The sequence below is a fragment of the Anas acuta genome, chromosome 22 (assembly GCF_963932015.1).
Source record: "Anas acuta chromosome 22, bAnaAcu1.1, whole genome shotgun sequence".
NCBI classification, from domain to species: Eukaryota; Metazoa; Chordata; class Aves; order Anseriformes; family Anatidae; genus Anas; species Anas acuta.
The window spans coordinates 4,523,745-4,593,046 of record NC_089000.1 but is presented as its reverse complement, the minus strand read 5'-3'; the positions used below and the strand labels follow the sequence as shown (position 1 = coordinate 4,593,046).

General features: G+C 46.9%; 3 protein-coding genes and 1 long non-coding RNA gene across 7 annotated transcripts in view; 1 reads left to right on the top strand and 3 right to left on the bottom strand.

The window, feature by feature from the left end:
• Positions 1-25,068, top strand: part of MIB2 (MIB E3 ubiquitin protein ligase 2) — a 40,022-nt gene extending 14,954 nt beyond the window's left edge. Inside the window, exons 1-17 of one of the 3 annotated variants that reach the window (XM_068658805.1) lie at positions 4,709-4,897; positions 6,314-6,420; positions 8,718-8,912; positions 9,340-9,482; positions 10,051-10,158; positions 11,334-11,438; positions 12,135-12,297; positions 13,249-13,382; positions 15,256-15,404; positions 16,013-16,169; positions 16,501-16,655; positions 17,486-17,612; positions 17,908-18,138; positions 20,090-20,268; positions 21,206-21,390; positions 22,149-22,214; positions 23,850-25,068. In XM_068658805.1, coding sequence (XP_068514906.1) covers positions 4,845-4,897; positions 6,314-6,420; positions 8,718-8,912; positions 9,340-9,482; positions 10,051-10,158; positions 11,334-11,438; positions 12,135-12,297; positions 13,249-13,382; positions 15,256-15,404; positions 16,013-16,169; positions 16,501-16,655; positions 17,486-17,612; positions 17,908-18,138; positions 20,090-20,268; positions 21,206-21,390; positions 22,149-22,214; positions 23,850-24,091 — 2,499 coding nt within the window. In that variant the 5' untranslated portion in view covers positions 4,709-4,844 and the 3' untranslated portion in view covers positions 24,092-25,068. Of the gene's footprint in view, positions 1-4,708; positions 4,898-6,313; positions 6,421-8,717; positions 8,913-9,339; positions 9,483-10,050; positions 10,159-11,333; positions 11,439-12,134; positions 12,298-13,248; positions 13,383-15,255; positions 15,405-16,012; positions 16,170-16,500; positions 16,656-17,485; positions 17,613-17,907; positions 18,139-20,089; positions 20,269-21,205; positions 21,391-22,148; positions 22,215-23,849 lie in introns of those variants that run through there. The other 2 variants (XM_068658803.1, XM_068658804.1) reach the window with 2 other exon arrangements.
• Positions 25,069-25,279: 211 nt separating this feature from the next.
• Positions 25,280-30,924, bottom strand: LOC137843511 (uncharacterized). Its single transcript, XR_011089559.1, has 3 exons — positions 30,602-30,924; positions 25,858-30,005; positions 25,280-25,769 (listed from the first exon to the last, which is right to left on the bottom strand). It is a non-coding gene; the product is annotated as an uncharacterized lncRNA (long non-coding RNA).
• Positions 30,925-33,350: 2,426 nt separating this feature from the next.
• LOC137843508 (solute carrier family 2, facilitated glucose transporter member 5-like) lies at positions 33,351-49,316 on the bottom strand. Of its 2 annotated transcripts, none has more exons than XM_068658807.1 (12): positions 49,245-49,316; positions 42,717-42,815; positions 42,074-42,234; positions 41,455-41,579; positions 39,296-39,448; positions 39,083-39,208; positions 38,627-38,814; positions 38,181-38,291; positions 37,878-37,979; positions 37,402-37,477; positions 36,230-36,357; positions 33,351-35,589 (listed from the first exon to the last, which is right to left on the bottom strand). In XM_068658807.1, the coding sequence occupies exons 1-12, from the start codon at positions 49,299-49,301 to the stop codon at positions 35,356-35,358; spliced, it is 1,560 nt and encodes a 519-aa protein (XP_068514908.1). In that variant the 5' UTR covers positions 49,302-49,316; the 3' UTR covers positions 33,351-35,355. The 2 variants fall into 2 exon arrangements, with proteins under 2 accessions (XP_068514908.1, XP_068514907.1); XM_068658806.1 differs by lacking the exon at positions 49,245-49,316 and adding an exon at positions 44,353-44,669.
• Positions 49,317-51,353: 2,037 nt separating this feature from the next.
• On the bottom strand, positions 51,354-65,425 carry GPR157 (G protein-coupled receptor 157). Its single transcript, XM_068658808.1, has 5 exons — positions 62,969-65,425; positions 57,038-57,251; positions 54,996-55,187; positions 54,263-54,526; positions 51,354-52,226 (listed from the first exon to the last, which is right to left on the bottom strand). Exons 1-4 carry the CDS (start codon positions 63,343-63,345, stop codon positions 54,305-54,307), a joined length of 1,005 nt encoding a protein of 334 aa, XP_068514909.1. The 5' UTR covers positions 63,346-65,425; the 3' UTR covers positions 51,354-52,226; positions 54,263-54,304.
• Between the last annotated feature and the right edge of the window lie 3,877 nt (positions 65,426-69,302).

Sequence of the window (69,302 nt, the reverse complement as noted above, 5' to 3'; positions counted from 1 at the left end):
ATTCCTTTCCTTTTTCTGCAGGTTTGTACCACCCAGCGGTTAGAGACGTGATATAAATAGGCTTTTATTAGTTCATAAAAGGAAGTCTAGACATAGGGCAGAGTCTGTGATATTGAGCCTTTTGTTATAGCAGTGGGAATCTGATTTACATCACTGTATGGTAGCAGAAATAATGGTCTTCCTAATACTAGGCAGCTAAAAAAAAAAGAAAAAAAAGAGTGGGGGACACTGTGTGAGCCTGCCAGATGTGGGAGTGCAGGAACAGATGTGCAGGAGCAGGAAGAAGTCAGGACACTTTTGCTGTAATGCAGACAAAATCCTGTGATTTCTCAGTCTGTCCTGTGGTTGCATTAAGAATGGAACTTTCTAATTAAAAAAGGAAGAAAAAAAGTAAAATATGGCAGCAGCTGGGGATGGGGCAGATCACCTCTGAACAGCACCATGGAGAGGATTTCTTTGGGATAACTGAGGTCTGAGCTGCAAATACAACACCGCCTTAGGCAATGCAGCATCCGTTTCGAAGAACGGGAATTGCTTGCTTATGAATCACTGGAGCCCTGGTGTTGTGAAAAGACAACTGCTTGGATCATTCATCTCGTTTTTTGTGCTCAATAAAGTAGAAGAGAAAACCTTTGGCAGTTCACCAAAGACTAAAAGGAAAAGAAAGCAGTGCATTTAAAAACATGGGAACTGCTGTGTGGATTTGGGTTTTCTCGGGGTTTTGCTGTTACCTGCTGTTGTTTGAGTGGCTATGAAATACAGAAGTAGGCTCCTTTGGAGATCAGGTTTCTCTCCCCTCCTTTCTCTGGCAGGAATGGCTGGGGTTTGGTTATTCAGATGGGAAATGGACAGCCTCAAGCACAGCAACTGTTTTCTTTCAAGACCATCAGTGCAAGCCCCGTGCAATGCAGCTGTGTTTGGGAGCTTTCCATCAGCTCTCCTTTAACCAAAGATCAGGAGCTGGGGCTTGGCAGCTTCCCCATGCTCTCAGCCCGTTGTGCCGGGGTGGATGATCGCTGTGCCTCCAGGACTGCTGCCACCGCTGGTCCTTCACTGTAGGAAGCTGAGGGGAGGACAACTTGCGATGTCCTTGTGCAGCAAAGTGCTGCCACCTGCACTGTTGTTGCCAGAACCACCGCATGACACCTGTGCAGCTAAACCTGGGCAAGGCCAACGAGTAAATGTTTCTAGCAGCTCGCTAATCTGAGGATTTCTAGAGACCTTAAGGCCAGGCAGACACGGCAGAGCATTCCCAAACAGTTTCCTAAAGAGGCTTTGAAGACACTTTTACCTGAAAGCTATTTCAGGTCTTAAATGACCTGGTTTGACCTGCTGCTGGCAGGAAGTACTGATTTTGTATATTTTGCCATGTGAACTCATCTCTTCCTGGCATCTGCCAGCTGCTGACATTGTTTATTGGTCTTCTTTGGTTTGAATTTTATGGCTGTTAATTTTGAAAGAGGCTTTTATCCTTGGTTTAAAAGGCTGGACAGCTCAATTTCACTGAAGAACTATGTTTTTCATAATCTAGTATCCATTTGCTCAGTAACTGGAAGATAAATCAGTGTCTGTAAGCAGCAAAGCAAAGCAAAGCTTCCCAGGTTTTGTCCTGGCAGTCTCCTGCAGCCGGTAGAGGAGGTGCCAGTTTCCTCTGCCTCGGGTGCTGTGACTTTGCAAGCAGCTTTGCCAGCTTCTAGTGTCTGGATGCGAGTCCGATGGCCTTTTTCTGTGTTGTTCCTGGGAGCTTTTTGAATAGAAATCGAACTGCTTAGGGGAAAAGAGAGGAGAGCTGCACATCCTATTGGCAGGATGGCACAACCTCTTGTACTTCTCACTCGATCGTTGTTTTCCCTACATCCATTTTTCCCCATTAGTGACTGTTACTGGGATTAAGCTTTACTCCCCAGTAAACCACGTCCTTGACAATTTTTGAACGTTCTGTGTAATTAAGCTTAAAAAATCTAAATATTTTCATGCAATGCATTTTATCCTGTAGTCAGAAACAGCGTTTGCAGTTATTTTCAACCATAATCCTTAACAGCTCTGCTTAGTTCACCACCTGGACTTACAAATGAGATGCATTAAAAGAACAAGCACATGCTGGCAGTCAGATACCTGTGTGCAATGCTGGCCCACTGAAGGCAGCTTTAATAGTCCAGCCTTCCCTCTGTGCCTGCTTATAGCGTAAGCCTGAGCTGATTGAGCAGCTGAGTGGCAGCTGCTGGGCATTTGATTACTAGGCAATAAAGGGGATGCAGGTTTATTCCCTGTAGTAACCTCTGCAGTGCCTGCTATTTATGCAATGTCAGTTTAAGATGCTAGACTAAGAAATTTCAGTGAGTAACATTGAGTGAAATCTGACTCCTGTGTGATGATTTCTTTCTTGATGTTCTTAAAAATGTTCATTGAGTATGAATTTATTTATTAGTATGAATTTATGTGAACATTAGGGCATATCCTGATAGTAGGGCTTCTCTTTTTCAGTTTGGAGTATCAGTTTGGTGAAGTCTGCGCCTCGGCATGGAAGCAGAGGATTGACAATGGAAATTCTTGGTAAAGGCAGCTCCTGAAATAGGTTTATGTGATCCTGATCCCTCACTTACCAACGTCCTTGTCTTAGGCTGGTTCATGCTTGAGCAATCAGCATCCGCCTGCCATCTGTCAGAATTTCCTTTCTTTATCCTTTGCTGGAAGTGCTTTAGTAAAAGATTTGGAGGGAGGATTAGAGAATCTAGAATTTCCTGCCGAGGTCAGTTTTACGTGGAGGTTCTGCAGGGTCTCTGTGCTGCCTCTTTTTTTCTTGAGGCAACCTGGGTAGATCCTTCTCCATCCTAGAGGCAGTGTGGGTTTGTAACCACTGAAGTGCAGTTCTGGCTTACAGCCGTGTCTCTCTGAGGACAGAGATGAGATGCATGGCTTCACTCTGCACAGAACACGCTCCCGAGTGTCTTCTGGACTCCGCAGTAATTTAATATCGTTGGAATTTGTGGGACAGGAATGGCTGCAGTCCTCGAATGACTGTTATAATTAAAATTGTTATTAAAGGCAATATTGCAGTGATGAAATTTATCTCCAGGGTATTGCTGAAACACACCAATAACGTTGGTTGTTGCGCAGTATTTGGAGCAAAACATGTCAAATTAGATTACCGCCCGCGATGTGTTGGCTCGGGACAGCTCGTTCCTCCATCGCCCTTCTGTGCTGCTGGTCAGCAGCGTGGTTCAGGACAAGGTCAGAATTTTTGTGAGGCCAAGGGCAGGAGGCAGTCATGGTGGGTTGTCTCCAGCATTTCAGTGGAACAGGACGTGGAGTTCCTTGCGTGGGGATTAAAAAAAAGAAGGTCTCTGTTTCTGCTTGCTCACCTACACAGTAGATACAGGAAAGTGGTTCCATACCTGATATGAATTATCCATTCCTGGGAGATGGCTCAGAAGCTAATATTTTGGGTGCTCGCACGTTTTCCACCTCTGGAATTGTCTTTAACATCAGTTAAAGAACCCCTGCCTATCAAGAAAGGGTCTGTGGTGGTACTTGGGGATGCTGAGAGGGAACTTCAGATTGTAGGATATAAAAGCAGCAGAGGAATAAAGAAAGGTCAGCACCTGTGAGAGAATGGTAAACACACAGGGTTGGTGATGTTCTGTAGGTAACTTTCTTGTGGGTTTCCAAAACGTTTGGTGGAATGGCTCTGCTTGCTTGCAGCTAATGCTTTGCAGGCCGGTTTGTCAGTAAATTGGCACGGACCTGAGCATAGGTGGAGTTTGGGCTGTGCTTGCCGGGTGCTTAAGGACAGAGGGCTGCAGTTCGAAGGCAATTTGATCCGCTAAAAGGCAATTTGATCCTGTCCATGTTTATAAGTGACATTAAGGAAACCCAGCTTTCTTTTCGTGGTCTCTAGCCACAAATTTACCAAAAGTGACAGCTAACGTGAGAGCTGTTGAGATGGGGAGGGCTGCTCTTATGATTATACGAGCATAAGAAAGGAAAAGGGGGAGAGAAATAAGTATGTTTTTATTGCTTTGTCTCCAGGCTTCATTAAGACGTCTTTGCTAAATTGTTAGGAAAGTATTCAAGGAAATACAGGGCACATAGCACGTGGTAGCTCAGCTGTTTCAGATGGGATACACAAATCCATGCTGGTTCTTGAAACCTGTCTATAGCAGTTTATCCCTTTTTAAGGCAGGACCAGTGCAATAAAACGAACACTGGTAAGCATTTCTTTTCACTGAGCCTCCGAGCCTTCTTTCATTGTTGTCTTCTGTAACAACTGATGGTGTTTAAAGAATAAAAACAACACTGAAGCAAAAAAAAACAACCCTTAACCATTCAAAAAATTGTCTTCATCTTCTCTCCTACAGAGCTACAATCAGGATAATGAAAACGATGAGAGGAATATGTGTAAATAGTCTCTCCCTGTTTTTAAACGCCCAGGTGGGAGATCTGGTAACAAGTTAAGAAAGGTAAAAGACTTAGGCTTTTGATGGATCAGTGAACAGTGAGTTCAGGCATAAGCTTTTTATCCTTCTGAGTCTCTACCTTCTCTCTGGAGGCATTAGATGGGAGATAAATGAGGTGGTGTGAGGTCAGCCCTGCTGCTGGTAGGCTCCCCGCCCCTTCCCTGTAGTAGGGCTGCTGAACTTTTCACTCCGTCTGGGACCCACTAAGCCTGGCGGGAGGAGCTGGGCGGTTAAGGGTATGGATTGCAGCACCTCTGCAGTCACCTAGCAAAGCGAATTGCACCCCAGGGACCAAACCAAACAGCTCCAAGGGCTTTGGTGGCTCGGTATCTTATAAAAAGCTTTTTGTTAAGGAACTAGGAGCAGCAGAGAAGCTACTGTAACGTTATGGGAATTGGGAGCTGCTTTAACAGGACGTCAGACCCTCTGTTCACTATCACGTAGGTAATTTTTTTTCCTCCTTGAGATGAATTGGTGTGTATGCCTGTGGTGCAGAGGGCAGGGAAGATAAAGGTCTGTGTTATCCTGGGAGCGGGCTAGCCACAGCGCTGTTGGTCTAATCTGCTCTGCTTTTCAGAAAGTGAGTGAGGCAGTGCAGCCTGCAGCTTAGTTATGAAATGTGCTGAACTCCTGAGGGCTTTGGGCTCGGAGGCTGCCTGAGCCACTCCTTACGTGCAGGTAATGCCCACGGGCATCGCCTTGGAGTTAGAGGGACACCAGGCAGCCAAAAGGCAGCGTCCCTCTCCCCCTGACGTGATGTGTAGGCTTCCTAGAGGAGTTACAGGCTTTGTTCTTGTCCCTCTGTTTCCCCCTCTCTCAGAACCTATTTTAGAGGTAAGTTTTCATTGTGTGGAACCTGTATTAACTGACCTGGGTGTTCATCATGGGGAAATGTGGATGTCTTAAAGGGCACAGGTGGCAATGAAAACCAGCGTGCCCTGCTGCTGTAACGTTCAGGATTCCTTGATGGTATTTTTTGCAAGGCTCCCCCTGCTCTGTGTAGGCAGTGGGGTGAAGTTACTAAAGCCAGATTGGGATAACTTTGGGTTGCAGATGTTGCACCTTCTGCTGTAGAAAGCTGGTAAGTGCTTATGGATAAAAGTGTTAGTTTGCATGCATTCACAGCAGTCGTAGTTGGTCCTCAGCGAGCATCTTTGTCCTAATATAATTAGCAGCTTGTGCATCCCATAGAACGTGTGGGGAAATACTTCTTCATTGGAGCTGCTGGGTTATATTTGTGCTTTACGCAGCCCCCTCAGAGCTCTTGAAGTTCTTAAATGACGTTCTTTCTTCGATTCACTGCTGAGTGTGTTGTGTGCAAGTGAGCAAGTGTAGTTATTTGGGATTTTTGTGTTCAGCTTTCAGCGAGGTGACGTTCTGGTGTCCCACACCATGAGAGAGAAGCCCCACCACAGTTGTGCCGCTCGTGTGCAGATGTCTGTCTCCATGGACTTTCACTGACATCTGCCTCTCCTCATGCGTGCACAGCAGCCTCTATCCCCAATTATCTGCATCCCACAGTTGAGGGAAGGCCAGAGCTTTATAAGGCTCAGTGTGGGTCTCACAAATTTTGATAATGTTTGAAGAAAAGCCTGGATCCTTCTTAGTGCAGTATATTACTCACTAGTTGTCTTTCTGTAAGTATTCTGACCTTTCTGGGAGACCAGCTTTCAGGACCAATGTCCCTGTTCAGACACTTTATTGTTTTCTTGCATGTTCTATGTGCTTTTCAGAACTCAAGCCATGCTTTTCTCTAAGTATGGCACACTTGGTCCTGATACAAAGGACCTCGGTTGGAAGAGAGCTTTATGAAGTGATCGGTAATAATAAATTTGTTTGCTGATTTTGTTTTTCAGAGTCGTCGTGAGTCCCCGACAGAATCTGACTCGTATCACATTAAAAGGGACTTTCCAGGGGGCTAAAGTAGTTCGTGGCCCAGACTGGGAATGGGGTAACCAAGATGGTAAGCTGCTTCTCAGACTTCCTGTAAAAGACCATTCCATTTTTTTCTATCTTCCTTTTTGCTGTATTGCTGGTTGAAAATGTGTGTGCTGAGCTGCAGCTTTGAGGGAAGCTGTTCAGATGATGCAGGTTGCTGGTTTTTAAATATTTGTTCTCTTGTATCTGTTTAGAAACATACCTGTGACATAGACCCTATGCATTCATTCAGGGTGTGGGAGGGAAGTTTTGCTGCTCCTATTTCATAAATGTGAAAGCTCATGGGAACCATCCTGGCAGATCTTTTATAGACCTGTAAGTGTACAGCATGTTACAGGAAAACAAAGACCTGTTCTCTCCTGAAAACACTTCTGTTCGTGGTGGGAGTTAAGGTTTGTCTGACGTGTGGTATTCCTTTTTCCTTTGGAGTTCTTTGGAATTACCCTTATTTGGGCACTTAAGAGCAGTAAAGAGGAATAGCCTAGGTTTGACGTGGAGCACTGATGAAGAACTATGTGCTGTGGTTACTGGAGAATGACTTCTGCTTTCTGTATGAACTGTAACTTCAGGATGAAAATGCAGAGACAAAAAAGCATTTTCTAGACCTGATGTCACAACTAACTCACTGATAGCAATTCTGTGTAGTGCTGCAGGGCTGAGGAAACTTTACGGTCCATTTCTATTCCAGAGCCTTATAGCTTCCTTTTTCCCTTAATAATTACAACTTAAGTTGTAAGTCCGGAGGTTCCCCAATTGGTGTTGACCCCACCGTTTATTGCAGCGCTGGGTTCAGTGGAGGACGTGGCTGCTTGCAGGTTTGAGAGCAAAAGCAGCTTATGCTCAGTCCAGCTTATCCATCTTTTTGAGATCAGATCAACATTTACATGTCTGAGACTGGCGTTGCGTACAACAGTGACGTGAAAGCAGTGGTAGGTGCAAAACAAGCGTGAAGCTAAGGCCAGGTGCTCAGCTCTTCTATCCTCAAACTGCCTCGTCTTTCTGTGGTGGAGCTGCCCCCTTCCACTGCTGTTTGCTCTTCAGCACTTCCCTTCCTGGTAGCACTAACATCAGCTCTGTTTCCATTTAAGGAGGCAACATGGAAGCAGTGGTAATACAGAACCTTGCAAACTCTGTCGCAGCGTCCAGGGGACTGGGGTTGTTAATTACGTGCTCGTGTGCCTGCTAAAGGCAGTGCCATCTACTTGATAAAGCTGATTGTGTGGTCTTGCTTTTATTTGCCTGGGGCTTTTAGTATTCCTGATGCCCTTTGCAAAAAAAGAGCATTGAGTGCAAAATGTACCAAGTGACCAGACTTCTTGGTCAACCCTGAGCACAGCTGAACCTCACAACTCTTCAGTCATTTCAATCTTTTCATTGTATACGTATTTTTCTTTGGTGCCACCTAAGCCCAAGCATCATGGAAGTGGATGCTAACACTCTCCTTAGAAAAAAGCACCTGGACAGGGAGGGGAAGTTACAGTAAAGCAATAAGGATTACGCTAGTTTGTATTGTCATTTTTAGATCCTGTGCAGTTAGATGAGGAAGTAAACTCCTTTAAGTTAATAACTTCCAAAGCTTTGCAGGCAATCAGAACCTCGCTGGCAACCCGGTGAGACAGGTGTTGCAGAAAGAGGGAGGCAAGCTGCAAGTTCAGACTGTGTCACTATATTCGGTGCATTTGTATATAAATCTAAAATCTCCACTTTCTGGACTGTTTCAGTGGTGTTCTTCTCTGTGCAGGTAAAGTACCAGATATTCTTCCACCTCACCAGTGCTGGGGTGATGTTGGGCAGATTTTCCAACGCTGCTGTGTTTTTACTTTGCCACAGTGTGGTGCCATGACACAGCGTGCTGCCTAGCTGGGCAGCGTTTCTGTAGACCAGGAGAAATGGCACTTACACTGTTACAGAGTTCAGCTTTTTCATATTTATTCCAAAGCAAATAGCTGCCTGGCTTTCAGTCAGCTTCACGTGGAAATCCTCTGCGTCGATCAAATTCAGTTGTCCTGTCGTTTAATTTCTCTAATTAAAAAGTGAGTGAGATTGTTTGCACCTTATACAGATGGAGTGTGTAAAGCCTATGATAGGGCCCCACAGAAATCCTTCCTGGCAGCAACTTCTCCCTCAGGATTTTATCTACCAGCTATTGACTTTCAGCTCCGGGCCTGCTCATCTGTGGTGAATAGTTGAACAGACATGTTTTCTCCTTGTTTTTGACTTTGTTAAGAAAAATGTTGTTTAATTTTCGTCTCAGGTGAGTTCCTGTGTGTTGGTCTCTGCGAAAATACAAGCTGGACGCTTTCTTCCCTCTCTTTCCATCAGGTGGTGAAGGTAAAACTGGACGTGTGGTCGATATTCGCGGCTGGGATGTGGAGACTGGACGCAGCGTGGCCAGCGTTACGTGGGCTGATGGCACCACAAATGTCTACCGAGTTGGACACAAGGGAAAAGTGGACTTGAAATGTACTGTGGAGGCATCTGGTGGCTTTTACTACAAAGAGCATCTCCCCAAGTTAGGTGCGTAAGCATGAGAAATTGTGACTTGAAAACAAGTCTGTGTGAACACATTGCTTTATGGTTGGTAAAAACAGTTGGGGCTTTTAGTGGTTAGATCGTGTAAGGCCATCAGATACCCACAGCTGTATCCCAAGAGAGAGCTTCTTGGTGCTGCAGGTGCGTGAAACTCCCTGAGGAGTGCCTTTGGTGTGTGTTGTTAGAAGTACCTCATGTTTCATCCATACCACGATCCAGTTAGAGTCAAATCCTTTGGATCTCTCTGTGTATGCTGCCCCACAGAGTGAGTACAGTGTGCTCCACGAGTAGAATTCCCCTGTTCTGCATCAATTAAGCCTTACGCAGATTTGCTGCCCTTGTTACAAAGGCAAGCACTACACAAAGCTGCTTATTGCGTCCTCCATGTGTGTGGGTGGTGTCATCCCTTTAGGAAAGCCAGCTGAACTGCAGAGGAAAGAAAGCACAGACAGGCATCCATTCCAGCACGGGGACAAGGTGAAATGCCTCCTGGACATCGACATCTTGCGGGAGATGCAGGAGGGCCATGGGGGCTGGAATCCTAAAATGGCTGAGGTATGCTGCTGCTCCTTCTCATTCTCTCAGCACTGCAGAAGTAACCACTGGCTAGGAAGTTGCCTGAATGTCTTTGTGTAGCATGTTACCTTCTATGTTTATATTGTGGTAGGCAAATCACAAGTAGAAATCCTTTATTAATAGGACACAGGAGTCGGATTTTTACGTTCAGATAAATCTGGGGGTGTATGAGAATACCTTGCAGAGCCCTGCAGAATTTCTAAAGACTCTGAGATGGGTCAAAAGAGTAGCTTCAGCATCTTGGAAGCCAGTGCAAAAAAAAAAAAAGTCTTAAAAAAAAAAAAAAAAAAAGATTGTAGTAATCTCTGCTCACCTTTATCATTTGGAAAGAGGAGGACAGTTTCTGCTGCATTCTCAGGCATTTTTACAGTTTGTATACCAATTGCTGTCCTGCCTCCCGTATGCTGCTCCTTTTAAGGGAGCTTCTTAAGCCTCTTTCCCTCGTTTTGCAGAAAAATGACTGCATCTCATTTAAAGCAGATTTGGGATTAAGCAATGTGATTCATTTAGGGGTTTTCCCCTGCTTTTTCTTCCCCTCTGTCAAAAGTTCATTGGCCAGACAGGGACTGTGCACAGAATCACGGACAGAGGGGACGTGAGGGTCCAGTTCAACAGTGAAACCCGCTGGACTTTCCATCCTGGAGCTCTGACCAAGGTACGTACTGACCAGGGAGCTTGGCCAGAACTAGAAATGCTGCAGCTGGCAATTGAGCCTGCTGTGGTAGGACACAAGGGGTCTCAAGCAAGTGCCAAAGAAATAAACTGCTGCTGTAAAGCAGCGGTACTAGGCAGAGTAGTGCAAGCACTCAGAGCTGAAACAGGTAGCTGCAGACTGGGGGAGTTGAGTTACTAAGAGGTCCAGTTGTGTGAACCTTTAGATTTTAAATGTTGGAAGTTCTTAAGGTAGATTCTTTCTTAATTTCTGTTCCCTTGATAAGAAGGGTAACAAGTGACCTACAACAACTCATCCTTCTGCTGCCTTTCATCTGTGACAAACCTTCGTCCACAACATTTCCACTTGATTTCTTTTCCTTCCTTATATCTTCATTTTGTTCTGCTTCTTGCATCTTTCTCCTGCTTCTCTCGCTGGATGACCTGAGCCTTTAATCCATCTCTTCTAACTTTGCATTTCTAAAGCTGATAGCTGTGGCCTTCTCCAGAGGGTCGTGGTCTTGAAACGGGGGTTATTAGAAATGGGGCTAATAGGTATAGAAGGAGCTGCTGGAAGACTACAAAATTCTGAAATAATTGAACACCAGGGCAAAAAAATCTCCAGCCTACACCAATGGATGGTCCAGTGTCAGACTGTTCTGTGCAGAATTGGTCTCCTTAAAAAGTGGGTTTTGAGAGTGCCCCTTTCTTAGCTCAGTGAGCAGAGGGAGCATCTGACAAAGCATGAGAAAGAAACTGGAGCTTTTCCTGTTTTAAATAAAATGGATTTAACTTCCTTATTAAAATGAATTAAAGTCTCCAGGTATGGTGAGGGGATAGACCAAGGAAAGTTCCAAGTACTTCATGATATTAGTATTTATGAATGGTTTGAAGAAAAAGAAGAAAATTGTTCTGTCCCAAGCTATTTCCCTTTTAAATGTGTGCTTGGCTTAAGACAGCAATACTGGAGCCCTTGGGCTGTGTTTGTTTTGCAGTGCATTGATTTCAGATTTCTTGGGAACTGTACTTAGGTTTTGTAATGCCTTGGTTTTTGTGTGGATGGGTTTTGTGTCTGGTGTTTGGTTGGGATTGCTGAGGGTGGGGGTGGGAACTGATCGCTTTTTTTTTTTTTTTTTGGCTTCATCCCCCAAAAAGCTTATGACTTTTTTTTTCTTGTAGCTCAACACCTTTTGGGTTGGTGATGTTGTCCGAGTGATAGATGATATGGAAACAGTGAAGCGATTCCAACCTGGTCATGGGGAGTGGACAGATGAAATGGCACCTGTGAGTGCGCGTCAGTTCCAGGACAGTCCAGTAACTTCCTGAGTTTTCCTCAGCAATTAGGAATGGTGACTGGGCTTGCATGGCCCTCCAGCATTCCTGCTGGTCAGTGAGAGCACAGACCCTGCTGGGACTGCTGAGGCCTTGCAAAGAAACATTGCCTAGTGCTATTGCTGGTACAATCCTATTGCAGAACCCAAAGCAAAGCGGGTAGGTGGGGAATCTGGCAAAGAATGTGACTACCAGTAAGTCAGATGAGAGGTTTCACTAACCAAGGTACATGAGTCTTCTTAAGCTCTTCCCTGTTCTCTGGAATGAGACAGGAAAAGTGCTTGAGTGGGGAAAATGGTCTGATTGGACCAGGAACAATTAAATGCATAGAGGAAACCTTCCCTAACCCCAATTTTCAGTTCTCTTAGGGTTCTGTGGGCTAAGTTTTGTTGTTTCACCAGCTTTCTTTGTAGACATTTGTACTATGTCTGGGAAACCCTTCTTATGTAAAGCCAGTAATAGAGAAAGTGCTGAGAACCCTCTGGTGTCCTCCAAGTGGGGGCTGTCTGCGCGCGTGTCACTGCTTAGTGCTTCTTTTCACACAGCAGGAGTGCCGCCTGCGAAACCTCTCTTAAAAGCGTTGCGTTGGTTCTGAGATGAGAAGCCTGCTGGTTTACCTTTTAAAAATCCTTTTTCTTTCCGTTGCAGACCCTAGGGCACATTGGCAAAGTGATCAAGGTGTATGGGGATGGAGACTTACGAGTGTCGGTTGGGGAGCAGTCCTGGACGTTTAACCCAGCTTGCCTGACAGCCTACCAGAGAGACGAGGAAGCAAATCTCATGACAACGGAGAATGCAAAGGAATCTAAAAGTGAGACAGTGAGAATGAGGGCATCTGGGCTGGCAGGGGTTGAGAAATGTTTGCTCTGGTTGTAACAACAGCAGCACGCTTTGGACAGTGCTAAACTCCATCTGCCTGTTCTTCCCTGGATGGAGCTCCAAAATCAAGCTTCGTCTTTTTGGGGAAGCAAAGCTGGGCCTAACGGGCAAATACAGAGCTTTGTATTTGGGACTGCTAGCCATAGTACTGCCCTACGTTCACTTATTTCTGCCCAGACCTGTCTCAATTTCCTGTTCTATCCTGCTGTTTTTCCTGTAGGAGGATAATAATTCGTGAATGCTTGAAATATTCCCAGGTCTTTATGTGGACGTGCTGTCAAACCAAGGAGTGTTTTCCCCAGTCCATTCGAAAGTTGGACTTGGGATCTTACAATGTGTAGAGGGGATTCTGCCTGCTTTGTACATCTGCTCCTAAATTTGCTTGTAGCCTCACTAGTTTCCATTGTAGGTTAGGAACATGTGAGGGAGAGAACAGACTTGATGATTCTGTTTGTTTTGCCACGCAGATAGGTCATTAACTGTTTCCTCAATTTAGACTCCAGGGAGAACTTGCATACAAGCCCAAGCTTTTTATTTTTGCCCTGCCCTGTAGAACCTCTGTCCATTCAAGCATTCAAAAACCTGTGGCTGGAGGGCAGGTGTATTTTTGCCTACAGCATCCTTCCCAAACCCTCATTCCTCTTCAGATTATTTGCCTTTTGGTGGTAATTCTTCTATGTTGGTCTTCTGAATCATGGTCTCTTTTGTCTTTTGGGTTCTCAAAACATAAAGCCAGAGTTCTGTGTAAGCTACAAATCTGTAAAGCTCTGTGTGAGCTAAGAGGTATTGCAGGCATGTATAGTGATTCTTCAGCTGTGCTGTGCCAACTATACACATGCTCTCTGGGGCTGTTAACCTGTTGCTGTTTCTCATTCCCCTCCAGGCACTTTGATTACCGTACTGGAGAAGCTGTTGTCGCAGAAGACAGAGTCAGACCACGCGGGGTGTCTTGTTATTTGGGCAGCACTCAACAACGTGGTTAAAGTCCGGGAACTCCTTCAGAAGTACCCAGACAAGGCAAGTTCTGGAAGTATCCTGAATGGTTACTCTTTGTTGTGCTTTAAAATACTATCATCAAATCTTGTGATTGAGAAGGGAGAAAAATGATTTTTTCAGACCTTGTATTAGCTAATTTTGCTGCGATTTAGAATTAAATATGTAAATTAAATGTTGAATATTGGATGTCTTCAGAGCATGGCATTGAAGCTGACGTGGAGCTTTGTCCCTACAGTGTGTTTCCAAAGCTGGCTTTTGTTAGATTTCCTATATGGGCACTGTACCTTTAGAATTAGGGAAACCTGTATTCATATATATATATATATATATATATATATATATATATATATATATGAAAACAGTACCAGGATGTCCAAGAATCTAGCCCCTTTTTGAAAGGAAAGCCACAGGTTATGTCTGACTGAATGCATCTGTCCTTACATAACCTTGCTAAATAAATTGTTGGAAACAGGAAAGAGAAAAGCTGCCCAGATCCCAGTGCTGTGCAAGTCTGTGCAGAGTCTTATCTCCAGTCTGACTGGAGTAGGGAACTGGGCTGGATTTGCTGCTGAGAAATTTGTTTGCAGAGTGCTGCTGTTAGGATAGCATCAACTCAAGTCGCTGCTCTTTCCAGCTGACTGCAGGTTCCAGCCCTTTCAGTGAGGGGTCTAAGGTTTGAAAGCAGGTTTAAAAAGGAGAAGTGGGAAATGAAGTATTTCAGCAGTGTCCTTGGAAACCAGTGGTAGCAAAACTCAAGTTTTATTGAGGCTGTGTCTGCAGGCAGGAGCAAGCAGATGGCTGAAAGGACTGATTCTGAGCCCCTTGAAGCTGCTGTAATGGATTGTTTTCTGGTACTTGCTGTAGTTCCTTATGTAAAAAGATAAAGGGAGCTCTGGAGATGGGAGGAACAGCCAAACATCTGTGTTTGTTATCAGATAAGAAAGTGCCAAGAGTTAGGAATACATTGCTCTTAGCTTTATTAGATTTCTATTTTATATTCTATTAAAATATTTCTAATAATGAATTAGCACTTCTGTAAGAGTATTACACACAGCAAGAGTGTTATATACTTTGTAGTGCAAGTTAGACTTGCTTGCCTAGGGCTTTCCAACTTACCAGCATTGTCTTTCTTGTGTAAATGGCAGAATAATGCAGTGGCCTCTAACGCCTCCTTGCCTGAATGACTCACCCATCATCGAGTGAATTAAAGTCTTGCCTGTCCTGCTCTCTTGACGGCTGCACAGAACCAGCTGCAGGGGAAACAAACTTTGTTCTGCTTGCCAGTCAGCTGAGGTTTTGCCAGCTCCTTCATCTCTTCTCTTTAACCTCCTGCTGATTTCAGTAGCTTCCTTTCCTTTTTTGTCTCGCATTTCATACAGCCTTCTCTTTGTTCTTCAGTCCCTTTAGTTCTCGAGAAATGTCACTGTAGCACCTCAGCACTGATTTACCCTCCTGCCAGTGTGCCCAGTGAAGTACCTGGAGTAACACAGAACAGTGGGGGCTTGGCATCCAAACCTTGGCAAAGCTAATTTGATCTCCTCATGCATTTTCCTATTAGGAAAAGAATTGTTGGCAGAGATGTCAAGAAGTATTCTGCTTGCAGGCATAGAGGAATTTGGCATCAGAGCTGCAAACAGAGCCCTGGCTTCCAGCTCTTTTCTCCCTTCTCGACTAAATGTGCAATCCCCTTCCCTGTTAGGAATATTTTGGGACAAGGTCAGCCTTGTAGTTGATGTACGTAAAGCAGAGGCAGCAGGGCACAGATTCTGCGTAGCATTTCTGAGCATACCACAGTTCTGCAGCTGGTGGCTTTCATCCTGCTGAGGCCGGAACTCAAGGCAAGGTCTTTCCCTAACTAAGCGAGCTGTTTGCTGTGTCTTTGTCCTTCCTGTAGGTCGACAGCAAGAATCAGGGCAGAACTGCCCTGCAGATTGCCTCCTATCAGGGGCATCTGGATGTGGTCAAGATTTTGCTGCAGGCACATGCCACTGTCAACCTAAGGGATGAAGAGGGGGATACAGCACTGCACTACGCAGCTTTTGGGTACGAGATCTTTTCTTGCTATCTCTGAGACAGGACCTAAAGGGCTGCAAAAGGACATACCTAGGTGTAAATGGACTGTCTGTGTGCAGAGCACGTGGGAGAAGCTGAGGAGGGAGGGTTTTTCTCTTTTGCCTTGTTAGAAATTGGCCTGTGATCTAAAAAGGACTACAGGTGAATTTCTTAGTATGCTGACTTAATGTCCACAGCTAGGTCAGTTTCTATGCTATAAAATTTGGGGGGAATCGGAACAAGTGATAAAAGCATTTGGTGATTAGAGTTTTAGTGGTTGGGATTGGTTTGGTGGCTTGCTTTTCGTAGTGCACGTGTTTTCCAGAGCAACATAAAAGGTTGAATTTCATTGTTAGCTCCCAGGGAAGAATTCTTCATTATCATGAGTGGGAGATTCCTGTTGATTTAAAACAGAGCAGATTCTAGAGTACAAGTTAGGAAGATTTATTTATTTTTTAAGTACTAAAAGGAGATGGGGTCAGGTTGGGAGGATGCAAAAAAATTAAAACAAACAATTTCTGTAGGCTTGCAAGAAGTGAAAAATCTATTGTCTGTACAGCATTGAATCTAACTTATCTTATTCCTTGCCTTTAAATCAGAAACCAAGCTGAAGTTGCCCGCGTGCTTATTAGTAAAGGAGCCAACGGAGACCTGCTAAACAATGCAAAGTGCACAGCACTCTATGTTGCTGTCAGTCAAGGATTCGCAGAGGTGGTGCAGGCCCTCTGCGAGCTCAACTGTGATGTCAACCTCCCAGTAAGTTTGGGGGTTTGAGGGATTTGGGTTTTGGTGGTTTTGGTGTTGTTTTTTTCTTTTGTGGTGGTGGGGTTGCTTCTCTTAACATCATGCATCATTTGTTGCTTAGCAGAATTTGAAGGTAGGTCTCTTAAAATGCTGTGAGGTGCACCAGAGAAGTATTCATTTACATTTTGTACTCTGAAATTCCAGTTTGGGGTCTACCCCTTCATCACTGCGAGTCTGCTTAGTTCAGTCCAGTAGCAACTGTTGTACAGGATTCCTCCTTCCACTGAGAGCTGACCTGCTGCTAACGTGTGGTGTTGTATTCTGCTTTGGTATCCTCTTACAGGATTCCCAGGGAGACACCCCCTTGCATTACGCTATCACTGCAGATTACAAAGTCATCATTGAGATTCTCACTGAAGTACCCAACATCGATTTCACTGTCCAGAACTGCCAAGGCTTCAACCTGCTCCACTATTCTGCTCTAAAAGGCAACAAGCTGTAAGTGAACGAACATCAGTATGTGTTCCTGGGGAACACACAGCTTGGCTAGGTGGTCTGGGGCTAGGTGGTGATGAAGTCTTGCTTGAATGCTTCTTAAGAAGCTGTGAACCCTAGCTGGTTAGCACCCAGCTGAGCTGGGGGAACTGACTTACCTATAAGGCACTTAGAGCAGAGAATTTGCTACATTTGCTACGTGTTCTTTTGGGGAAAAAAAAATGATCTCAAGAATCTGAGTGTTTTTCTTCCTTTTCCTTGCTTCTCTAGTTCTTAATTCTTATGCTAATGTGTTAATTCTCTGCAGAAATGGTTACTCAGCAAGAAAGAAGGGAAAGGCTGAGATCATCTAACTCGTTACATCCAATTTGAGATATTTTTAGCCATGCAAGTAGTGCAAAGCACTAGTACGGACAGGCTGTGTGACTTTTCTGCAGCAAGCTTCCTGGCAGTGTGTGCAATATTTGAAGGCAGCAAAGTGGTATAATGCTCTGCCTCATTAAAGCTGCTAGCAAAAGTCTGTTAGAAAATGTTGTTCCAATACTGGAGAGACAAAGGCAGAATTTGCCCTGAATTGTGTGCAAGTGTAACAATACCAGAAAGGAGCGTGGTTCTCTGTGATGATTATGCTGACAAAATCATCAGTGAATGTGTAATTGTTTTATTCTTGTAATTGTCTGCAAGATAGTGGGAGCACTCTGCATCGCATTTGACAGCTCATAGTGCTGCCTGTTTAAAATTGAGGAACCTAAGAGGCAGACCTGTGTCTTCTGCATTGTTTTCCTTCCCAATAAAGTAATTCTTCTGTCTCTGGTTTACCTCCAATGTTCTAGAGCCATAAAGAAGATTCTAGCAAGAGCTCGACAGTTAGTTGACTCTAAAAAGGAAGATGGCTTCACTGCCCTGCACCTTGCTGCTCTCAATAATCACAAAGAAGTGGCAGAAATTCTCATCAAAGAGGTAAGAAACAAAATAAAGCCACCAACAAAACTCTTAGCTCTCCCATTCTCTAAATCCCACATTTCCTCCTGAGTTTTGTTGAATTAATGCTGTGTGTGATGCAGAGGTTTGTGGGTCATATGGCCAAAATACAGAGAGCTAGATCATACAGCACTCTCTAGGAGATATTTTTATTTCTGTCCTGCAGATGGACTTGAGACTCAGGGCTTTAGCAAGTACCATAACTGCAGCGCTCTTCTTCAGCCAAACTCAGCAGCGATAGCTCTTTTTGTTTGATGCAATTCTTCTCTTCAAGGGTCGCTGTGATGTCAACCTCAAGAACAACCGAAATCAAACCCCTCTGCACCTGGCTGTCATCCAGGGACACGTAGGGATGGTGCAACTGCTGGTCAGCGAAGGCAGTGATGTCAATGCTGAAGACGAGGATGGGGACACGGCCATGCACATTGCCTTGGAACGACAGCAGCTGATGTCAGTCATGATGGAGAAGCGTGAAGGGGAGATGGGGTTGTCCCTTCTTTCCACGGTGAGCTGGGAACTGGAGAAATTCCAGCACCAAGGGCAGGAGAATGCATGATGATGATGGTGTGGCTGCAGATAGTGGGATCTAAGGGGGCAAAGGATGGCAGTGAAATTGTGCAAAGCCCGTCTAGCTAAACATGAAGCAAACCTTAATGCGTGTGGGAAAGCAGTGAATAAATCTGCTGAGAGTATGCTTGGTTTTACAGCACTAAACTTTGCATAGTCAGACACCAATTCATCCTGTATCCTCCCATTTTTTTATTAGCATTGTGTGCTGCTTTCTTGACATGGGAAAGATCACAAATCTGCTCACAGAGCCAAGAGCCTTTGGGTTTAATTCCTGCCCCAGAACCACAGCAATTCATTTCTATCTGATGACGTAGAAAATATGAGGCTAGCTAACCACAAACACCTCAGTTATCTGCAAATGTACTGCAGAATGTGAAAGATTAGACGTATTATATATGATGAAGGCTGTGTTGCTATAAAGCCTGAACTGGGTTTCACCATCTTGCTCCATATTCATGGAAATATGAATATATCCATATATATGGATATATGAATATATATATACACTTTTTCCATCTTTCACTGCAGAGCAAAAGCAAATTATACAACGCTAGACTTTTTTTTGCAAGATTTGTCAATTTGCAAAAGCACAAGTGCAGTGGAAAAACTGCTTTTCAGCATTTCTGCTACCTCTCAGGGATAGACTTTGTATGTGTACCATGGCTGATGACATTCAGAAGAGCAGAACTTCTTCCTCAGCCTGAACATGGGTCATTGCAGGATAGGCCTTAGATCTAGAAGTCAGTGCATGATGTGTAAGTATTGGAAGCTTAATCTGTCTTTTTGGCCAAGATATTAGATTAGTTTTTCAAAGTGTTTTGTCATCCATATAAATACCAACATGTGCATGCACCAAATTTGCAGTGCAAGCCAAGACTGCAAACACTGGTTATCCATTATGGATGGATTGAGAATTATTCCATTGTGGGGATAATATTGAAAAATCTGGCACAGAGTTTGTATTGTAATTTGAAATAAGCATAATTCAAACTGACATTCTGAAGGGGCACATGCTGTGTACCAAATTCCCATTCCTCCTTTCTACCTATTGGCACTTCAAAAAGTGCACCACCCTTCTTTCATGTTGCTCATTACCAATCTACCAGCGTTGATAGCAGGAATAGATAGCTCCAGCGCGTGACCGGAGATACTCCAGACTCAGGTCCTGATATCCACAGTGGCATCTCACACCAGCCTAACAATCACTTCTGAATGTCTCTGCCCATAAATTTAAGCAAAGGGATCAGCAGCAAAAATGGGTTTTATCATTTCATTAAGTCTGCACAACAGCTTTCCTAGCTGCTGGGCTTTAGCTGGTACGAGGGGCGGCCAATAGCCAGTCCTGGGGACAGAAATCTCAACACGATGCATCTGTGAATATTGTTCCCAATACTATTAACAGCAATGCTGTATCTAGATTCTGCAGATTCCTTCATGTTGAATTTTACATGCCCTGATCTACTTAAACGCTCTGATCTTTTAAACCAGTAGAAAATTGTTCAGAGTTTGGATCACGTACATAAAAACTTGGCTTTTTAAATAGCTGCTGCTGCTTAAGGATCCATACACCAGCTGCTCATCAACTGGTATTTACTGCACTGCCTTTGGTGTACACTTTGTGCTTTCTTTTCACTAACTGAAGAAGTGAATGCGTATTGCTATGGTTAGTAATGATTAGGTACCACTTAGGAGCAGTTTTATGTACTTCTGTTCCTGGAATGCAAGGCTTGAATCTGTTATTTGTATACTGAAGGATCTTCTTGCATTTCGTGAGTACAAAATTGCACTCTTAAATTGTCAATACAAGGATTAAGATTCTGTTTAGAATTTCATACAGCTATGTAACAGAATTTTCTATTAACAGAGTGTTTCTCAACATCTTTTAGCTGCAGGCTTCTGGCTTTCTTGGAAACGTAGAGTTGAATATTGGAACTGCAATTGCATGTTACTTAGCGCAAGAAGGAGCAGATATTAATTATGCAAACCATCGGGGAAAGTCTCCTTTAGACCTTGTTACAGATGGAAGGATTGTCCAGATCATCAAAGACTTTTCACAGAAATTCAGGTAAACCCACGTCCTCTGGGAACTAACTGCAGTAAATTTCCTTGTAAAATGTTGAGTGCTTCCCCAGCACTGTGGTGTCACAGCTGCCATGCCAGGAAGGATGAAGCTTTCCTGAAACACATCAGATGTCAGTCTGAGCACCTCCTGTTTCATCTGGAGCTGGTTGCTGGCGCTGTGTTTCTCAGGGCCTCTTTAAGGGTGCGTTCTGCCATTGGAAACAGTTGGCAAAAGCAGATGAACGCTGCTCACGCAAATTCAGCCTCCTGACTTGGGAGAGCCCTGAGGCAGTCTGAGAAGACTGTCCACCGAAGGCAAGAGCAGCTCCTCTCTGCAGGGTAATTTTGGATTCTGTTTTGCTTTCACTGGATTCTGCAGTTAGAGGTATTTGAAGTTTGAACAGAGACAAAATGCAATGAAAGAGTGGGTGCCAGAATCTGCAGAATTTATTCCAGAGCTAGATAAATGGTTGTTTTTCAGCTGACGAGAGAATAGCTTAGAAAGTGCCAAGGGAAGAATAGCAAGTGAAAATTCTCAGGTTCTGAGGAACTTTTGTTTGGATTTTGACTTTGCAAACATGAAAGCGGAGTTCTGTTTGATCTGAGGGCATAGACCTGCAGGTATGTTACTGCTGGAGGGGGAACCAGACAGCGGCTTCTGTAATTGGCCATGCTCCTGGTTCATTTTAAATAACAGGTGAAATACATCTCTTTAAATGTTTTTAAACATCTGGGGATTTAGAATCCAAGGAATCTCAGAATCCAAGGTAGAGGCTGAGTTGGTCCCACAAAGGGACTGAAGGCACACAAGTTAGAGCCGCAGTTGATCAGCCAGCAGTCTCCATGTGGAATGTTTCCCAGGGATTAATGCAATTTTGTGTGTTGCTGAAGAACAACTTGGAGTATGTGGCTCAAATTTCACGAGGTGTTCTCTGTTGCAGGGAACAGCAGGTTTCTTCAGACTGCTCAGCTGTCACCTGCAGCCTTCGCCGCGTGCACACCACCCCCAACACGATGACCAACCTGAGTGTCTCAAGCGTGGCAGTCCCCACAGAGTGCCTGGTCTGCTCAGAGCTGGCCTTGCTCATCCATTTCTTCCCCTGCCAGCACAGTATTGTCTGTGAAGGTAAATTCTTCTGCTTTTTCTGTACTTTTTTTTCCCACCTTTCCCGTTCCGCCATGCAGCCTCCCTGTCTAGACTGTCATATATCAAGGTCTGTCGAGCTGTGTGTGACCTGAAACAACCCCAGCATGACTTCAGTAACACTGTCTTTAGATAGGATGGCCAAAGTTATCCATGACAGGCACCCATTGTGCTGAGCACCTGCTGATAGGCCCCCCCAAGCAGTGCTTATGCCCTGGGTAATTCAGAAGGAAGGCCAGATGTTTCAGTTCTGGCTGGCAGTGTTTTATCCATCAAAACCTCCTGAGAAGGATTTCCCCCTTCTCTGGCTTTTGTTATCCCTTTGTATCTCGGCTGTTTTAATGGCAGCTTGCTCAAACATGTCTGCAAGCTTGTAACCTCATCAAGGCTCCCTCAGTCCCACCCCAGGGAATTTGGTAAGGGCTGTGTGTGAGGGCTGCATCCTTTTCACACAGAATAAAGAGCTGTTTTGCCTCCACGATGGCAACAGTTCTGGCAGCACAGAGATGTGAGGAGGTAAAGGTGTTTTAATTGCTACTAACATAGGAAGGACTAAACCAAAAGCCTAGGAGGTAGCTCAAAAAGAAGGCCATGTCCTCATTTCCATGCAGGAACAGTCTCATAATCACCCAGGGAGTTCTCAGGTCATTTAAAAGCTGATGTTCTTGAGCCTGTTCTCTTCCTCTCGCTTCTGGCACTGGTGGGCTTGATTGTAATCACTCCTTGTATCATTTTGGTAGAATGCTCCAGGAGAATGAAGAAGTGCATCAAATGTCAAGTGACAATAACCAAAAAAATCAAGCAAGGTATGTGTGCTGTTCCTACTGTTCAGTGCTATGTATTGGGAAGGGTCCTTCACAGCATTCGTTTGAGAAATGTGCATGAGGAAGAAAGTTGTGTTTTGGGGAGAGAAAAGAGGGGAGTACCCATTGCTCTGATCACATTCAGAGAAGAAAAAGTACTTTCAGCTGCCATGGGCCAAAATCAAGCTGCAGAGACAGGACATTTGAGGAAGCTAGAGCTGTGCCTGGCTTATTCTGTGCAGCATCAGGTTCTCTGCAGTTAGAACTGCAGTCTCCTCCAGTCTACCTATCTACACAGGCAGCAATTTAACAATGAAAATTTGTGAGAAAGGAAAAATGGCAGCTTGTGAAAGCCTTGCTTCTCACCTGGCTGAAATTCCAGTGCCTGTGCAGGGCTGGCATTGGCCAGCTCTCCAAGAATTGTTGAGCTGGGTTGTTTTGATAAAGATCTTTAGCCCCACCTAAAACAGATTGTCTTGTGTCTGTATCACTCCATCCAGAATGGCAAATGTGTGTCATCAAGATGGTGGCAGCTTTGGAACTCCAAAGAGTGGAGAAGGAAAAAAAAAAAAGTTTGCCTGACAGTAGGTGGGAGCATTTGTCTTTGCTCCAGACTGCTAAATGGCATCAAAATGGAAACAAGAATTCCAAGGGAGACATTTGCATGCAGATTGCAGTTACAGAAAGGAACATCTCAGTCTGAGTATATCAGCAGGACTTAACGATGAGTGATGTCTTCAGAGTGTCTTAGCAAGCTCTCTGTTCCCAAACTTGCTTCACTCTATGGATTTGAAGTCACTTCTTACACCACTGAACTACAACTTGATCCGGGAAAGGGGAAAGGGGCATCTGTATTGAAGTGTAAAACTACCTGATCAAAGATTAAGGAGCAGAAGATGAGCAGAGGCTGTATTGAGCTGAAACTTGAAATTTTCAGAGGCTGTATTGAACTGAAACTGGATATTTCCTTGAGCTGGCAGTTTTACAAGTATTTGGGGTTCTTCTTTCACATTTCATCTATGTAGTGCAACTATCTCTGTAAGGTCCACTGAATTTTGCATGTAGAGTCAACTAAAGGACTCTACTTGTGTAGCTTTGTGTGTGCAAAAGTCACTGTAAGTGATGTCAAATGATGTCGTCTTGTTTTACCATGTGTGTCCTGAAAAATACCAGCAGAAATTTGAATCCCAAATGTAATCAGGAGGTTGAGAGAGCATGGTACCAGTAGAACTGTGAGGACTCCTGGACTAGTATGGCAGAACATCACAACCAGTACCAAAAGCTTTTACTTTAAGGTAGCACCAGTATATTCCAGAACACTAAGGCAGGACAGATCAGACAACATTTGCATTTTCTTTTTATTTGTTTTGATTCTTTTATCTTTTTTAAAAAAGAAACAGGCAGACAAAAGCAAACAAACAAAAAATGCTGAGCAAGAAAACAGGAAAGCAGCACTGGCCAGTGTGTAAAAAAGCATCATCTCTGGCTTTTTGTTTGTGGAATCCCTGGACAAGGCTTAGTGAAGAGAGTTTAGTCTGAGCTAATTGCTGCTCATTGAGGGACAGTCTGATTAAAGAGATGCTGCATGAGGCAGAGCACAGTAGCCACTAACTGTCTCCCTGCTCTCCCGCCCTGCAGACAGCACCGAGGTGGAGTGCAGCCCGAGCTCTGAATCCACAGATCAGAGGAAGCTGATGGAGGAGCTGCAGAACCGCTACCGGCAGATGGAAGAGCGCATCACCTGCCCCATTTGCATCGACGACCAAATCAAACTGGTCTTCCAGTGTGGACATGGCTCTTGCCCAGACTGCAGCACAGCCCTTACTGTCTGCCCCATCTGCCGGCAGGCTATCCGGGAGAGGATTCAGATCTTTGTCTAAGGATATGCTTGCTTCCCTTCCCATTCCCACCTCCCTCATTTACTTCCTTTTTGTTTGCATTTTAGATGAGAAGCGCTGCTCGGTCTGGGTTTGGCTACCTGCAAAGCCAGCGTGAGAGAGGGGGGGGAGACAAATAATGTGATTGGGGTGGAGGTGGAGGGAGGGAGTCCCCTCTGCTCCCAGTGTCATACAGGCAAGGAGTGGTGCAGGGCAGGCAGCCACCTCGCCTGGGGCTGCTGCTCCATCAGAAAGACGTGAAGTAAAGAACACTGAACTGTCAACTGAAGTCAGAAGAGACGTGCAGACCAGAGGTGATAGACTTTCATACGCAGGTGTTTTCAAGGGCATCCAGCTCCAGTGCCTGCAGCACGTCCCGTGCCCTGCAGGGGCAGAGCTGGAGCCTTGGCACTCGGCAGTGCTCTGAAGGAGACGCTGGAGAAGGACCAGCCTTATCCCTCGGCAGGCAGAGGCAAAAAGCACACGCTTGCACTTCACAGGAGGAGGTATCAGAGGAGATCAGTCCTGGCCATCAGTCCTCCTCATTGCCTGTTGCTGGTAGGGAGGTGATGTCCTCAGACAGCGTGTTCTCTGAACTGGAACTTGGGGGCTCAACAAGAATTCGGACTGACAGAGGCAAATCTGGATGTGATGAGATCCTGGGAACAGAGCGTGTGCCTTAGAGATAAAGTAGTGAACACTGATTGGAGAAAACATGTTGTTCCAACAGGACCTTCTACGTGACACTCTTCTTCCATGTTTTTTTTCTGCACAATGGTGTGTTCAGAGACTCCTGAGCTTTCTATCCATAATGCCAAAGGCAGGTGTTAAATACTCCAATCAAAGTGTAAAGAAAATAAATAGTAATAATTAAGAGATGAGAAAGAGGGATTTCATTTTGGTTTCTTTGTTTTGCAGCAAAACTTAATAAAATAAAATCTATATTTTTCCTGAGCATTAAAATGAATGTACAAACAGTAGCTGAACTATGGATCTGGCTGTATTGTGTTTTCCAACTGTCTGACTGAAGAAATATTATCCGGTGACTCTGTCCTGTAAAGTAACTGTTGGTGGAAGTGCCAACCTGTAGGGCTAGCGTGCCATGCGTGTGTGTACGTATCCTTCTGTGTTTGTGTGTGGTATCTATCTTTAATGACACAATTATACACAAGTGATACTGTTTGTTACATCTTGCAAGCAATATTTAAAAAAAAAAGGAACAAAACTACTGTGGTCCTCTACTATCTTTGTTCATTGGCAAAGAGATGGCAAATATTTTAAAGAAATCTTGGATTTGTGCAATATGGGGTAGCTATGAATGTAGCTCTTACTTCATCTTAGTCCTCTGGTGGTGTGAAAAAGTGCTGTCACAGTCCCTGATTCTTACAGCTGATCTTCCTCCAAATATTCACTTGAAGCTGTTACAAATTCAGTGGGGTTTTGATACAGGGCTACAAAAAAGAAACAGATTTAACCCCATGTGGGCTCACGTTTAATTCTGAAAGAAGCTGAAGCTGAATTTCAGAATCAGCTTTGGTGAAATCAGAAGTGTACATGTATTTGTTTATTTCCCAGAAGTTCACGTTAGGGTGTGTGCCTTCGGAATAAGCAGGTATTTACCCAAGTGGCTGCTGTATTGTGACGAGGCCTCAGGTGAAGAGGACGGTGCAAAGGCTGCTTTCTGGAACGAGAAGACCGAACCACCGTTACGAAGTAAGAGCTACCCTTTGCTTCAAGTGAAGCATTTTCCAGAATATCCATTACCCTACCTGGATGCAGTTGTTGCAGCAGAGATTTTCTTTTTTCCTGGCTAATAGAGATCTTGTAGAGAAAGAAGATTTTCCATCAATTGTACATTTTATTTTTTTATTTTATTTTTTTTTAACAAATTCCCATTCAAGAGCTCCTGATTTTTTTTTCTTGTATTACTAAATGAGAGATGGATTTTGCACAGCACAATGTACCCGCTTACGTAGCATGGGAACTGTTTGTAAGCACAGCTTTGGGGCTGGGGCTCTGTTCTTTCATTTCCCTGTTTCTGTTGTGATTGCTTTTGATGCCCAAGGAGCAAGAGTCGAGCTGTTAAACACCATTTTGACCCTTTCATTTCCTAGTAAGAAGAAGGGAATTGCTGCATTAATGGAGAAGAACCAAGCTGGTCAGTGGAGCTGCAGGAACAGGAGGGGATCAGCAGGAAGCAGTGTGTCCAGGTATGGTTTTTGACAGGCTTTGTCCTCACAGCAGGTTCAGCTCCATGGGAGGCTGAGATTTTCTCCTCTTGTATTTTGGGGAAATAAACTGGGAAGCTCCGTGTTTTCCTTGGGTCTTCTAAATCATAGTTCTGTAGCTTGCATCAGCGTTGGTTTTGAAAAGGAAAGATCTTGCTGAGTCTGGTATAAATCTTTAAATATGAGGCAGCAGCTGAGACAGGTTAATGCTCTAACTACTGGGCTCTGTGTAATCCTCCCAGCTGAAATGTCAGCTCACATTTCCCAACTGGCCTACAAGAAGGGGGTGGTTTTTTTTCCATTAACCAGCCTGTTCTGGTTGCAGTTCTTCCACAATACTTACGGGTGGTGCGAACTCAGGCTTCTCGTGAAATTGAAATCTATATCGCTATTCCCAGGAATGAGCCTTCTGTACGAAGGGTTTAAAAATGTCCCAGGGGAAAAAAAGAAAAAGAGATTGTCCTGCAGACAATAAAGCAGGACTTTATTTTACTCGCATGGAGCAGAGCACATACTTTACTAACATGGGTACTTGTGTGACCTTTATTGAGTCTTCATGGTTGGATTTTGTGTAGTTTTTCAACCTTACAAGAGGTGGTTCCTCAAGGTTTTCCATCAGCACCTGCCATACCGGGCTGTGCAGAGCATCCTCTTGCTTTGAAATGGACTCTTGGGATGTCTCAGTGTGAATCCTCCTGAAAACGTCTAGTTGCTTCTGCAGTCTTGGCCATCATTTAGAAGTGAACACAATTTTAGTCTTTTGCTGTGGATACTTACTTGTAGTTAGTCTTTAAATGAACATGGTCCTTCTCAGTCAGTCTCCTATTATTGGAGAATTTCTGTGCTTCCTTTAGAATACAAAGGAGGCTGTGTGCTATTCTATTTCTTGCCTTTTAGTTCAGCCTCAGGAAATTCTTCATAACAAGTGTGACCCCTTTTACTTTCTTACTTTCTTATGCGTGCTGTCACTTAATTTTTTCCTGGCAGATAGTGTGCTAATCCAGCTGGGAGACTGGTATTTGACTTGGCAGCTGGTCTCGTGAGCAGGCTTTTCACGCAATTGGATTTTCATGGAAAATTGATTTTGTAAACCTGCCATTACTCTGGGCATCCTAGGGGTCAGCCCCAAGCCTTCTGAAATCCGTACCTGGGGTTCTTTCACTTGGCCTCAGTGGTCTTTTTGGAATAGTGCTTGGTATGCAGAGGGATTGCGCGATCCCGGGGCAGAAAGTGCCTGCTTTCAGTGGGCTGGAGGAAGGCTTCAAGTTTGGAGGAAGTAATAATGCAGGTATTTGTAACCCTGTTTTGTTTGACCACTAAATTAGGCTGATGTGATTGAAGTGCAGACAAGGGACAAAGCCTGTCCCCGATGCCACCCATGCAGGCAGGGTGACAGATGGCTGCAGGGGCCACCGCCAGTTCCTGATGCCTGTTCACACCCTCATGTGCTGCTGTCTGGAATCCGGGTGTGCAAACAGCTCTAAACCCCCGAAATTTCTCCCTCAGCTAATTTCAAGGCTTATTTACCCAACTGGATCCACACGGATTATGGAGTGCATTGCAGGGGAAGTTTGGTTAGCTCAGTCCTGCCACAGTTCAGTGCAGCTGTCAGGATAAATGACTTTTTTTGGGGAGAGAAGTAGAAATATGCATTTGCTTAATTAACTCAATACTACAGCAATTCCCAAACATTAAACACACACTGCACAAACCACCAAACCAGGAAAGGCCTCCTAAGGCTGGTATTTCTTGGCCAATTCATAGGTTGGGACACATTTTCAAGGAAATCAAGTGTCTGATGGTGTATAGAGCAGCTACAGAAACCCATGAGAGCCTTCAGACATCTGACACCTCTTAGCTCTGATGGGAATTCCTGTAAGTGTTCCAAAAATCAGGGCTTCAAGATCTTGCATCCTGCCTGCGTCTTTCAACAGAGTAAATAGCATTTCAGAGCTCTGATTTTTGCACAGGTTTCAAATCTCACACACAAACCCAGGTTTTCAGAGATGAGGGAAGGTGTTGAAAGCCAAACACCTTGAAATCCTAGACCAGTGGGTGTGGAGCTTCTTGAAATCTGGCCTCAGGAGCCAAGTGTCTACAATTCTGACTTCTAATAAGACTGGGAAAGCCCAGCACTTTGGAAAATTGGTCCCTAAACTCTGTGTGCCTTGGATTGTTTGTGCATAGTGCGGAGTGCCCATACAATATATCCCTGTGGCATTGTTAGCTACAGCTTTTGATGGGTGAAGAGCAGGGCAGGATGGGTGCTGGAGGGACCAGACCAGGAGAAAATTGGTATTTATCTCCTGAGGGTTTTTAAAGAAATGTGCTCTCCTCTTTGGTCCTGCAGGTGCAGCGAGAGATGCGCGTCCCAGCTGCCCCAGTGTGCCTGCTGCTGCTGTGCTGCTCTCACACCGTGCACTGGACGTACAAAGGTAACAAAAATGAGGCTGCTTTGGGATCACTGCTGCCTGCCAACTTGCTGAGACGCTCGCATTCTGCAGGCGCAACACTCAGCTGGACACTGCTTTTGTTAGTGAGAGGTCTCCAGCGAGCAGCTAATTTATTTCCCTTTATTGATGACTGCGTATCTTGGAAATGGTTTTCCCCAGTGCCACCCCTTTGTGCTCCCCTGTGCAGTGAGGACGCATGATCAGGGCTGGCAGACCCAAAAGGTTTGAACAACGGGGAAAATCTTTGCAATGTCTTAGAATAAAAGCTGCCCTTTGGATGATTCTGAAAGGAAAACCTTTAAATACTGCTTGTCCATTATTTTATTGTCACACCCTATTCAGAACATGTCACCAAAAAAAAGTGGTCCTCTGTAGATCTTGTGAAACTTTATTTGATTTGTAATTGTTTCAGGAGCTTGCTTGCAGAATTTGCTGAAGTAAATGGCAGTTCTTTTACACTCTTCAGTGGGCTGGGACTCAGGATGAAGGAAAGGCTGTTGCTGAGTGGATGCAATCCTGCAATTAGCCCACCAAGCTGTTTGCAGAAGTCCTTGCTGGATTTCCTTCTGCCCTTTCCTAAGCCCTCCATATTTATTCAATGTCAGGAAATAAAATGCCTGCAAACTTTCATTGCTTAAATGAAATAAAAAGAAAAGAGTTGGCAAATGGTAACAAATCCCCAGCTGTGGCTTTGATCCTAATAATTAGAAAATTAGGGAGATGATGAAATAGCTTTGATCTACTTTCTTTTAAAAACACTCACCTCTCCTTCCAAACCATCTCTGCATGGTTTGCACTCAGCAAGTGTAAACAGCCACGTGCTGGTTATTCCTCAGCTCTAGCTTTGTTCGTCTCAGACGAGTCTCCGTTGATCAATATATTGCAGTTTAAGGGAGGGATGTAAGCAGAATAAAAGGTTTCCATAGTGGCTGTCTGTCACAGCCATGACAGAGATGGCATCAAAATTTCTACTTAACCTCAAAGTCTTAAATACAGCACTATGGAGAGCACAAATAGCCTTGATGGGTTCAAGCAGCAATTAGCAGTTTCAGCAGCACTCAGACCTTGCAGGAAAGATTCAAATTGGGGTTAAGAGGTTTTAAAGCCATTGGATAAAGGACAGTATCCAGCATGCCAGGTGTCCTCTGCATTTGCTTCCTCCATGGACAGGCACAGGAGGTGAGTGCAGAGGGCTCTTACTGCAATGCAGGTCTCATGTTTTGCAGCACAGTTGTCCTGCAGACAAAATAATGTATATTTTCAGACTGCTGAGCTAGCAACAGCTCCCGCCCCATCCTAATGACCTGGTTTGCTTCTCCTCCGCAGAGGCCGAGCTGGATGAAGAGCACTGGGGGCAAACACCAGTTTCCCATCAACAACCAGAGGAAGAAAGTGGTGCACAACCCCCAGCTGCTGCAGCTAGAGCTGAGTGGTTACGACGAGCCCTTGCAGGGGGACTTCACAACGACCAGCAATGGCCATTCAGGTAAGGCTGGGGGGAGCCTGTTTATCTCCTGCCTACAAAGAGGAGCTCGTTTCTGGCAAAGGAGCAGACATACAGCTCATACAGCCCCCTTCAGCCCCATTTTGCAGGCTTCAGTGGTCCCTGACCCACAGCACGGTGCATGCACCATCCCTGATCATGCAGCATCAGGACCCCCTGTGCTGCTGCCATGACCATGGGCGATGCTGGCAGCAAAGCCAAACCTCACATTTTTGAAGTGCAGACGTTGGTAATGGTAGGGCTGGCCTGAAACCACAGCCTTTTGCCCACACCTCTTTGTTAGCACCCTGCACCATCCCACAGTGCGTTTATTGGAGGAAATACAAACCTGAGAGCATCCTGCTTTTAAGCTGTAAGGCAAGCTGTGGTCTGTCTTCTGGAGGGTTTGTCTGGGCAGCGCAGCAAGCACTCATCACTGGAGTATAAAGGAGATTTTATGAGTTCAGATATGTATTTTTGCCCCTGTGTAGTGAGAACCAGAAGTGATGGGATGGGAGAACTGTAGCTCAGCAGTGAGCTGGCAGCTGATGGTTGGTTAGCTGTAGTCACACAAGGCAGAGGAGGAGCCCTCCTACAGCCCTCAGGAAGGGAAGCTGAAGCACAGCCCAAGTTAAACGCCTTGCCTTTGGCTGCACAGCCTCAGAGCAAGGCTTCTCCTTTAGAGGTCCTGGATGCTCCTGCTGCAGGTAATGACTTACCTAAATAATTCATCAGCTGCTGCTGCTGGGGTAATGCTTGTAGACTACAGATGAGCAGCAAGAGAAGAATTTCCCAATAACTGCTGCAGGGGAATGAGTATTTTCAAGGCATTTGGAACATGAAGAGCCTGGTTGCTCTCTAATCCCCCACGCCAGTCCTTTCTTCTCTCTGCAGCAGGGAGAAAGGAATATAGAGCAAGAACAAGGAACTGAAGCGATGAGAGACGCCCTCTTCAGAGAGAGGCTGCTGTGATTGTATTTCTAAAAATCATCATGAATAAGCACTCCTATTTTTCCCCCTTGCAAGCCTGACATTCAGCTGGAAGTTGTCATATCAGCACTGCCACCCTGACAGCCTGCACACCAATTCCTGCAGGTTTAGCTTTCGCATCTCTGCACGTGTGCCTTTCCCTATTCTCTTGTCAACATCAAGACAGCGATGCTCTAACGTGGGGCGTTTTAATACAGCACAACAACAGCCTGCAGTCACAGCTCCTGCAAAGGCAGGCGCAGTTTCCCCACTGATTTCAGAGGGCTGCCACAGGGTGCCAATCCCCCATGAGGAAAATCTCCCACTGTGCCACACCTAAAGGAGGTCAGCAAATGGATTAATCCACAGGAATCTCTGCTCGAGCTCTCAGGTGCTGAAGAACAAGTTTCTCACCTAAGAAACCAGCTGCACTTTTGGCACCTGATGTGCAGCATCTATTAACTCCTTACCTCAACCCCTTGGAGGCTAGAGGTGGGAGAAGACCCTGGCCCCGTGTGCTGTTCCCCTGCAGAACCCACATCGTGGGACCACAAGGCAGGTCCAGCTCAGAGCAGTAACTCTCCCCCTTTACATGGAGATCCAGGGCAAGAAGCAGAAGGAAGTTGGGCTGTTAGCAGCAAAGCAATTACACAAAATGCCTTTTGGAAGATTTAACCTTCCCCTAGACTCAGAACACATCTCGCTGGCTGTGTTTTGCAGAAGGTAGAAGCCATAATGAGGTACTTGAGGCAAATAATCCTAATTATGGAAGGCAGTCAGCAGGGATCTTACATAAAAAGTAAGGTAGGTGTTTATTTCCCACTGTAGATGCTTTGGGATATCACAAGGAAACAGGTTCTCATCTTGTCTGGCTGTCAACACTTTACAAACAAAAGAAACTCTCTCCTCTAACCCAAGCTCTGACTACTGAATCACACACGGTGCTACCTTTAGCAATGAGAGTTGCTATTTTATTTTACAACATGCTCCGGGCTTTCACTAGGATGAAGCAATTCTCCATTTTAAGCCCTAAATTCAGCATATTTATTACCCTAATATATAATCTGTGGCAGTACACCAGCAGGAACGCCAATGTTTCATAGCCCTGGTGTGAATGCTCCCAGCAAAGCGAGACAAAGGGCTCTGTCTCTCAACCCCCCCAGCCCAAAGCAGCTATTTCAGATTTGCAGGGCTCTGGCCCAGCATGCCCGTCCCTAACAGGCACAGAGCCCAGAAGATGGAAAATGATGGTGAAGGGTTAGGTGAGGCTGGTTGCTTTGTTATTTCTGACCCCCTCCTCTTCTCCCTGGAAATAACGAGATGAACAAATGCATGCAGAGCCCTGCAAGATGTGATGTGCGGTGCCAGGCACAAGCATTAAACCATTTTTATAGGTGTCTAAGGAAAAACCCAGAGCTGCCCAGCTGGGAATCAGCTCTGCTCTCACTAAATACTCACATAAATACTTTTTGGTGGGGAAGGCACTAGTGGGCGCTTGTGAGAAAGCAGCAAGCCACAGAACGCTTGCATCTGTGCATACCACCGGGTCAGAGTTAAAATAACTTCTTTCAGGCACAATATCTTCACCATGACTTAGCTGATAAGAGCCTCAACAGGCTCTTCCCTTCCCTTGCTAATGCTCAGCAAGAGACCCTGCAGGGTCCCCCTGCCACAAGCTGCTGGGTTTAACCCTGAGCACTCCTAGGCCAAAGCACTGACCCTGCTGCTTTAAAACAAAGCTCTTCCCCAAACCTCCTACAAACCAGAATGCAGGAGAGCTGCCACGTGCAGGTCCTGGCTTTTGGTAAGTCCAGCTGTCTGATTGCTCTAGAACAATGCCAGCCAGAAGAGCTCAGCCTCAGACTGGAGCAGATCCAGACGCAGCTCCAGGACATGAAGAAAGAGTTGCTGAATGGAGTGAGCCACGTGGGTAAGAAACATATCTCGGGGCCTTCTCCAACAGGGTGAATGATGCATGTGAACCTGTAGATGTCATAGCATGGGGAGAAACCTCCATGACCCTCTTGGGAGGAGTGGTTCTGGAGTCAGACACCAGCTGTCAGTGACCCTCCCACACCCCCTTTAAAAAAAAAAAAAAAAAAGGAAACAAAAGAATGCAAACCACTTGCTAGAGAAAGTGAGAAAGGAAGTTTGCTCCATTTATTTGTTTTAGATTAATTGCTTGTTTCTCCTTCTGCTTGCTCCAGGTTCACTAGGCACCTTGCTTAGTTTTTCCAAGTAGGCACATAGGGGTAAAGCCTTCATCAATCAGTAGGATAAAGGCAAAAAACAGAGAGCAACTCAGCACAGTCCAATGCCTTGCATCTTCACATCCCTCCTAGGAGTCTGGTGTAGGGCCCCATACACAGAGCTCCTCATGTGTCATAGAGCCACTCTGGTTAGAGGAACCTCTTTCTCAGGTAAAACTATTTTCACATCCTTCACCTCAACTCCATTTCTCACCATCTTCCCTGCATGCAGCCTTTATTCCTATTTTCACCACCAAACCACCACCCCTTCCACGCAGAGGTATCAGACAGTGAAGGGTGCACAAAGGACAGCGCGGCTCCTACGCGGTCGTTGCGCTTTGCTCAGTGACGTGTCCTTTTTGTAAATGGATGGCGAGACTGAGCGTGGAAGCAGCTTCTTTCTCAACGCGTACACATCACAAGACAAGGCTGAGGGCATGTAGGACACTCGTCTCCTGGGGTTAAAGACGTACGTCATGGGAAGGATTATTGCCAGCATCAACACCAAGTCCATGCCAGGCTGTTGAACAATTCTGCTTTTCTCCATGCAGAGGGCAGCAACCTTGCACAACAATTGTGTGAATTTCCACGTTAGGTTATGCAGCAATGAACCCTCAAACCCCTTAAATACTTTAAGAAATCCTCCGTTTTTATCAGCGTGCAATTTGCTTTCTTCTGTGGGCCAGCACCAGTCCTTCAGCCTCAGCTTTTGCAAACCATTTTAGCCTTTGGGTGGAGCTGTGCCCTTAGGGAACACAACAGAAAGAAACCAGTAGTAGGACCAAGCTCTAAACCCTTTGAAGACTTCTTCAAGAAGGTTCAGGTACCCAAGAGATTTTTTTTTTTTTTTAAAAAACTAACTTTAGCTTTTCGCATTGAGTTTCTTAAAGACAGGTTTGACCATGCTTGGAAGCAGACCCTGCCCTACAGTCGTTGCACAGGCATCCAACAGCCTTGAGTCTGGCCCCAGGAGCACCGAGGTTCTCACTGAGCTCAGGACCATCTCTGGGGAGTGAACGAGCTGCACCTGGCTCATGCCTACAGAGCATGGATCTGGGGGTTATTAAAGGATTAAGAGAGGGACTGCCACCCTTGGGCAACTGAGGTGTAAACACCAGAGGGTGCATTGAGCTATTTCCAAAGACTGGAGTGCTGCTGGAACAAATAGTTATCAACCAGCTGTGAATAAGCATTAGACCACGGGAGGACTCCTAACCTCAAGAATAAGGCTCGGGGAGGACTTGATGGCAACAGCTGAGGGCTGAGATGTGAGGGAGAGGCTGGTGAGCAGAGCAGGGGTGAGATTGGGTGATGTGTATTCCTACTTTTATAGTCCTTTGAAGCACACAAATGGACGGTAAGGGACAGGATCAACACTGCTATCGACCCATCTAGCAAGGCATCTCAGCACAACTGCAAATTTCCACTCAGAGAACACCAAGCACTGAAGAGCTGCCATCGCTCATGCTGGACCCTCAGCTACATAAAGGAGGAATCTGCTACACTCCTTGCATGTGACTGACCAAAACCCAGCCCAGGTGCTGGTTTGTGTCACTTGTGATATGTCAGGACGTGAGGGACATACATCGTACTGTGGCATCAGTTCCTTGATGGCAGGAACTGAGCTGGCTGCGGGCATTGCCCTTTCCTTGCGACAAATAACCAGGAATGGGGAATTTTCCTCAGCAGTGCTGTGCCATGAAGCAGGACGGTCCTGCTAATCACTCACAATGAGAACACTTTTAAGACACAATAATGGCTTATTTAGAAACTCTTGCTGTAGGAAGTGTGCAGAAAGTCTGGATGAAAGATCAGTATCAAGCCACGTTCTCCCACTGAGCAGGTCCTGAAAAGTGCCTGGGCCAGGCCAAACATTGGTTTGTGTTCACAGATCGCTGTTGGAGATTTCTTTCTTCTCTGCCTGCCCAGCCTGGATAGTGTGGATATCCATGAGCTCTTCTTTCTCCGTCTGAATCTCCACCTTGTTCCTCTTGGCCATGATCCTGTTAATTTCCATGAAGGTTTTGTTCTTCGTCTCAGGAACAACAAAGAAGATGTAAACCATGGTGACGAGGCATATGGCACAGAAAATGAGGAAGCTGTAGGCTCCCAGTCCAGCCTAGAGCAAGAAAAGAAGACTGAGCAAAGGCCAGGACAATACCCCAGATGTATACATGACATGATTTGGACATGCTGAACCCTATATCACCTATGAAAGGCAACCACAGTGGTGTGCATGTACTTTAAGTTGAGCAACTGGAAGCTAGGGGTGGTTCTGGATTCTGTCTCCTGATATCACCGCCATGGATTTAGAGGGAAAGGTCTGCTACACAAATCAGAGTAAACTCATCAGCTCCCCCTGCACAGGCCAAAATCAATCAATTTATGGGTCACTACTACTTGGGATCAGCCTGAACTGGTGACCTGCCAGTCAAAAGCTGCAGGTGGCTTTCTGAGACATCCACCCCGCTATAGAAAATGGGGAATTTGCTGTCTTTTCTGTGGTTCTGAATTGAGAATCAGACATTCATATGGAAAAATAACTTTATTTTAAAGCATTGCCCAACAGATGTGACCAAAGAACTGCTTATTAACATCGGTTTGTTGCCCTTTATCTGTAATATCCGTAATCCTGCTTGCAGGTACTGGCAACCAACCTGGGCAGGCACAGTGCCCAGGCTTAAAAAGGCTCTCTGTAGGAACACAGGGGGGAATATACTAATTTTAAGCTGAAGGCCTGCCCCATCCCCTGCTCTTACCTCCATGTAGAGGAACAAGAGCCCCACAGCGAAGTTGCACAGCCAGTGCACGGACCCACCGACCATGAAGGCAGCCGGCCGGGATGACTGCAGGAACATCTCGGTGATCATCACAAAGGGGATCGGGCCTGGAAGAGAGTCACATAATTGTAAATCCCAAAGGCAATCCCTTGCTCTGAATTCCTAGATTACATCGCTTATGTCAGTAGCTTACTAAACTACTCGTGTTTAGAAACGTCTGATAAATCCAAGAGGGAAATCAAACAAAAAGCAGGGCAGCTGGCTGACTTGCCTAAGCTCACACACAACAGTCAGCCTCTTCTCTCTCCTATGGCTTTGACCATGAAAAAATTGTCAAGACTGATAAATGTGAAATGCATCTCCAGAGAGCATCCTACAAGCAGCATCTGAGCAAAGCAGTGCTTCTTAAAAATAGAAAAGAAAAAACAAAACAAAACAAAACAAAACAAAACAGCATATGCAGGTGCTGGAAAAACAGGTGTAGTGGAACAAGCCTCCAGGCTCGCTCACAGCACTGCCCCCTCTGCGAGGGGGTGAAGCAGGTACAGATAACGTTATCACGACAGGGGTCAGCATACATGGAGAAAGAGAGGTTAAATGTAATTCCATCTACCAGTGAAACCTCAACAGGAGTCTCCAAACTGCATTGCTGCATCCACCAAGGACCTGGCCGGGCTTTCCACACTGAACAGGCAACTCAACTGCTTTCAGAAGCTGCCAGATCAGGCAACAGCCATTCCAATATCCTCATCTACAACACCAACTCCTGGCTGCAAAGTGACCTGTAGTGCCACACATGTACTTCGAGTTGTTCTAATTCGATTTGTTGCCCGTAGATGCAAGCATGCAGAATCTCTGCCCAGCCGCTGGGACTCAGCATCTCAGCACAGCTTTGCTCCAGATCTAACGGGTGCATCCCAGGTATGATGAGCACAATCGTGCCTTGCTTTTCCTCTTGAAAGCTGGATGCTCCCCTGCCCGTGGACAGGGCCCCCTGAAGCATAAATCGAGCTGTCAGCAAGGTGCATGGCTGCACAGGGGAAATGCAATCTCCTTGGATCAGCCCCACCAAGCTTTTGATGTGAAGTTCAGCATAATACTTGACTTTAACCAAATTGCGGAGGAGACTGGGCAAGATTATGTGTACTTACTGGCTCCAATAGCGTGTCCAATGATGTAAAGAATGACACACACTATGCTGAGGTAAGACATCCAGGAGACGGTGTTCTGTGAAGGATTTAATCACAGGTTAGAGCTGGGTCCTGCCTGGGAGTCAGCAACACACTCAGGGCACTATTCACAGTGAGATTTGAAGGATTTTCTAAAGCAGTGTCCTCCTCTGTTCCCAGCTATGCCCCCACAGACATATCTAGCCACTAAGCACATAGTCCCTGTAGGATCTTTGCTTCCAACAGATGGATGCAAAGGTACGAACACGATGTGCTGGGAGAGGTATCCAGCCAAGCAGGACTGTAGCTCTTGTTGGGTTTACTTTAGGCAGATCTACAAGTACTGAGATCTTCTGTACTGCCTCCCTCCCAGAGTGCAGAAACCAGTCCAAAACACACCAAGGGTTTGTTTCCCAGCAAGTCCCAGGCCAGGCCCACCGAGCCCCCCAGCCACACACCTGGAGGTTGAGGGCCAAGGTCAGCACCGCACAGGAGCCACAGCACAAGCCAAAGCCAGCGAGGAGGAGGATTCTCCTCCCTAAGGACTCCACGATGAAAACCTGAAAGAGACAGAAAGGGATGAGAGACCAGATCCCCGGGGCACAGCACTTCATTCCAGCAAATTTTATTAAGGTGGTATCTAGCAAGGGACCGTGCAGAACACGTACTGCACGAAGCATCTCGCGGTGTAAGTGACAACCTGGGTCACACATCGTGAGAGCGGACAAGTGAGAACCCAAAGAGCCCCAGCAGACACTTACAGCGAGGCAAGTCATGACGACGTTGATGGCACCTATGGACACGGTGACATACTGCACGTTATTGGTTTCCACACCTGCTGACAGGAAGATCCTGTCCGCGTAGTAGAAGACCTGCGGCAAAAAAACACAGCTGTGTTTATATGTGGCCAAAGGCAGAGCACAGGAACCCCATCTGGGCTCCTTCTACCTGCTGGAACTGGTGCACAGGAACCCCCAAATTATTGCAGTACTGGAGATGTTGGTGTTTAAATCCAGGAACAAGCATCTTACTCCAAAAATATCCAAACCATCCTTGCAGGATGCTGGACTCTGGACCATGTGTGTGCTTGGCTTGGTACCGGCCAGGGTGAACTTCCCATAACATCTTACAAAACCAATGTCCCTGATGAAGGGGGTACTTGTGTATCTCGTCCCGTTACTGCTCACCCCTCTGCCTCCCAACTCACCGCGTTAACCCCCGAGAGCTGCTGGCCCATCATCATGACAATAATAGAGATGAGCTGCCATCGCAAGCCCCTGAAGGTACAGAGGGTGAGTACAGACATCTGTCCTTCTTCCTTTTCTGACTGGTCTTCGAGGCGCATTTCTTCTATCTCATCATCCACATCATCCCAGCCTCTCAGTCTCTGCAGGGCTAGTTGGGAGAGGAAGGCGAGTTACAGACCCCAGAAAGCTTCCCTGCTTCCAAGCACAGCAGCACAACACAAACCATGGGCAGCAGCAGCAGTGCTCCCAGTTAGGGATTCACATAAACAGAGAAAGAAGCAAGAATCCCATCCACCAACAACATGTCAGTGAATAATTTCACACTCTCCTGCTTCACTGTTGGCTGCTGTCAGCCACATCCCACAGCCAGACCTATCCCCTTCCACCTCCCCTTCCACTAAAGGATGGTGCTGTACCTTGTCGTGCTTGCTCTTCGTTGCCCTTCTGTATCAGCAGATATCTGGGACTTTCAGGAAAGAAGGGCAATGTGAGGAGCTGAATTACTGATGGGATCCCCGTGAGCCCCAGCATCACAGGCCAGTCTGCAACAAATGTGACAAGATGCTGATGAGTGGGAGGAATCTTTCCCCAGCAGAGCCCACAGAAAACTTCCCAAGCCAGGATTTTACCTTTGGCATTCCCAAGGATGCTGTGGAGACCAAGGATCTGAGCTATGAGGATCCCAATGGTGATGAAAAGCTGGGGCACAACCCCAATGGCACCTCTCAGATTTTTGGGGGCCATTTCTCCCAGGAACATGGGAACCACGTTGGAGGCCAGACCTGGTAGGTAGAGAGCAATGTTAGTCATGCAGCTTCCCGACCTCAGCACACTGAGCAAAGTGTTTTTAGGAGCCTGAGAAGGCTGGGAGGAGCTCTCCTACAGAGCTGGCAGACAACGTGGGGGCTCTCAGTGCCCCTTCTTCACCTTCCTCAAAGCAGCTCCCTCCCAACACGGGGTGCAGAGGACTTCCATAGAAGACACGCAGAGAAACTGGGCGTGCTGCTTCCCATTTGGAATCACAGTCAAAAGGTAAGGGAGGAATTTCTACTTCCTTTCAGCAAGAAATCAGTACTCAAACAAGCTGATGCTAGGGTGGCGGGATGGGACCCTTACTTGCTCCTAGAAATTCACAACTCCATTAATTGCTCTGTAACAGTTGGCAGAGAGCATTGATGGGCTGAGATTTCTCTTACAGGTAGCATGCTGGAGCAGGTGTTCCTGTTCCACCAACACACTGAGGACAGGTTGTTTTACAGAACACAGCACTGTTAGCTGCAGTAACCCCTGCGAGGTGTCAGCTCCCATATTTCGGCTGTAAATCTTGGCACGCAAACCCTAAACTCCTAAAGTCAAATGACCAAACCGCTCTTATCTTACATTGCTAACAAAGTTCCTAGCATTCACACACTTGGGGTTAGAAAGGAGTTCAAGATGTTATCTGAAGGCCAAAAGGCATAGAAAAAAATAAATACTAACACAACTGGAAAACATTGTAAAACTGAATTCAGGTGGTGTAGTGTTTGATGTTGGCACTACAACCATCCTTAAAAACAAACAAACAAACAAACAAAAACAAACAAACAAACAAAAAAAAACATGCTAGCAGTTACTTGTAGTCCAGTGCATTCAATTAATGGTGGCTTTTTAACTGTTCAAAGCTATGCTGATCAAGCCCTGCCACAGAGGGGCTCTCGATGGTGCTCCCAGCACCAGAGCTGCCCCTTTTGCTGGGAGGAACCGTGCCTGGATCCTGAGAGTGCCCGAAGCTGGCTTGGTCCAGCAGCTTCCCTTCCCTCCCCATGGGCAGCCTCCCCACTGCAAGGCCAGGACAGCCAGTCCTAACTCTTCTGTCAGCAATAACTATCTGAAAGGAGGGATCCCTCTTTGCAGATCCCTCTGTAGCAACTCAGAAAAGCAATGCTAAGAGCAGCTGACAGGCTTACGAGAGTGAAAAGTCAAAACAAAACCAGCCAGACCAGACGTTTCCTGCCTTACCTCACTGGTTGCAATCGCGTGTTATAGATAGCATTGTTTTCCTGTGCCAGTTTGTTTTCTCACTTTATCCACAGAGGATATCCGAACTCACTAATAAATCATGGAGCACGTCAGCCTCGCTAAGCCAAAGCCAATTACTCAGGTCCGAATGTTGTCAGGACACTTATCAGCCTGCCTTGGCAGGAGCCCAGCACAGCAGCACGTGGGGCTCCAGCCCTTTGACACTTCCTTGGTCCACGTTACTGCAGCTCCAGCACCTCACAGCCCTCCCCTGGGCTCCCCAAGAGCCTTGCAGTAAATCCTGTGGCCCTGCACCCTTAAATATTTATTTTCCTCTGCAAGGACAACCAGTTTCAGGAATGGATCTGGCATTGTCTTCAATGACTTGGGCTTGGAAGGATTACTCTGGTTTTTATTATGTTTAAAAAGAAAAAAAGAAAGTGCCAGCCTATCTGCTTTAAGATGTCTGGGAAAACTGATTATCAGCAGCAGGTTTCCTGGCTGATGGTGCCCCGGAGCCAAGCAGATGCTGCCTGTGGAAGGCAGCTGCAGCTACAGACACCTCCTCTGTGCAGCCCAAACCCCAGCCCCACTGCCCTTGCCTATTAGAGGTCTCTGATGCTTCTGCAAACTGCAGATGAGAACCATTATTCAAGCAAGTGCAGAACTGCTATGCAATTGCATGGCTAAAGTATGCTACCTGTGAAGCCATCTGTTGGGGAAAAAAACCTTTACATAGCCAAGAATATCATATTGTTGTTCTCCTTTCACCGTCCAGCCTCTCACTTACCAGCATAAATCCCCATGATCACACGTGAAATGATGATTACTTCGAAGGTTTTGGCTATCTCTGAGGTTCCCATAAGGATTGCAGCAGCAATGGAGAAAAGGTTGTTTATCAGCAGGGTGCCCTTTCTGCAAAGTCATGGAGAGACAGACAGAAATCAGCTTATTTTGCTAAGGAAGCTGCTGGGCCAATATCAGATAGACCCTCCCCTGGGTTACACTGCCCAAAACTCAAAGGACTTGCCATCCCAAAGACTAGCCAAAGAGAAAATGGAGATTGTCTCATTTTCCCTGCAGGGAATGAAGAGCAAGCTCAGGAAACCTGAGCAGCCGGGGCTGGAGCTGCACCCAGCTGCACCCAGCTCGCAGGGCTTTCCCCGTGGCTGTCCACCTGGCTCAGGTCCCAGGGTGGCCTTGACCATCCCAGAACCATATCAGCTCTTCTACAGGTGAGACACCACGTTCCCAAGCTGCTAATCACCACCCCATCTGCTTTAGGACCGGGGTGGCGTGATGCAGCTGAGCTTCTGATGAGCTTGGCGAGCTGCAGGGACTGGTGGGACGAGCTTTATCTGAACCCAGCGAGCTGCCCCAGGAGGGCGTTCCCCACCTCTGTCACGTACCGGCCGCAGTTGTTGACCAGAGGCCCCACCATGAGGGACCCGAAGAAGCCACCCAGAGGGTACATGGACACGGTGAGAGACCAGAGCAGCGTCTGCAAGTTCTTGTCCATGAAGACCCCATACCTGTCCGTGTAGGTTTGGTTGTAGAAGTCTTGCATGTACTGGAACGAAACGCAGAGCAGGGTTAGCAGTATGCAAAGCATCCGTGTTGTGAAAGCCCAGATCAATCAGTGTCAAACAATCAATGCCATAAAACCTTAAACAAATGCCTTGATAAAACCAGAATGGCTGAGCTGGAAAACAAATGCAAGAGAGGGTTGCAACGGAGAAGCCTGGATTAGATAAGATTAGATAAAAGTTAACGCGACTTTACCCGCCTTGTTAGATTTAACACAAATTAAGCTGCCTGACTGGAATTGTCTGCTTCCTAGAAGGGAAGACATTCCTCGTGCCCCATCACTGCTGGGCACGGAGCCCTACCGGCCCCGTTGCAGCCTTAACACAGCCACTGCCAGGTGGTTCAACGTGGGGAGCAGTGTGAGCACCTTAGACAATGGGCATCTGCCCACAAAACACCTGCAATCTAGTTCTTCTTCCACTTTGCTGTTTGTAAACCTTCTCCTAGTTCATGGGTCCAACCTACCGGGGCTGGAGAATTGATTACAGACACGTTGTAGCCGTACTGGAAAGATGATCCGAAGGCAGAGATCAGCGTTACCAGCGCAAGGGTAAGCGTCATTTTCTGCAGAGAGAACACACAAAGAGCACCTCAGAATCAGGTTTGGCTTTCAGGCATAAATGTCCCTCTGTAAAAATACAGCAATATCTTCAAGACCTGCCTTCTGTGCTTTTGGCTTCGTGTTACCCTACAGAGAAAGCCCAGTGGGTTGTTTTTGTTGTAACTCACTTTGTTCTGCCTGATTTGCACATAGTCATTACAGTAATTCACTCTACCGCCCTTTCCCAGCACTGATGGATCATGTGGATGATAAATAATTTTGATGTTATCGTGCTTAAAATACCACCCCGCAGGGAAAAAAAGAATTTGCACGCAATTATTCTTTTTTTGCAACATGCAAATTGGTTAGTGACATAAAGCAGGATGCTGGCATAGGGAAGCTTTAAAAAGATGGGGTTTTGCATGAAGTGGCAAAAATCCTTTTCCTAGTCATTTGCTCTGCTTTCACAGGCTGGATCACTCTGCTCCCCACATTTCAGGATCGAGCTGGTTATCCAACCACCACCAAAGCCAATTACAGCTTGGCCAAGTAGCTCGGTGAGGGCTTGGCAGCCAAACAGAAGGGCAAAATCACCACCCCGAGCGGAATCGCACACCAGCCTTGCCTGTACACACACAGTCCTCAGGGTTACCAGCCATGTGAGCAATTTAGTTGTAATTCCATCCTTTGGCTGGAGAAAGCCCTACGTTATTGACTAAGCTGTTTTTTTGTTTGTTTTATAGCTCACTAATGTGTCTCATATCTGCTGCAGCAATAAAACTGCTTTTCGTTCAGATGCATACTGTTTTCTGGCAACATTTGCAAGCTTTTTAATGTCCTAGCGCTCAGCCCAGCTCTTCCATGGGGGATCTGACATGGCCCTAACCATGACAGCTATGTCCAAATAGCTGCCGGTGCTCCTTGTAGCCCCCAAATTCTCCAGAAGCTCTGACAGCTCCCCTGCAGAGATCTGCACGTTAAGGGACTGCAGGAGACTGAAACTCAAGGCAGGGTCAGGAGAAAGCTGAGGCTTCCAGCAACACTTTCTAGTACCAGACTGTTGACTCTTGCAACAGCAGTGAAAAGCAGACTGCCTTGCTGTCATTAAACAAATCCCCGGAGCTTAGAAGAGCCGCTTACGTTAATTATACACATGCTGCACTTTTAGGAAAGCCCCTGGCACGCAGGAGCACCGTGTTGTGCAAGAACCTACGGACACACTGCTGCGGGAGGCAGCCCGATCCAGAAATATCCACAGCCTGAAAATGATCAGAAAGTAGGATAGAAAACTTGCAAGAGTAGGATAGAGAAGTTGTGCACAGAAAGGGAATCTCACCCCAAAGTTGCACGATAGGTCGGCTGCAAGGAGCGAGTTACGGGGGCAGTGCTACGCTGCAGAAAAATTGGGTTTGGGAACATAAACATCCCTGCTCTGCCTCTGAGACCAGCTGTGGCTATGTAGCCCAACAGATTTGTTCTTCCACCACAAACCCTCGCTCCTCCAAACCCGCTCTGCATCTCCAGGGGAGGCAGCAGTGGAAGCAGAGTCCGCTCACTTACCCCCTTCGTGCCTTCCTCCGAGTCGGAGCTCTCCTGCTTATCCTTGTTCGGCTCCATGTTGGGCTTTGAACCACAGATGCTGAGTACGGACTTTTATAGCCAAAACAGATGACACGGGATGGAAACGCCCTGCCTGGACAGAAAATCCCTCCCGTGACTTTCAAGGAAGTATCCAATCCACGGCCAGCAACATCAGCCCAAGCCCGAGCTGGCTACTGGGTTTCCAGTCCTGCGCGTCTTTTTGTCTCCTCTCCCTTCCCTCGTTCAAGTCTGTCACCGCTCTCAGGTGTTCCTGTGCCAGCTCCAGACTCAAAATAGAGCCCAGCTACAGGGGAAACATCCTCATGTGCCCAATGAGGAGGAGCAGGCTTATCACCAGAGCTGCTGGAGCTGTTCGCTGCAGCACAGGTATGTGGAACAGATGGGGCTGTGGCAGGAGAGCTGCTGCTGCTCCACGCTGCACCTCCAGCACAATCGTTGCTGCACCGCTGCCTGGTGACCACATTCCAGAAAAAAAAGGGGTGTTCCATGGGAACATGGCCCCTAAAGGGCTTCTGCTGTAGGACAGTGATAAACCTGGACTGCACATCTACCCCTGAGCAGAAACACCGTGCCTGGTCCCACCCCGCACAGCCCAGCTCCCTCAGGGCACTCCTGCAGGTTGCAGGTTTTTCCTTCTCGGGCTTATTTCTGACTGTGCACAGAACATGTCATTTTTACAGCAAATCATATTAGTTTTCTTTCTACACACAAGGTGTAGCACGCCGCCGGCTTAGCATTAACCACTTACACGAGGAGGCTACTTCGAACAGCACAGGACTGAATTAATGATTAACTACAATTTCTACAGTTGATCAGCAAAATGCAAAGTTCACAGATACCCCTGGCAGCCAGAGCAACTGGAAACAAACCGCGTTGTTATTGGGCTGTCTTTCTTCATCACCCAGATCAAAAAAAAATGCACCTCTTGAGTCTGAGGTGTTCATGCGACCTGCATGCATGCCTCGAGTGGCCGCAGCCTCCCTCCTGTGCGGTGAAGTCATCGCACACAGAACCTACACTCAGCATTTTTTTTTCTCTTTTGCGTGTCCTTGATTGTCTTTTTTGCACCCATTAGTAATTTTTCCCAGGAAGAAGTTTTGCAGGGTAAAGACCATACGATAGAAATAGAACAGCAAGATGACAGCTGCTGATAGATTTGGCTTTTTCCACATTCTCAACCCCAACCCTCAAGGGATTGTCTTTGGTTTTTAAAATAGCTTTGTTACTATTTACTCTGAAAAACTACCTAATTAGTCTAAGTCGTGGCCTCAAAGAAACTAAATCCAGTAAGAGCTTAACATCTAGAAGCCAAGTGCTTCACAAGCAGTTCTATCAAACGCCTTTAGTGTTGGCCATCTGTAACACTGACAGGTGAAATGCAGTGAGGTAATCCCATTCATAAGCCACAATGCAAATAATATTTAAAAAAAAAAATCACAGAGAAACAAGGATTGAAAGAGAGATGGGAAAAAATACCTTCAGCAACAAATTAATGCAGAGACCTGAGGAGAGAGCAGGAATGGATTCAGAGAGAACAATGCTGCAGGTTCTCGTTGAGCATCACAAGAATCTGCATCCTGCAGCCACCTCTGCCAGAGGAATCCTGGTCAGGACCAGCAATAGAACACCTTTAAGCGTGTGCTTTTGGAAGTGCAAACACTGCTCAGTGATCCAGAGTGAGCACGGTAAAGCACTGCGGTGAGTAACATCACGGTTAGCCAGGGCTGGTAATTGCTTTGGCTCATTAGAGAACAAGACGAGAGAAAACACTGAAGAATTCCACATTAAAAGTTGGATTTGTGGGCAACATCAACATGCGAGGAGACCACAAAGGCTTCTTCTCTGCATTACTGGATGACACAGGAGGTCCCTATGGGAAGCTCATGCAGCCATCCTATTTCTGCAGATATCCCAAACTATGTGGATGCCACCAGGTCTGCTGCCCTTCCTCGAGCCCCAAAATTTTGTCTTCCAGGAGCTCCGCAGCCAGCAAGGCAGCCAGGGCAATGCCCGCACAGCGAGGGTGAAGAACGACGCCAGGCACTGACATCAGGAATGTTCAGTTTTACACAAACCTTGGCTGATTCCAGTTAAAAATCACAGGTAGTCATTACAAAAACAAAACAACCCATTACCACTGAACAGTGGCTGAATAGCACTGGCTGCTACTTAAATACATCATTTCATATTTTTTGGTGGGGCAAGAAAAATCAAAGGCAGCTAAATACATACTTTTTCTTTCTTTTCTTTTTTTTTTTCTCCCCATGGCCAAAAGAGAAGATTGCAGGTTCTTCCTTCTCAGGTTTATTTCTGACAGTGCACAGAACATGTCATTTTTGCAGCAAATCATATTAGTTTTCTTTCCACACGCAGTGTACCATGCTGCCGGCTAAGTATTAACCACCTACACGAGGAGGCTACTTTGAACAGCACAGACTTGGTTAACAATTAACTACAATTCCTAAAGTTTATCAGCAAAACGCAAAGTTCATAGATACCCCTGGCAGCAAGAACAACTAGAACGAAACCACGTTGTTATTGGGCTGTCTTCAGCACCCAGCTTAAAAAATGCATCTCTTGAGTCAGAGGTGTTCACGCGACCTGCATGCATGCCTCAAGTGGCCGCAGCCTCCCTCCTGGGTGGTGAAGTCACCCTACACTCAGCATTTTGTTGGGTTTTTAAGTCCTTGAATACCTTTCACTTTTTTTTTATATGAGGTATTGTAAAAGATGAGATGAATCAGAGCAGAAAGTGCTGGTCAGGAGTGGTCCAGCTGCTCAGATGATGCTGGTCAGGTTCCCACTGTGCTTCCACGATTACCTGCTGCAGCTGCTTACATGAATGCTACAATGCTGGTGGCAGTAGGAATTGATCTGTGTAGCCCTTTGCAGGGGCGGACACACTAACTAGGTGTCAGCTCAAACTGCAAGCACAGCTTGCAAAGCTTGTCATAAGAAAAATTGGCAAGAGAGCCTGCCATAAAAATAGGAAGGGGAACAGAGCCCTGCTGCTTCGGGGAACAGAGCCCTGCTGCTTCGGGGAACAGAGCAACTTGGTCCCTAGACTTGTTGTCATTTGTCCCTTCCTGTTTTTTTGTAAGCCAACAACCTAAAGACACTGTTTGCTTGGAGATCGTGATAAATTGGAACCCACAGGACCCACATAGCCCACTCAGTAGTTTTCTGATGGAAACTATTCTCAGTGGCTCACATCCCAAAAGCTTGCTCATGCATCATGGCCCTACATATCCCTTGGGGGCCTTAATTGAACAGAGATGCAAAACAGAATATTCATTAGCTCAAAAACTCTCATCCTGCCTCAGCATTCCCGTTGAGGGATTGCAGCTAGCTGGCACCAACAGGGACACTTGGAGCTAACTCAGCTTTTCACGTTACCTTCAAAACCCTTCAAAGTACCCCAAAATAAATGGGACAGGTTATAGCTCACTCATAGATCTTGGGTCAGAAGAGGGAAAAAGCTTCATAGGTGACTCGCTGTGCCCCACGGCTGGGGAATTCTGAAGGACAAGCTTCTCATGAAAAATCTCTGCTTTTTGAAGCCAGTGTCATTCTTCTGGGAGCTCTTGGCAGGCGGGCAGCCACTCCAATATCCAGTGATCATATGAAAGACGACATCTGTCATGGTTTATAAACTCTTTCTCTGAGTTTGAAGAAATAACCTTGTTATAGACAGAAATCAAACAGGACACGTATTTGCCATCAGAAATCCTTCATCAGAGAATAAATATTTGCTTATGACAGTAGAACACTTTGAATATTTGCCAATCACAGCAGGAGTCTGGCAACAACCTCCCTGAGGTGGTAATTGGCCCTGAGCTTGGGAGATATCAATGAAGGAGGACAGGATTGTGAACAAACTTCTCCTTGAACTTTCGCAGTAATTGCAGGGAAATAACGATTGCCTCCAATTGCTCAGATCCCGTTGGACTTGAGCAAAGAGCAGAGCCAACTTCACAGGAATTTTACAGGCACTTTTCTCATCTCAGCTGCTGCACATATTAAGCTTCTTACATCTGCTAGAGCACGGAGTGCATTTGCCTGGAGGCATTAACCCAGCTTTGTTATCTTCTCTCCTCTGCACTTGTCCGCTGCACGATGAGCTCCCATGCAAGCACGCAGAGAACTATTTACAACCAGCTCAACTGTCTGCGCCCAGAGCTGGATCCTACAGAGCCCTGCCATCTTTGGCAAGAGGGGGCAAGCATAATTTAGAGGTGAGGCTTCGTTTCCAGTAGAGTAAATCTGCTGGAGACAGATGCAGCTGAGTGCATCAGCAGCGAGCAGTGGAAAAGCTGTGGTTAGGTTAGAGGCTGGTGATGCTGCTGATGGCAGTGCCTGCGGTAAGGAGCCTCATTAGCAGACACCCCGCAGCACAACACGCCCAGGGACTGATACTGGCAGCCTTTTCACCTGCTCCTTGGGAAGGAACTGCATGTGTAGCAAGGCTAAATCAATATCAAACACAGCCCTGAGCTACTGGCGAGACTGTAATTTAGGTACCAAGTGATTTGCCTGCAGACGAGTTGTATACAGGCAGTGCTTTATTAGCTGCATCCATGGCTTCCAGGCAATTAAGAGGCAGACATGGCAGCCTGAATGCCTACCCTGGGTGCTGGATGAAACAGGCACATCCTGCAGATAAACACTGACACACAAGAAGCTCTACAACTCCGAGGTAATCAAGACCCTGTTTCTGCTGCACGAGGTAATACCGGGTAGCATCCTTCTCTCCTTTCCACAGCTACTGTCGAAGGCCATCTCAGCAGAGCCACAATCACCCACACATCCCCCAAATAAGCACAGAGGAGCAGGCAGGTCTGGAAACTTACCGTGTCACGCCCTGGTAAGTTGGACTGGGAACCGTCTGGTCCTTTCTCCATTGGCATGGCTGTGAGATGCAGCAGATGCTTCGGGAAGTGTCGGAATGCCCAGACATTAAAGCTCCACCTGCACTTTGTTCAGCAGAAGCACCCGACCATTCAAAATACCCCCGCTGCCCTCTTGGACCTCAGTGGGTTCACTTTTCTGTGCAGGACAGAAGTACTGACTATGCCAGCCAAGACCTGCCTTTTGCCAGCTCACACCACCCTGCATCGATCCCTGTGGTTCCCTGTGGGTTTGCAAGGACTGCAAGACTCCGGGAATTCATTCAGCCCAGCACAAGAGACATCCTTGCTGCTTCTGAGTAGCAGAAGTGATTTGTACAATGCAAATGTTTGCTTTGGCAGCATTGGAGCACTCAGGTCTCATCTCCAGAACAGTTCTTCCTCTTGAGGAGAGGAGATAGTAGTGACACAGCCAGAAATTGGTTTTCCAAGCTCTTCTGCTTTCAGCAACAAGAAATTCATCCTCTGCTTGGAAGCAGATGGTTCATTAAACCCACAAGCTCCAGGTTTCCCAAAGTGAAAGGCTGCCTAAACCCTCCCACACTACAGAACCCCTGGCTCACTCCTGGAGCCAGGGATCCCCTTGCACAATTAGACTCACGTCTCATGGAAAGAAGAAAAGAAAAGGAGGAATGGTATTTTGCAATGACCAAACCAGTGTCAGCAGATTAATGTAACGGTGAGGGGTGAACTCACCAAGGTCTAACTCACTCCTGCCTCAGGAAGCAGTGTGGGCAAGCACCCTGCAGCCACTACAGCCTTTTGTTCTTTATTCCCCTCGTTTCAAAGTTTGTTGTCGTATTCCATTTAATCTGTCCCTGCAGCCCACACCTGCCTCCTCCACACAGACCACTCTCCTTCACTCTGAGGGTTCATTGCAAACTAGTCCTTAAAATTTTGTTAAGAGCTTTTTGTGAGCTCCAAAGCCCCCCCAGGATGGTTGCTGGAAGCCAGCACACGGCTCCTGCCCTTCATTCTGCCCCAACCCCAGGTCCATGCACTGGAGCACACTGAGCACAGGAGCTCCAAGGGGCAAAAAGACATCGCAGTATAGAGGATAAACTAAAAAAACAACCCTTGACATACAAGATAACTTTTTTTCAAAGGCTTGCAATGCAGACACAAGGCAGGGCGTTGATGCAACCCCCCTGACAGAGCAGCCAAAATACCTCAAGGGGCTTTCAGTCACTTCTAACACTGCAGAACAAACACCTTTCCCTCTGCTTGCTCTCTGCAGCATCCAGGCTCATTTCCTTGCCTGCCATGCAGCAGGCCTCCAGCAGAGAACGTTTTAGGATCAACCACTTAAATTTGGGGCACAGCTATAAGCCACAGAGCAGCAGATACCTCACATGGGAAGCATTGTGCAATCAATCAGTAACACAGACCGTTGCTCAATCAGTTCTGAATATAGCCATGGGCCAGCACCACTCCTTGCTCCAGGGCCCCGGCTGCTTCTAGCTCTGTAAAATGGCCAAAGTTTTAATCTGAGTAAAGTTCATTCACAGCTGTGAATGCACGGCGACTTACACAGCACTACTATTGTCAGCCTGCCCATTTTTGCCATAAAGACTTGAATTTTCTCTATTTGGGCAAGCCCTGGGAAAGCTCCAGCTGTGCCCAGCATTAGTCCCACCTACCTTACAGCATGGCCTCATCTGGAGAAAAATTAATTGGTAATCTCACGATTAGGTAACATTTGTAATCTCACACAGCTGAAGCACCACAGACTGTAAGATCAACAGAACTTATGGGAAACAAGTCCCACACGCTGTTTATTCCACAGATCATAGCAATAAGCTGGGGGAACTGAACATAATGTATAGCAGTGGACAGGTTTGCTCAGACTGATTGAAGGTTTACATTTCTATATGTATAAAATGATAGGAAGAGATATCCATTTATGTATCAGTAGAAGAGATTTGTCTTCTGACACATGCCTTGGCCAGTCTTTACACCACACAAGAAATCTGAAGACTGACCTCACAACAGCCCCTCACCCAAATCCTTCAAGGCACCGAGAGGCCCGTCACAACATGCTTGAACAACAGCTCGGTAAAGAAACGGAACTTTATTTTGTAGAAGTTGGAGAAAATATTTTAAAAAAAAACACAAGCAAGGGAGGAGCTGTAAATAAATTAACGCGGTATCTTCAACCAACAAACCGTCCCCTCCCTGGCCCTGATACAACGCTCCCGGGACAAACACTCCCAGGACAGGAGCAGGCCATGGGCTGTGCTATGGCAGAGGCTGGCTGGAGGCCAGCACGAGGCCAGCACGTGCCGGGCACCCTCCTGTGGACGGTGAGGGCCGTCCTCGCTGGAGGCCAGGCTGCTGAGCCCAGGTGCCCCTCAACACCAGGAGTCTGCAGAATTGAGATATCCCCAGGAGGCAAAAAGCATGCAGCCGGCACGCACCCTGGTGATGATGATGACCCCTGACCACCGAGGAGGAATAAAACGTGAAGAGGAACCATCCATCGCCACCAAACAAATGAGTCTGCATGCTGTCATCCATATTCAAGTGAAAAATGGGAGCCAGGTCAGAGCTCCCCAGGAGGTCTCACACCTCAGGACTGAAACCCATGCCCAGGACAGTCCCATCCAGCAGCTACTAAAGTTTCCCTATCCCCCTATTTGTTGACCCCAGAACTCACAACAACATCTTTGCCCTGTCAGACAGAAAAGCAAAACCCCAAACAGTTTTAAAATTTATGGTGGAGGGAGAGGAGAAGGAGGGAAGAAATCCAGGAGGCTGGAGTGCAGCCAAACAGCATCTTCCAGAAGATCCTGAGCGAAGTTCGGGACCACCGCAGCTGGGATCTGCACGTCCAGGACTGGGACATCTTCATTTTCCTCGGCCACTCCAGCGGTGCTTCTCCCCAGCCTTTAGCTCCCTCTGTGGGACTCTGGGGTGATCCTGCACCTGCACAACATGAAGCACAGTTAAAATCCCAAACCGTCCCCTCTTCCTGCACCAGGGTGCACAGGTTTGCTCTGGGGCAGGACAAAAGGCCTGCTGCAGCCTGAGCTGCAGGGGGCATCGCCCTGCAGAAGCTGAAAATAGGCATGGGGGGAAAACAGGCTCAGAATCAAACTTCTCCAGCCCATGCCCAACAGGGAAGGCTTCAGACCTCTTCCCAGACAGCTGATGCTGCAGGGAGCGCTGCGCTCCTACACTTCATGCCAAGACTGGAGGGGACCTGCCAGGAGCAGCCACGCATTTCTGCAGCCCACCACAGACCCTTCCTCTCCCATTATCCCATCCCTGCTTCTATTTAGGCTGTGATCAGCTGCAGCGTTAGAAACTAAAGACACTTCTAGGAACCTCTCCGTTGGCTGTTTTTACTTCCCTGGCCTTGCCTGCATGAAGGCTTCTGTCAGAGATTTTCCACTTGTATCAGCACAGGTGCTGTTGCCAATAGCTGATCTTCACGAACCAGCATGCTTCCCCGAACCCCGAGGAGCAGGGAATGTTATTCTGTCAAGCTGCACATTGTTCCAAAAGCATTTCTCAGCACTCTGCTGTTATGGAAAAAGGGAAATTGAGAACAAGGAGTCTTTTTTGATTTTGTTGGCTTTGCTTTCCCCTGCTCCTTCAGCCAAGTTGGTGACATTACTACCATCTCTTCAGGGGGGTCTCTAAAAAAATGAATGCAGCACAATTCTATGTCTTGTAACATTTAAGATTTACTATCCTGCCTTTCTGCAAGAACAGTTTTTAATATAGCTCCTCTTTCAAAGCCACACGGGGTTAACATAAGGTTGAGCTACCAAGGTTGCTACTTAGCTGTTAGAAGTTTTAAAAGAAAAAAAACTTCTGAAAGCAGGCAAAACTTCTTGAAGTCATCTATACCAGAGATAAAAGATGCTTGCATCTAGCCTTCAAAGGCTCTGGGGATGCTAAAGAACTGAGCCCCTCTCCAGCCCCATGAAATGGGCTAATGAGCCCTTGAGGACTCCACCTTCCCAAGCCTACACAGCTCTTGTACAAGAGGGCTCAGATGTATTCACATCTTAATGAAGTTATTTCCTGAAGTGAAGACTTGGCATGAAGAGGACTCGCCTCTGCCTAGTCCCATGAGGTCACTGTACCATGCAGTTTGTTCTGCGTGCTGTTAAGGTGACTAAAATTAAAGTAGTGTGAGCAGGTTTGGAACAGCTGGGTGCCTGGAGCAGTGGGAGCCTGGCAGCTGCTGTCCCTCCCCAAGCGATTCCTGAGCCTTCTGCTCTTTCTGAAAAACCTTGTTATACAGATTAAAAAGAATTGTTTATTGATTTTTAAAAAATCTGCCTGGTTTTGTTTTGTTTTGTTTTTTTTTCTCTCAGGCTTTGTGGTCTGGGAGGACCAAACCAGAAATATGTCAGAGTGGTCCAAAGACCTACAGTACATCCCCCCAAGCCTCCTCTCCAGGCTGCAGCTGTTCCAAACTTGCTCTTACCAGTTTAATTACTACCTTTAGCTACACAAGAGTGCTATCAGAATCTGCCTCAGGCAGAAGCCCACACAGAGCCCCGGCCCCAAATGCTTCTGTTTGGATTTAATCCGAAACTCCTGCATGTTCTGCAATTATCACTCATTAGGTCAAGCCCAAGGAATCAAGACACTTGCACAGACAAAATCAAGTGCATCATCCAGTGTCAAACCTTGTACCTCAAGCCACAAAGAACTGATGCCAAGGCTGGGCTCCTGCAGATTCCTTACATAAACCCGCATGAGTCACCAACCCCCAGTCCCCCGTTGTGATAAATGGCAGCAGGGATTGGATTATGATACCAGGAACACTCCGGGCACTAAAGGCATCTGAACTGTGCAGTACTGAAGACATGCACGTGTCATCCCTACAGACAGGGAACCCATACAACAGGAGGAGAACCCTACCCCGCAGGGGAGCCCTTCCACCCCAACTGCAGCTCCCCAGTTCTTGCACTGGGTCCCAAAGTGGTGTAAATGCAGCTTACCCAGAGAGATGAGGTCAGTGCAGAGCTGTGGGCAGCGCAGGCTCAGGTGCTGGAAAGCAGAGGTTTTGTCCGCTCAGGGTCTGGCACATCCTCGCTCCCAGCAGGGTCTGGGCGCTGCCGGGTGCTGCTCGACCTTGTTGAAGGCCAACCCGAGTCATCATAGTGGCAACAGCACAGAGAGGAGAGCAGGCGAGCCCGGACCACGCGCGTACAGAGGACGAACATAATGCAGTTGGCACCTCCTTGGAACGTGTTCCCAATCCCCTGCAAGGGGGCAAGAAAGGAATTAACCAGTGCTGTTTGTACCAACACTCCCCCCCATCCAAAACATCAAACGTCAGGTGAGACCAGCTGTAGTGCTGTCAGCAACTTCCACCTAAGCGAGGGAAACAGAGGAAAAAACAGTCTCACACCCCAAAACAGCACCGGCTGCTGTTGTGCCACTCCTGCAGCCTGGTCTGGGTGTGGAGCAGGCTGCCCCTGCTCCAGGACAGGCACCCAGCTTCCTACAAGCAGCGTGCCTGGGGCAAACTCCCACTGCAGTTATTCTCAGTGTCCGCTAGATGATGCTGGAACTGCACTGCTGAGCATCCCAGGGAGCTGATGCTCCTGCATCGCGCATGTGTTGTGCCAGCCTGAGCTGCATCCTGGCGCAGAAAGTGATGTTGAGAGCAACCAGGCTTTATCTCCCTTCCAGACCTTCCTTCTAACACGCTGCCTGGCCAATACTTACATGCAGGACAACCAGGACTGAGTTTTGCACTGCAGGGGAGTTGCAGAGCGTCAGAATGAATCGCACGGTGCTCCAGATGCGGAGGATGATGAAGATGACAGGGATGAGAATCAGCTTTTTATCTGCTATGGAAGTCCGGGGCTGAAGCGGTGTTCTTGAGAGAATGGGGCGATACTCTGAGAGCGCCGCATGCTTCCGTGGAGATGGAGGAAAGACAAAAATGTGAACAAAAAGGCTACACACTCAGGACATTGAGCTCTGGGAATTCTTTCCAAAGCCAACCCAGTTTTTGCATCCTGTGGGCAGTTGATGGTCTTGAGCCACATACTGCCCTTGTTAATGCAAACATTCCTGCTAAAGCCAAGGAGTTGCAAATAAAGGAGATCCAGCCCTTTTTAGAGCTTTATTATACCCTACATTGCTGGGTCAGACAAACAAATCAGTGCTGCAGGAACCTGCTCTCCTGGTGCCTGGTTGGGCAATTTTACAGATCCAGCAGTCCCTGTGCAGGACCTGGTGCTTGATTTCTGACCATACACTGTTAGCAACGGTCTTCCATAGGTTTAACAAGCCAGCAAGCCTCTCTAACATTACAGGTAGTAAAATGTTTCTGGGATCTATGCCCTGGATAAGGGCAGTTGGAGGTACAAGGCCCTGAGATCTTTCCATGCTGGAAGCTGCTGGATGGATGCAGCATCCTGGATGGGGGAGAGCAGGGCACCACAACCCATGGAGCACCTCTGGGGACACATGAGCATGAATACTAGCATGGCAATGCAGGTGAAGAGATTAAATCTCAGGACAGCTCACCTGCTGAAGACTATTTCTCCTGCCACCAGGGCTACCGAGCACACACAGCTTTCATGCAGCGTTCTCCTGGGCTCCAGTAATCCCAGGTGTGACTCCTCAGCTCTCATTCAGAAAGATTGATATGCCCACTAGATGCCTCCCCCACAGCAGATACTTCCACAATCTGAAACCATGCCAGAACCAACCCTGCAAAACCCAAAAGTCCAGCCCAAACCCAGCCTTGGCCGGCTGTTGCTCTTCCTTGGAAGTGTGAAGCTCCTAGAGGAGGGCTTCTCCAGCCCAGCAAGCCCCACGTGCTGCTGCTCCGACCCCGCTCCGAGCATCAAGTGGCTCTCAGCAGGACGGGAGAACAGAGCAGCCACGTGTCCCTGGCAGAGCAGCAGGGGGATCAGCTTTCCAGGCAGTCACGTTGCTGTCTTCAACAGCTGCTGGAACATTGAGTCCTGTCTGCCTTGTGTCTGTAGTGGTGACAGGCACGAGCAAAGCCTTCCCAGCTTCCCTTCCCTGGATCCCTTGGGACCAGCACGGACTGTGCTGTCCTGCCAGCTTGTCTGGGGAATCCTGCCCTCACCAGAGTTGTGTTTATCCATGACTACTGCCATAGCTTCACCACAGCAAGCAGGTGTGCACAGCAACACATTCCAGAAGGACATTTCTCTGGATTTCTTTTTCTAATGCAACTAATTAGGTGTTGTTCTTTCCGCCAATGTCATAATTTAGATTTCATTTCTATTATGCAAGTATTGTCCAATATGTCTGGATTCTTTGTGCTCACAATAAACAGCAGCAAAGAACCCTCTGAGGCCTGCAAGTACAAATAGGGACTCAGAAGCAAGCTGTCATTAGCAATCCTAAAATGACTGTGGTTAGGTAAGTCAGTCCAGAGGCCAAATTCAGGCTTGGTACAAGTGGAACTATGTGGGTGACTGATAAAAGCTGAATTTTGTCCTTCACACATTGTCTCAATTCCTGCTGCAGGACTCACATTTCATCTCGTAACCCCTTAAGTTTTCAAGAGGCTTTTACATTCTTCTGGTGCTAAGTCATTGTGCAATGATGCTACGGGCTGCTGACTCAGCAGTACTGCTTCTCCCAGCAGTTGGACATATTTCAGCAGTTTATGAAGCAATTCCTGCCTGTGTAGCTGCTAATACACAGCGAAATCTTCAGAGTGGGAGGATACAGTCACACAGCAAGCCTGTAATGTGATCTGAAAGCAGCAAAGTACTCACCGCTCTGTTAATGTGCTTCTTGATGAGGATGTAGAGCACTGGCAAAGTCACATAGGCCAGGATCTCCCAAACTTTCCCCGTTAGCAGCATCCACAAGACCCGATCCTCTGCATCGAAGTTGACCCAGCACCAGCCCACAGAAACATTGGAGGCATCGTAGCCAATCTTCTTCAGAGCAACAGCCGCAACCGTAATGCAAAGGGGGATTCCCCAGCTGAGGAAAGAACAAGAGCAGCAAGGTTAAGCTAAGAACACACTCAATTTAGTCTCCCCAATACCCTGGGAGAAATGGGTGACAGACGAAGGGATCTTTCATCGCACAGGATGCCAATTCCTCCTGCAGGATGCCAGCACTCCTGCACCAAGCCTAAGGGATGTGGCTGTGACAGGCAGGCCTCTGACAGCACCCGGTGGGGAACACAAACCCACACAGTCCCCGCTTCAATTCCCTGGGATCCACTCTAAGAACTAGGGATCTCAGTCCTGGAGGACACACAAAGGATGGACAGGTGATGATGTGCCAACCTGAGCACCAGAAATGAGACCTGGCCTGCACATCTAGCAGGTGAGATCCAGGATTTGGCAGGCCACAGCACAGTACAACGTGCCCATCCTGCAGGAGCCAGCCATTCGAGAGCAGGCCCGTTCACAGCTCTCAAAACACAAGCAACCAAACCCCGCACTGATTCCTACGTGACGCTTTGCACAGGTGACACAAAGAAATCCACGATTTCATTGCATCATTTGTGTTTTTGTAGTTGATGGTGGTGCTAGTAGTAGTGGTGGGGTTATTTGGTAGTTTTGATGGAGGTGTAGTCAATATTTTGGGAGCAAGAATCATTTCTGAAGGACCAAGGGAAAGTTTCTTCCCAAAGAAAAGCACTGGCGGTAACAGCATTAAAGCTGGGGAAGCAAAGAGGAGCCAGTTGCACATCATTTGGAGCTGTGTTTTGACGTCAGCTTCTGTGCTGCCAGCAGAGGCAGATATAGGGAAGCACCTAGCAGAAAAATAACTGCGGTGACACACAGGGACTAAGTCACTCAGCAGCTCGGGCTGCCCACAAAAAGCTGTGAGCAAGAATCAAAAGATTCCCCCAGCCCAGATGTAAAAACACCCAGCCCTTTCCCATCGGCTGTGAATACCCAGGACTTCACAGAGCTGCCCCGGCCCACGATGTACAGCTCACACATCACCCCGTGGCTGAAACACTGGAGCTAAATCACATCACCTGCCCTTCCCACATTCACCCTCAGAAAATGTTTCTGAGGAAGCTTACAAGGGACGGTTCCTCAAACAATGGCAAATGCCTCAGAGAGCTGAGATTGAGCTTTCAGCATGAACACCCTGCTCTCTGCAGACGCAAAGAAAAAGCCAGTGCTGTACTGGTCTCACCATCATCCTGGTTCATACTTGTATTGCTGGTGGCCTGGAGGAGCTATAGAGAACATGGACAGGATCACGCTCCTAACATCACCTATATACACACAAAATAAATGTAAATAGAAAGGTATAAGATATTCGGAGTCAATTGGTGGTGGTGTTTAAGGACAGCTCTGCTGCCGGGAGTCCTCCTTGTGCTGTTATCAGAGCCTCCTGAACACGCACCAGGCATCAACACCACCATGAAAATTCCTTCTACACCTCTCAAAACCTTCTCATTCTGGTAAAAATGGTGAAGTGGCCCAAGAACAAGGACTCTAGGCTCAGAGGTTCACGTTTCAGTATCTGGAAGAACTGACCACTGAGGTACAGATAAGCACTCAAGAGAACTGGCCCTTCCTTAAAGAAACCATATTAAAGGACATCAGCACAAATGAGTCCAGCACCAGGACAAAGGAAATGTATTAAGAAACTAATTTGCCTAAATAATGATCTCCACAGTGACCTGAAACTGAAAGAGAATGATACGAGGAGATCAAACTGGGTCAAATTACTAGTTATAAATATAAAAGAACAGTGTGAGGACATACAGACACATAAGGAGAGGCTACAGTATGAAGTAACAGCTCACTAGCAAGGGACCAAAAAAAAGAAGTCTTCAAGTACCTAACCAATAAAAGAAAGATTGGGGAAAAAAACTGCCACGCATCAGGAGCCTAATTTAAGCTTCAGTTTTCACAGAAAGAGTGTATTGCTATCAGAAGGTTATCACAACTAACATTAAGCACAAAGGATCACAAACCCAAAGTGAAATTGGAAAGAATCTAGAAAATAATCAGACATTTCAAGGAAATTCATCAGTTCCAGCTTATTTGAAAATGTTTTAGAAAAGGGGAAAAGGAGAACTGAGACTCATGATTAAATTATTTTTAAGAACCCCTACAGAACAGATTACCGAGGACTGGAAAATACCAATGCTTCATACTTATCTAGAAGAGCCAGAAAATAATACATTACACACACCCAAAGCAAGTTTGAAGACCGGACTAAAAAGGATCCAAGATAGCATGAAGAGGCAGAAATCTTCCTTTGAGCCCCACGGTGTAATTACGTAGGTTGGGCCTCTCAGATCTAAATGCCATCAGTGCAGGAGATAAAAGGAGGCAATCCCATCCCTCAGGCAGATACAACTGTACTTATTTCCCTAATAGAGCACCCAGCAACCTATTAATACAAATTTATCCAATCCAGCACATCACTCCAGATCAACACAAGCACTGCATTTATATGAGGTAAGGCAAGGACTCACGCTGGGCTGGTTTTCTTGTCCTCAGTGTGCCTGAGGTCGGATTGCTTACCACCATGTTTTGATTTACTCTGGACAGGTGCTTCCTCCCCCACTGGCTCCTGCAAGCAGGGAAGATTCGCAGTTGTTGGGCTGCACAGGTCGGACAAGCAGCCATCCTACAGCAACCTGCAGGTGCTTCCTGGTGGGAACTGGAATTTTTACTCTTCAAGAGAAATATCAGGCTTCTGGGGATCCACCCAACTTGAGGAAAGAGCTTCGAGCACATGCTGTAGCACAACCCCAGACCAAATATACGACTGGTTTAATTTCTGTATTTTCTTACCCAAACATTAACTGAGTCTGTAGTATGCTAGTACCAAGCCACTGCTACTATACAAAGACTTCTCCCAGAGAATTTAAAAGCTGAGGCAGCAGCAACCAGGTAGCATCCTTGGCTTGGCCTGACCACCTACAGCCTGTTCTGAATGAGGAGACTAAGCCACATATATGTATATATATGCTTACAAGCATCTGCACAGCCCTTTCATGAAATGCAAACACTTCAGAGGTTGACAGCAACCTATCGAAGACAAAGCAAGGAACAATCCCAAGGTGGGATCTGGCCCACTCCTCGCCCTAAGTTTGGCTCAGCTGCTCTCAGAGCAAAGCCATTGCCCAACCAAATGATGCCTGACATTTAGAAACACAGAACAAGCGAGGTAGCCTGGAAACACTCCCAATGCCAGAACTTGCAGCTTACAAGTACTACAAATATTTTCAAAGCTAACTGCAAGCTTGTTTTCAAAGCTCCTCTGAGCTCAACACGTGTTTAAAAACAAACCAGGGCCTGCAGTTGCCCAGTCTAGCTCTAAAAGAGGTGCATGTGTTACCGTGACTCAACTCGGTGAGGAACAAACCCGTTCATCAGGTTTCATCCCCTGCAACGTCCTGATTTCCCTAAAAACAAAATTCCAGGTAGTAGCTTCCAACACACGCTTAGCCAGCTCTGCTCTGCTAAGGAACAGAGTCTCTGGTTATGCTCAATGTTAAACGAGCACGCCTTGCTACAAACACATGCCCTGGATGAGCAACTGCTTGAGAGGGCTGGAAAACTTGTGCACGACCAACCCCGTCCTGCCTTCCAGCCCTGCCAGACACCCGTCTCAGCACAGCTCTTCACATGGCAGACACTGCGTGACCATGTCAGCAACCTGTCAAGTGATAAAAGGAAAAAAAAGAAGTCCCACGTTCTTGCCTAGACAAAAACGTGTAAACTTATCTCTAAATCCTTAGAGAATCACCTATTTTTGCCCTCTTTTATTTTGCCCACCCCCCTGCAGCTAGTGCACACGCTAGGATCTTTCCATACGAGTTGCAAAAATTTCTGTGTGTGTAGCACAAGATTTTTCTGGCCAAAAGCAAGGCAGACACCCAGAAGGGATCTGAAGCACTGAAAAGTATGGGGGGAGCCCCTGCCAAGCACAACATCCAGAATTTGTGCTTCTGATGGAGCTGTCAGGTAGTGACAGTAATGCAGGAAGGAGGATGTGTCAGGAGGGGCTGGGCGGAGGACAGGTCCTCACTTGTTTTCCCTGCTTTGCTCACAGGTTGTAAAGCAAGAAGACGCTTTGAACGCAGAATGGGAGTCACTGCTTATCAAGCAGAACCTGGAAATAGGACTTAGATGAAAGCTATCTACACTGCCCTTTAAACAGGGCAAGCGGAGCTGAGCAACACCTAGAGCAGAAGATGGCATTTGATTTTGACTGCAGAGCCCTGAAAATAAACCTAGCAAATTCACCCGGAGGAAGTTGAGTTCGAACACTCCCTTCCTCTCTCGCAGCGCCACGGTGCTCTTGGGATTTGACTGCTGTGAAGGAGCGCACAGATCAGGGCCAGCAGCAGCTCGCTGAGCCTCCCCGAGCTGCCTTCTGCACCCTGCACCCGACGAGGCTGAGCAGCATTAAACCAGGCCGAGATGTTTAAGTACAGACCCAGCTCACACTGCGAGCAATTAGCAGACAGGGAAATTACAAGCGGGGTAGGTTTGCAGCAGCTCTTTGATGCAGCCTGATGCAAACAGCACGCCCATGAAGAAGTCAGGCTCCGTGTTTCTGTTCCCTCAGCCCCATGCGTGTCTTCAGCAGCAATTCCTCTTCTCCACAAGTCACCCAGTGCAACATCATCCTCAATTGAAAGGAAAAAAAGAAAACAAGCTGCCTCCTGTCTCATTGCATCTCACTTCATCTCCTGCACCCCGTGCTGGTGCGGCTGGCCACGTGTGTGCAGGCACCTTGGGCTTGCTCGCAGGCAGACCTGAGCATCAAGCAGCAATTACAAGAGGTGGGGCAGGATTCCTGTCCTCCCTGATTCCCTCTTAACCTTAATGTCTGTCACTGCCCCATCTTTACTTAGCTCTAACTCAATCACCTCCCAAGTCACCCTGTTGACAATAAGAGGTGACAAATATTTCACTGAGAAACAGAACAAATAAAACCCATTCCTTTGCTTGCCCTGACACTTTTTTTTTTTTTTTTTAAAGAAATCATTCCTTGTATAATTTAGTGCAAAAGCCTGGCAGCCCAGAGCACTAAGGGATCACTGTTTTGCTCGGCGTGGAGGTAAGCACATGATCACACAAGCTCAAATTGCATAATGAAGGCTTTTACTGAACATGATGTGGAAAATCAGCTCACTAACCAGCAGCAACCAAGACATCGAGCTACACTGTGGGCTGCTTTGTCTGGCTTTCAATCAAACATGCCAAAACAACCTTCAGAGCGCTTTTCTCGCAGCCTCCTCGCTTGCGGTCTGGGTTCCCCTAGGAGCGCTGGGTTACAGCAACCTGCTAGGGGAAGGGGGAGGACAAACAGACACGGGAAATCCGGGAAACGGATCCCAAACGCGGGAGCTTGGGCAGCAGCAGGCAGGGAGAGCAAACACAAGTTTCGGGTTATTACTGCTAGGGTGTCAGAGCAGGCTGTGGAAGGGGAGAAGCCAGGATTTTGAGTCACTGGCACATTATCTTTGCAACTTAAGCAACCCGTTTTAACTTTTCCACGTCTCTACTTCTTCCCATGGGTGCAGCAAGGGGGGGAAACAAGCAGGGCTGGTTAGTCCCAAAGCAGCAAAACCCCTGGTCAGAAGGAACTCGAGAAGGACACGGCATCCCCAAGGAGCAAGTGGGTGCCGTGAGCGCAGCGTGCCGCACACGGGGCACCCATGGGCTCCACGTCTCACCGGGGCGTCCGGCAGCACCCACCTCACCGCGTGGAAGCAGCAGAGCAAGCCGGCCCCCGTGGGCGAGCCCCTCACGATGGTGAGGTAGAGGTAGAGGGCAATGGCCATGGTCCAGAAGAAGGAGCTGGTGTTGGAGAAGGTGGACAGGGCGCCCTGCAGCACGCAGTCCCACGACGTCCTGTCGAAGTCCTGCAGCACCCCGTAGAAGTAGGAGAGGGCTGAGAGGAGGTCGGCCAAGGAGAGGTAGAGCAGGAGCTGCCTGGGACGCGTCCGAAGCTCCGGCCACAGGGCATGGGTGCAGAGCAGGAGGCAGGAGCCCAGGCAGGACAGCAGGCAGGAGACCAGCACCACCGCCCGCTCCGCCGCGTACAGCTCCGTCGGGGGCAGCGGCCGGGGCATCGCGGGGAGCCCAAGCGAGCACCCAGCCGGCAAAAGGTCGGAGGGGAAGGGAAGGGATGGGAAAAGAAGGGAAGGGAAGGGCCGGGAGCGGCGGAGCTCCCTCCGCAGCCCCGCTGCCGCCGCCCCGCCCCGGACACCCCGGCGGCGCCCCCCCAGCCCGCAGCCGGCTCTGCTCGCAGGGAGAGGCGCACAGCTGCCGGCAGGGAAGGGGAAGGGCCGGCTCGGTGCCCTTGGGTTTATTCTCTCTTTTTTTTTTTTTATTTTGAACTCTCGTCCCGAAGTCACGCTTGCTTCCTCTCCTCCGCAAGCAGAGCGCGCAGCTCGCCCGCAGCCCAGGCAGAGCCCCCCAAACTCAGCGGGACCCCCCCCGACCCCTTTTGCTTTCCTTATTTTTACCTTTTCCTCGCTCCACAACACCCCCAGCTCACACCGTACCTCGCGGACCTGCAAGGCAGACACCCCTAAGCAGGCACAAACCGGGGTTCACTACCACGTTCAGCACATTTCGTATTTCTGTCATAAATAAACTTGGTTCACTTTGCTGAAACTTCCTTGGCTTCCCCGCAGGTACCTCATCTCTCTCAGCTTTGATTCTGGGAGCGATGTGCTCAGTTTCCAGTGGAGTTCGTTGTTGGTTCAGGTGTTTTGTTCCCTAAAACAGCTTAATCCTACTTGTTCACCCTAAAACAGCTTAATCCTTCCCCCAGCAGGAGCAACAGAGGATCCCAGCTGAGCTCACAGATTTTAGCAAGGTTTATCTAACCCACAAACCCAGGTGCCTTATCCCCCACCTCACCTTATCCTAGGAGCCTGAAGCCATCCAACATACCCCAGAAAACCTATTCCTAACAGAAACGTCTTCTGTTTGCGCAGTGCTTTTTGCCACGATGCTGTTTCAGTTTTACATCCCCATCTTCCAAATAGGGAAGGGGTTCCTCAACATTTAAAATCATGTATTTTTGCTACCTTATACTAAAAAATCACCATTTTACAACCATGTTTTTCAGGATAACCAGTACTTCACTCTATTTTTTTCTGCTATTACCATTTTACTGCAAACCATCTCGCAGCTGCTGTCCAAACCCATCCCTTCTGCCCCAGATTCACATCCAAGTACAAGCCACACCAGCGCTTTCCAAGAAGTGGATGGAACTTCAGCACATTTTAAAATTGTATTTGCTAATTCTCCTGCAATATACGGGCTTGGCATACTTCTTGGTCACCTTGATGGATCAGTCATTTGCTGTGTTAAAAGGCACTGTTTTGAAACATTTTCCTACATAACCTTTTTGACCTTTAACACTCAGTTAACTTCCATCAAGCAGGCTTCTACATTTAGAAGTGCTTTTAGCAGAAGTTTATTGTGGAGCCTGATGCCCTCTCTATGTTCTTTATAGGAAAAGGAAGCTGCAGCAACTTGCGTTTCCCCTGCACACAATCTGACACTAATATAGCTCTAACTAATCATTATTCCAGGCCTGCTTTAGCTACCATCTGACCTCCCCCAAAAAAACAATTATCTTTTTTTTTTTTTTCCTTTGGTCAAGGCTGCATTCCCACAGCTTGCTCTTATGTTTTTGGCTTCTTCCTTGTTCTTTAGTTTCCCTTCCCCCCACTTTTATAACACTAAAGAAAGGAGACAGGCTCACCCACTTAGTACAAACATCCAGAAAAACCACTTCGTCTCCAGCCCCGGATCCTGAAAGTTGCTTTTTGGGAGAGAGGGAGGGAGGAAGGGAGGGAGGGAGTGTGTGTGTGTGACTGATGTAGCTCTACAATACAGCTTAATTCTGAAGCCTTGCAAGACAATTTATTTCCACAGCTTATGGCCTGACTTAAGCTCTTTTAGAATTGGATAGCAGAGAATACCTGACTTGCAACCATAAGTTTGCAGAGCTGCAAATTTTGGTGTTGTCCAGTTTTACAGAGATATATTTTGCCCTTGGCAATCAGAAATTAATAGGACAGGCACGGGATCTCTTCCTGCTTCCTGAAAATAGGGACATGGTTAATTTGCACACACAAGTCATCATTCAGCAGCAGGGCATGCAGAGATAATGCTCCAAAACTGAGTAATAAAAGGAAGATAACTTCAAGATTTTCACTACCTTCTGTTTTTTGACTTCTCCGTGTGCAAGGCATCCATCCACCGCCAGCATCTCTGTGGTATTCCTGTAATTTTGGTGTCGTTACCTTTAATCGCAGGGCAGCGGTGCAGCTGTCTGCCTGTCAGTCCCAGGGAATCCGCAGCTGTCCAGGGAACAGAAAGATTTGCAAACTGCCTAAAAATACACGACAATTCAAAGGAAGCATTGTGTGTAGCTCAGAGCAGGGAGAAGTCAAAGTCACAGGGTGGTGAAGTAACCTGCTACTTGGTGGAAGGACACAATTTCTTCTTTTTTTAGCTACTTAGAAAGCTTTCTGACACACAGGCTGCCCCCTGCATCTAATAAAACATCAGTCGAGCTGTAATGACAAATCCACTTCCACTAACCAAGATGTAGTGTACTGACTTTGCAAAAAAAGGCTTCAGTAAGATTTTGGTTTGTTTTTTTAACTTCGCCTTTGCAGCTGGCCAGGAAGTTGGGCACAGTCCTCTATTAAGTGGGAACCTGGTTTATGCCTCAGGGTTTTTAAGTGATTACTAGGGGCTGAGACCCCCCCCCAGCCCTTCTTGCACATCACAGCCATGATGCTGGCACAGTACTTTGTAACTCTCAATTTAGTGCCAGAGCAGGGAGACAGCTTTTGGCAGAAACAGGGAAATGTCATGGAAAAGGTCCCTGCACACAAGTCCTGCTTCCACTCCTTCCTGCTCCTCTGCTGGGTTCAGAAGCCAGCTCTGGGTTCACCAAGGGGAGAGAAGAGTCTGAATCGCTCCACAACCATTTGGACACCTCCACATCACAGCTTCAGCACGGCAGGAGACTGACACCAGCAATAGCTGTGCGTTTCCACCACCCAGCCAACAAAATCCAAACTCCCTTCCCCAGCTTTGCGTTCATTACAACAGAGCGCTGGCTGCTGACACCCAGGCAGCCTCGGCACCCACAAGAGGTCACTGCTGGTCCAGGCTGAGAAATTTTCCTATTGCTACTGCCCCGATCTGACAGATGCTCCCCATGGCTGCAGCTCTGGGGCTCCAGCCCCAGCAGGCCGCCACCTGCACCCCAAAACCAGCCCTGCAGCTGGGATAGGAGGTAGCAAGGAGGAGCATGCACACAACTGCTGAAACAGGGTACACCTCTAACCCACCCGCATCGTGCTGTACTGGGTCTAACCAGCAACCCAATGGCTTTCCTTGAGAGATGCTTAGTCATTTCTAGCACTTTTCCACTTACATTAAAAATGCGTAGTCAGGCTGCGGAGACCGCACAAGAATTTGAGCCAACAACCCACAAAAAAAAAAAAAGCCACCAGCAGCAAGGAGAATGTGATGCAGACAGAATGTAATTAGTGACGCTGCTGGAATCCAGCCAGCACAATCAATGAATTATGTTCCCAGTGTTGGGGTAGTTTTCTTCATTTCAAATTTAAATTAGGAGATTAATATGGGATGTTCCTTCATGCTGTGGTTGCACAGATTAAAATAAAGGTATTAATATTATACATTCACAGTTGAACGCTATGCTGCAAACAATACTACATTTAAGATCTGGTCTAAGAAAAATGTAGGGACTGCATCTCTTACAGTTAGTAACAGGAAAATAGGCCAAATCATTGTATTTTGGGGGTGCAGCTTTTACACTGAAAGCTCTGCCTACATCCTGCAGTTTTAACGCAGATGAGACAGGAACATAAAGGCTAATAATGAGACCCCTTAAGCAGAAGTCATGAAGTTTGCTGGCTTCTCTGGTCACTGAGCCAGAAACCTCAGGTTTTCACACAAGTCATTTGAAACGGATGAAGTGCAAAACAGCAGAGACAATTCTCCTTACTGGAAAGGGTGTAACAGAGCCCAAGAGATTAATTCTTTCATTGAAATGAGGGCACTTAACCTCTAATGTCCAGAATCCAAAGATCACCCTGAAAATGTGTAGTAAAACACCATGCCATACTCCTCACCCTCCCTCAGTGAGTACAGGCAAAATGTCTGCATTTAAACAATTCACAGATTGTCTTTCCATGTGCAGATGCTGACTGCTCAGGTCCCAGCAGACTTGTGCACAGCTTCTACAATTTGCCCAACCAAGGGGGCAGCCATGGTGACATCCCCACTGGTGTCACTTGGCATTGTGTTGTTTGCATCTCAGACAGTTGCTGCCACCTATCCTGGTTTAAGCACTACCACTCCAAAGTTATATACAGAACATCACTATAGACAGGAATTCAAGCCCAATGACTTTATTAACACAAGTGAAGTTGCTCAGGAATTATAGGGTGAGACAGAGCGAGGCCCATGTATTTGACCCAGCCACATTCCAGCCACTCAAACATCACTCCCACTCAGCCAACACCCAGCTCAGACAATAAGGAGCAGTGACACTGTGGGACAGGGCACTTGCACAGGATACTCAGAGGAACTCTTTGCAGCAATCTTCATGGCAATCCTTCAGTACTTGTTTTTTTTTTTTTTTTTAAGCTGTTCTTATTACCTGTAATGAGTTAAGTTAAAAAGCAAAACAACTGCACCCTGTTATTCTCCCCAAAATTCTAGGGCTGATGGCTACCTTTGTTCTATGACAAATAAACCTAAAAATGAAAAGTCATCAAAAATAGCAGTTTATCAGGAAAGCTGATGTACTAGCTCAAAACATTTGTCTCACGTCAAACACCCTGCAAAGGCTTGAGATGAAGCTTCAGAAGACTCACAACAGAAAGATACTCTGCTCCCTTCTGGCCATCCATTATCTTCTGAGTGCAGAGCTCAGACAGTTCATAGATTTCCATGAGTCCCTGCAACTGGTGCAGTTATGTTTGTGTCTGGAAAAAAAAGAAGGCATACAGAAGTGTGGGCAAAGTCAGTGTGGTAAAAAAGGGTTGTAGGTGTGATGCCCCTGGATCACGACACTCAGGCAAGTCAGTGAGGGCTACAGAGCATAAAGCAAAGCCAACCTGATTTAATCAAAACTAATGAAAGCTTATCTTCTACATGAATACTGGAATTTTAAAACAATGTTTGGGTGAGGTCTTTCCCTCTTCCAAGGTGGATGTGCTCTTACATTCCCTTCTACAGAACTGATCAGATCTTCTAGACTTGCTTTTTCCCCCCCTCAAATCCTCCTCCTCTCCCTCCTACTCAGAGGATGCAAGATCAAAAGTCTCATTGCATCATTAAAACCTAATTAACTCTTCCCCAGAAAGATCAGCTACATTTTTGGGCTCCTGAATGCAAGTACTTGCAATACAGCTGCTGACCAGCAGCCAGGAGAACGTGACGACAGGTGAGTTTTCCCCATGCTGGGCTTAAAGCCAGCTTGTCATTACTCAGATGAGTTCTCCCTACAAGCAGGCTCTTCTCCCGGTACCTAATGTTGTATTTCTGCAGCATTACTAATGGCAGTTGGAATTTTATTTTTTGAAAAACGCATGTGGAAAGGACAAAGGAAGAACAAAGCAACTTGCAATATGTTTATCTTCTTTTCTTCATCGCATCTCTGATGCAGTCACCACATCAAGCATCCCGCAGCATTTTTCATGTCAGCTCTCTGCTCCATCAGGCAACCCAAGCTCCAATGAACACAGCACATCTGGGCAGCATCCCAGCCCGGATCCCCATCCACCTCTCAAGCCAGGGAGATACGAAGCAGGCCCAACAATGTGTAGCACTTCTAGGGCAGTATACTTGCTGATTGCTTCCTTAACTATTGCTCACAACAACCAGCTAAGACACTGCCAAAGAAACACTCACAGCTGGCATCGCACAAGGAGAGAAGTTAGGGTGGGCTGTTCGGTCTCCTCCTTTCTTCTCATTCACAGAAGACAGGAGTCTGGGGACAAACAAGGAGTCAATGAAG

Excerpts from the sequence above, each read along its gene's own strand:
- LOC137843508 (XM_068658807.1), bottom strand. The coding sequence starts at position 49,301 with ATGCCAATGGAGAAAGGACCAGACGGTTCCCAGTCCAACTTACCAGGG. Across the intron at positions 42,235-42,716 it reads TAATCAATTCTCCAGCCCCG|TACATGCAAGACTTCTACAA; the intron begins GTAGGTTGGACC and ends GTTTCGTTCCAG. Across the intron at positions 38,815-39,082 it reads CGAAGAGCAAGCACGACAAG|CCCTGCAGAGACTGAGAGGC; the intron begins GTACAGCACCAT and ends TCTCCCAACTAG.
- GPR157 (XM_068658808.1), bottom strand. The coding sequence starts at position 63,345 with ATGCCCCGGCCGCTGCCCCCGACGGAGCTGTACGCGGCGGAGCGGGCG. Across the intron at positions 55,188-57,037 it reads AGAAGCACATTAACAGAGCG|CATGCGGCGCTCTCAGAGTA; the intron begins GTGAGTACTTTG and ends TCTCCACGGAAG. Across the intron at positions 54,527-54,995 it reads CAGTCCTGGTTGTCCTGCAT|GGGATTGGGAACACGTTCCA; the intron begins GTAAGTATTGGC and ends GCCCCCTTGCAG.